Here is a 64,874-nt window from a genome sequence, read left to right as displayed (position 1 = left end):
ATGTTGGAGGTAATCCTCATCACTTCATCTTTCTTGGGGACGGGCAGTAAAGTAGCGGGGTTGATTGTAGTACAGCGATGCAACTTGACATAGGCAAAAGAAGTGAACACTGCAGCCGTGTCATTGCAAAGTCAGATATCTTGGTTGCTGAAGTGTCAGTATTGCTGCAATGTCATGCGGGGCAAAAATATGCGTTTCATGTCCAAGAATTATGTCTGCAGTTTTGTCGATCATTGAGTGAGTGGCGTGAACTGCCCTCATGCAACTTAGTGATGCTTGGGCCACGGGGTCGAGGAGGCCGAATAATAGCCCACTGGCCGTTGCCTATAGCCATGTGATTGTGTAAGTACCCTTGCTTTGCGTCCTTCATTCTCAGACACATACAAATGGAACGGTCGAGTATAGTCCGGGATGCCCAAGGCAGGGGCAGAGGCAATGAGCCGCTTTAGTTCAAAGAAGGCACGATAAAGGCTTTCCATACAAACCGGTGATCTTTCCTGGTAGCTCATTATGCCGTCTTTCAAGGTGTCGTAATGGGGTTGCATTATGCAGGATGCATCCGGTATCCACTGACGACAATAAGTACATAGTCCAAGAAAACGCTGGAGTTCAGCTTCATCTTTTGGGAAAGAAATGGAGCTGATAACTATTTTTCTTTCTTCTGTGAGGTGTCTGACACCCTGAAGGAGACAGTGACCCAAGAATATCACTTGACCAAGGCAGAACTGAAGTTTCGAAGCCGAAACCCGACAGTTCAGATCTGCCAGATACTTGAGAAGACTAACAGTGGCAGCAATGGCTTCCTGCTCCGTTCGTGCACACAACAAAAGATCATCCACATACTGTAGCAGTGTGACCTGGGGGTCACCTAACTGCCAGGGCAAAAGACACTCGCCCTTTTTTTTGCAAACTGGTTGGGACTGTTTTGGGCCCCTTGTGGCATAACTGTCCATGTTAACTGTCGCCCCTGATAAGTGAATGCAAACAGAAACTGGCAATCTGGGTGTAACGGAATGCTAAAAAGGCATTGGCAAGGTCAATGACTGTAAACCAAGCAGCATCCTGGGGTATTTGGGACAAAAGAGTATGTGGATTTGGCACCACTGGAGTTTCCAGAACAGTAGCTGCATTAACTGACCGTAGATCTTGTACCAGCCGGTACACAGGGGGCTGGCCAGGTGGGATCTTTTTCTTAACGGGAAACAAGGGCGTATTACATGGAGAAACACAGGGTACCAGAGCACCATTATCAAGCAACGTTTGCATTTGTTCCTGGAGGCCCCGCTCCTGATCATGTTTCAAAGGGTATTGAGGGACTTTGGGAAAAGGGGCATCAGGTTTGAGAAACACTTTTACTGGTTCTACAGGCATTTTCCCTATATCATATGGCCCTTTTGACCAAAGTTTAGATGGTATCTCTGAGAGGTATGGGGTGAGTCGTTGATCCTCAGGCAATATTGGGGGTGGATCTGGGCCTATCAGGGCCATCATAACCGTGGGAAGGGCATACAGATTACAGATTTCCTCACTGTCTTCATCTGCATAGGGATTATATAACGTAAGAACCATCTGACCATCATCTTTGAATTGTATCCTGGAGCGGAACTGTAAATCTGCCCTTAGTAAATTTACTGGACATGTAGGAGAGATAACGAACTGAGCAGTAACCTCAGGGAAGGGTCCCACAGGGATAGGTTTTGTAAGAGTATGTTTATTGGATCTGCCATCTACTCCAATTAAAACAAGCTCTTGATCTGAGAATTGAATAGGGATATCCGTAGGTACATCTGATGACTTGATTATAGAATTGGCTGTCCCCTACAGGGAGCGTGACAGATGAGCATGCCCCAGGTTTGGTGGAGGACATTGTGATGGCAGACCCTGATTGGCCACACCTTCAGTATGGACAATTATCAGGATTTTGGGGCTGTCCGTATCCTCTAGGGTTCTCAGTATTTAGGTTACGATTGGAAGGGGGAACTTGAGGGTAGCATCTGGGGGTGTGACATTCTCTCTGAAAGTGACCGAGTCGGCCACAGCGCCAACATTGCAGACGAGAATTGGTGCGGCGGATCTGGCTGTGGACCTGGGGAGTAAGGTTCCCAATCATAGGATTGTAAGAGATATTGGAGTAGGGAGCTGAGTTTGTGTATGGTTGGAGGGCAGGAGCTGGAGTTTGCTGTGTGGGCCACTGATAAGGTACTAGTTGTGTGCTCGCAGCTGCGGTGGGGGTTGGAGGCTGCTGTGTGCGCTGAAGGGCACACTGATAAGGGGCAAGCTGTGTGCTTGTAGCTGGGGGGGCTGTTATTGGGGGACCTGGAGCTGCTGCAGCTGCTGGCTTGTTTTTTGCTTTTCCTGCTGATACAGAATGGGTTAAATTCTTCTGAAAACTTTTTACTACTTTTAATGCATCGTCCGGAGTGGAATTCTCAATGTCAGGTCTAACTGACATTATTACCTCTTGCAAGTCGGGTTTGAGGCCGGACATCAAAGCTGCCACAAAAAGGTGTGTATGAGCTTTATTATACAATGAGAATCCCAGGTCTTTAAATACCACCATAAGACACCCATAGAACGTGTCGGCAGTCTCCCCCTTGTCCTGTGTGACATCTGTGAGAGAGGTAGCTTGACTCGCTAGTCTATCTTGTGCCCAAACCTTTAAAGCATTGCAGAAATCGACACCACTCTCATAGGTTCCCCCATCCAGGTTCACATTATACATTATGCCACTCTCAATAATTGGAAAATACCCCTCCCCAGCTTTTACTCGAATTATGTGTAATAGATCTCTTCGGGGAGTGGAATAAATCTCTCAATTCGCTGCCAATTGCCTGTAGAAGGCCATGGGGGAAGTCTCTGGATCGAGTAATTGATTACAAAGGGTGTCTATTTGGGATGGGGTAAAGGGGGTATACTTTGACCTGTCAGGAGTAGTTTCCACATTATCCTCTTCAAATTTGGATATTACTGACTCGGGGGGAGGAGGTGGCGGTAGTACGGGCACAAGAGGCATCTGCTGTGGAAGCGGGGCAGGAGGCTCTGTTACAGTTAGAGATTGTATTGCCTGATGAGCCGTGAGGTGGCTGTCGAGGACAAATCGTACCTCCTCCAATTTTATGGGGTTTTCCTGTATACACTGCTCTATTGCTGATACTATGACCATGGCAGCATCCTTCCTGGAATATTGAAAGATACCGGCAGAGAGTAATGGTATGGCCACTGTACGTTGAGGCATCACACCGCGGGGACAGAGGAGTCATACAGGATTGCGTTCTGGACAGCCTCAGTAAGCAATTGTTGGGACCTAGGAATGTTGGTAGGATCATATCGTGGTCCCACTGCATGTATTACATATTGACACGGCAGCTGTCCTGCTCTGGTTGCTGTGACCTGTCCTGTTTCTACCTGGCCATACGTTTGTATACAGTATATGAATCAGATTCTTCCTGTATCATGGGTCCGCCTTTCTGTGAAATTTTTGTGGCCAGTCCTCCAGCATGGTGGAGTTGATTGTTTGCAGCATTTACTATGGCCCCAACGTGCTGCTCCGTGAGATCCCCTGTCCCTTTCCTAAAGAGCACATCATGACGGTGGGGTCCAGGAATAACATAGGAATACATTTCCTGGAAATCTTCTATCTCTTCTGTGTATCCTGTCTGTGACCGAGTGACTAAAGTGGGAGGGGGTGGATACTCATAGCTAGCAATACTAGGCAGAGCAGGGACTGAGGCTGGTGGTGGCAGATAATAGGTACTGTCAGCGTTTAGCAAGGGAAAGTTGGGGGCTGCTGCGACTCTGGGTCTCCTCGCTCCACAATTGTAACAGACCTCTCTCCACTGAGGATTAGTAACTCCGCATACGGCACAAATCCACCTGGCAGGATCATAGGGTGGGGGCGCACTGAATTTTGGTAGCCCAGGATATATTGGTACTCTGGGGTTAAGAGGCACAGAGCTTATAGTCGTGAGGAGAGGCTTGATTTCCTGGGGAGGGACCTTATCATCTAGCAGGGAGACCTCTTGTTCCAAATCAACATTTTTAACTGTTTGTCTTCCTGGCACAATACTGTCAATCACATTCTTAATTCCTTCTTCAGTCACTTTCCCAGTTCCTTCTTGCAACACAAAACATCCAGCCTTTGTCACAGTGGTAGATAATTTGCCTTTTTCAACATAGCAATAACAAAAACAATCAGAATTTACTTCCTCTTCAACTTCCACATAACCTTCATCACACAATTCATGTGCTACGCCACGGAATTCTTCAGCGTCTTTAAGTAATCCATCATCAGTCAACCTCCCTTTATTCTTCCTAATGCCTTCGTCCCATAGCGTAGGCTGTAGCCTCCCGCCCTTGGGGAATCCCAGAATCGAAAATATTTTTACTTCATTCTTAACAGACCTTATGTCCATCTAGTTCAGCCAATTTTTAGTGCAGCTGTTCTGCATTGTTGATCCTGGGGAAGGCAAAAAACCCACAGAGTAGAAGCCAATTTTCTCCATATGGAAAAGAATTCCTTCCCCTAAGCTGGGTCAACCATCTACCTTTAATATTCTGTTATTCGTAACCTTCTATACTGTTACTCACAAGACAAGCATCCATTCCTTTCTTAAATTCATTCAGTGAGTTGGCCATCACCACTTCCTCAGGAAGAGAATTCCAGAGCCTCACTGCTCTTACTGTGAAGAACCCTCTTTTATGCTGGTGCAGAAATTGTCTTTCCTCCAAATGAAGAGAAGGCCCCCTTGTTCTTGTCACAGTCCTTGGTACAAACAGTTCATTGGAGAGATCTCTGTATTGCCCTCTGATTTACTTGTACATATATATTAGGTCTCCCCTAAGTCTTCTCTTTTCTAGAGTAAATAGACCTAATTTTGATAACCTTTCTGGGTACTGTAGTGAACCAACTCCATTTATCATTTTAGTAGCCCGCCTTTGAACCCTTTCAAGTTCAGTAATGTCTAACAGCTAACAGAAGTTATCTGGTAAGCACAAAAACAATGAAGCCTTCTGTTTGATTTTTAGTTTAACCCTTCACATCTCCACAATGCTGCTTTCCACTTTCCTTCCTTTCCAGCACTTCACAGTCCGTGCTCCAGGCCAGCAGCTGCAAATCCTGTCAGACAACGGGTACAATCCGCTTCTTTGATCCTATATAGCTGCCTTTCTGGTGAGAATAACTGTGGTAATTTTGCTGTGGCCACAACAGTCAGCTTGCTTGTTGAGTTCGATGTACACTCCACTAGGCTAGTGGCTGATACCCTTTTGCGTCCTGGTTCTTCTGCCACCTGATGTCCATCAGCGTGGAATGAGGCCCACGGGGAGCACGTTTTACCTGTGCCTCTGAAAGAACCCCTTTCCTCCTCAGGGAGCTTTCTGTTAAAACCAATCCATCCAGCAGCTTCTACTGCCAGGAGCTGCTCCAGACACGTCCTGTCTCCTTCCCTCCCTCTGAGGGAACTCTCTCACATCCTGCAATTCTCCTGTTCTTCCTTCCTACGCTCCACCCACCTCCCAACACCCTTCATGTACCAAGCAGGGGCCATAAAGGGTACACAGAGTGGAGTCATGTGCTTGTGTACCAGGTGTACGGAGAGTATCCGTGTGTGTACGAGGTGTACGGAGCAGAGCCGCATGTGTACGAGGTGTACAGAGCGGAGCCATGTGTGTAATAGGTGTATGGAATGGAGCCGTGTGTACGACGTGTACGGAACGGAGCCGTGTGTGTACGGAGTATACGGAGCAGAGCCGTGTGTGTACGAGATCTACGGAGCGAAGCTGTGTATGTATGACGTGTGCAGAGCCATGTGTGTATGGAGTCCTCTGTGTACAGAGCTGTGTGAGTGTGGAGCTGTGTCTTTACAGACACATTTGTCTACAAACCACTGTGTGTACGGAGCTCTGAGTGTGTACAGACACCTGTGTGTACAGAGCCCTGTGTATGCGGCGCTCTTTGTGTGTACGGAGTCCTGTCTATGCGGCACTCTGTTTGAGTACGGACCCCTGTGTGCACGCAGCTCTGTGTGTGTACAGAGACCTATGTATGCGGAGCTCTGTGTGTGTATGGACCCCTGTGTGTGCACAGCTCTGTGTGTGTACGGAACCCTGTGTGTGCGCACCCTTGTGTATGCGGTGCTTTGTGTGTGTATGGTCCCTTGTGTATGCGGTGCTCTTTGTGTGTAGGGACCCCTGTGTGATTAGTAAGCGTACCTGCTACTGGTTTCCTCATTCCTGCCCTTGTGCATTGCGAGGTGTATGGAGCGGAGCCGTGTGTGTACTAGGTGTACGCAGCGGAGCCATGTGTGTACTAGGTGTACGGAGCGGAGCCGTGTTTGTACGGGGCCCTGTGTGTGCAGAGCTGTGTGAGTGTGGAGCTCTGTGTCTTTACAGACCTCTTTGTGTACAAACCACTGTATGTGTGGATCTCTGTGTGTGTATGGACTCCTGTGTGTGCGGAGCTCTATGTGATTGCGGACCCCTTTGTGTGCGGAGCTCTGTGTGTCTGCAGAGCTCTGTATGTGTACAGACCCCTGTGTGTGTGGAGCTCTGTGAGTGTACGGAGCCCTCTGTATGTGGAGCTCTGTGTGTGTACGGACCCCTGTATGTGTGGAGCTCTGCATGTGTACGGACCCCTGTATGTGCAGACCCCTGTGTGATTAGCAAGCGTACATGCTACTGGTTTCCTCATTCCTGTCCATGTGCATTGCATAAACCATTTCTCTACAGAAAAGAATCCTTTGTGAGACAGGATACATTTTAAACCACCACAGATAAAGTCTATGGATGCCAGACTGACTCCGCTCTGTGTTCAGAAGCATAGACTGCAGCGCCTCTATCCCCTCATCCTGAGGAATGTTCGTATAGAGGTTCTCCACGTCTATAGAAGTCAATGCATAGTCCTTCCGGCCAATATCCCTAATGGAATTCAAAACATCGCCTGAATCCTTCATATATGAAGGCGCGTCCTTCAGGACCCAGGCCACATACTGCGACAGGGGCTGAGTCAGTGAACCCAACCCCAAAACTATTGGGCGACCCGAGGGGGGAGAGGGAAGTGACTTGTGCAATTTGGGGATGTGCTATCAATATGGTTTTTTTTTTAAAAGAGGGGAGTATATTTTCAGTTCTTTTTCTTGACAAGACTTCCAGCTGTACCTGCTGGCATAAGAAGGTGCAGTGTGGGGTCCTCGCTCAATGGCGTATATGTACTACTATCTCCCAATAGTTTTTCTGCCTCCTGAATATAATAATTCTTTCTCAAGAGGACAATATTGCCCCCTTTGTCCCTTTCACAGTTCACCACATCCGACCACTCACCAATTCTGTTTAGAGCCATAGGTTCCTCCTCAGAGAGATTTCTCAGGTTAGCTTGGTAAATTACCGCCTCTACATCCTTAGTCACCTGGTCACGGAAAGCGTCAATCATGTTAATGGGTTAAACAGGCGGCATGTAAGAGGAACATACACCACCTGTAATGGGGGAAAGGTTCTGTGCCCCCATCCTTTGGTGACTGTGGGATCCAATTTAAACTTAACAGGACCTCTGCAGCATCACGAACATTAGAAATGGAAGTATCATCTACAGTGACTACCCTGAAACCCAGTGGGACGATGGTAAAAGGACTTTACCTTATGGTGGAGACCATTTACTTGTAACAGTGAAAATCTTGTACAAATGAGTTTTACAGACAGCCTTAAAGAAGTCACTTCTAAAGTCAACGTCAAATTTTCCAGAGAAATTACCAAAACAGAAAAAAACATTTAAAAATTGTCTGCACTGCTGGAAAAAAGACTCTTTCTGTGATATTCATTAGAAAGTTCTTTATTGGTCACTACGCGTGTCAATGCCGTACTGGCATCTTTATCAAGTGTAAAAAAAACCCAGGTTTTTGATAAAGATGCCAGTACAACATTGAAATGCGTAGTGAACCTTCTAAAGAATATCGCGGCACGAGTCTTCTTTCCAGCAGCGCAGACAATTTTTAAATGTTTTTTCTGTTTTGGTAATTTCCCTCTGGCGGATCATTCCCCGTTCATGGGACAGCGGCAGCCGCTTATCTGAACCTTTATAGGGGTTGTGTCTCCACACAACCACCTACGGTGAGCAAACCATTGTTTTCACTGTCTCCTATATTAGGGTTTTACCCTATTGTGTGTTTCTCCCTTCACTGTCACTGTTTCTTCAGATTTTCCAGGGAGAAAGAACCCCAAACCTTTGGATAACACAGATACACAGACATCGTCCAGGGCGTGATCTGTGAGGTTGACTACTGTTTGGGAAAGGGATTTCACTCTTTCTAATATCTACGTGAGACCTGTTTCTGACCTTGATTTCCCCACCCCTTCTGCCCCTCCATGTGCACCGTCTAATGGAAGCGTGACGTTGGAATCTGCATGTGGAGGCCTGTGGGTCGCGTCCATCATGAAAGCCTTGAATCAGAATCTGTGGTTCAGTAGTCACGTTGAGGTCTCCTGTTCTTGTTAGACAAATCACTTTTTGATCTAGGCAGCCTCTGTCTTTTTTGGTTGATTTTTATTTCATTATATGTGAAAACCTGTCCAGAATCAAAATCACCCTTGTCCCTGATAAATTGAGGGGGCACTGGAAGAAGGCGGTCTTGGCGAAACAGCGCAGTCAGGGTGGTAGTTGGGGTACATTAAGCCAGGTGCACACTGCTGTAAGTACATGGACATTAATGTGTTGGCTTTGCAGTCTTTTTTTTTTCTTCTATAATTTTAACACTTGCCTTATAACTTTTTCTACAGCATAGCACTTTGCATTTTGCTTGTAGTCCAGATTTAATACTGAGTATGTGTCACGCTCACGCCCTTACTGGTGGGAGTGAGCCAGGGGGTTGTGGCCCCTCTTTGTCACAAACCAGACTACCCTGGAAGGGGCGTGACTAAGACAGCTGCCTTGGTTTTCACTGGAGCCTCTGATGGTGTCACGGGGGCTTAGTTCAACTAAGGCTGAAATACCCGGGGCCCCTGTGGTGTCCCTTTACTAGGGGAAACCCTGTCTGACCCTCAACCCAGGGTTTTTGCTGAAGGTGCAAATGCCTGAGCCTCCGACCTTTCCTTATCTCCTGCTCAGCCCTGCACTTAACCCTCCACCCTCCACCCAGTGAGAAGTCACCACCAAAGCTCCCACACAAATAATGACAGACAGGGAGAACTTAAACTGCACTGCGCCGCACACACACAGGAATAAACAGTAATGTGAACAGGGCACAACTAAACACAAATATGGGAAGGAGAAAGGATAACGACGGATCATACGACACCAGATATGAATCTCTCTCTCTTGAACACCTCCACTCCAGACCGGAACCACTTGGTATGAAACACAAGCTATAATCGGCGACGCCCATAGGCCAGCATGACTATTTAAAGACCGTGGGCGTGACTAACCATCCAACCTGGTCTCCAGCAGGATTAACCCCCGAGAGCCTGAAGATCAGGCCGGCGCCACTGAGGCTATAGTGGCTGGAGGTGGAACTACCTCTGCCTGCCGGATGCTGTGGTGTGAACAGCGTCCGACATGACAGATGGTGAGGTCAGGCTTGTGTGGCAGGCAGCTGCCAGGATCCACTCCAGGGTGGTATGTTATGAATGGGTCACCGAGGAGAGCGCAATAGGCTATGCCACCAGAACACCAGAGAGGTTGGTCGCTCAGCGGATTGCAGACCCCTGATCTTATCAACACAACTAGCAGTAGCCGTGCAGCGTTCCTATGTTGCCCTAGACGCCTCATCACAGCTGGAGGACTAACTAAGCCTAAAGACAGAAAGGTGATATCTAAACAGCCCCGGCGCAGATCCCCAAAGGAAGAGACATCCCCAAACATATATTGTCGGTGAGACAAGATGAAGCACAAACACAGACAGAAAATAGACTGAGCAAATGATGGGGCCCACACTGACTAGATAGGACAGGACAGAAAAGGCACTGTCTGCAATCACACAAAAACCCTAATAATTCCAACACGACTGTTGTACAAAAATACTGAGGTTTGAACAACCTCGCCCCCACTATATCAGCACTCAGGTGTAAACTGGCAGCTAGCAACAGGCTTATACAGCAGGGGACTGAGCAAACACAAGATACAAAAATACAGAGCAGGAGCCAGCAGCCCCAGGGGGAGTATGCTGACCCCTGACAGCAAGGCAAAAACAGATGCAAAGGGTTTAGCAAATGACACTTGAAAGGAGTATCACCGGCAGTCATTGAGAGAAGTCTGCTCTCTTATGTAGTCCCAGTCACTACCACCACTCCTCCAATTATCTTCTGCAGCTGTTGGGTTAACATCATGTTGACCAGCACCACTACCAGCAGTATCCACCAGAGGGAGCCTTGCTTCAAAAGTCGGATCCAGAGACCAATTAGGCTGATGGCAACATATGGTGATGAACACAAGTGATCATGATCTTAGATAAGTATTTAGACAGCAAATAGTAAAGTTGTACCATAATATACCAAGAAGGATTACTCTAGAACATTGAAACTGCATTACTGCCATAGGAAATAGGAAAAAGCGCTATATAATGTACATATGAAATATTTATCTGCAAAATTGCTATGAAAAAAAAGGAAGGTACTTGCGCATAGATTGGCCAATATATGTGAGCCCAATTGCCATGTCAAGGCATCCTTCGTAAATTGGGTCCCTGTCCAGATAGGTCACATCTCCTGGGCAAAAAAATTACAATTTATGGGGCAGGAATGGACCAGCTAAAATCACCTGTGGCTAATGGGAGTGCACATATCCAAAAGACTATGATTCAATAGAAAAAAAAAGGACCAGCACATCTAAACTAGTGTGAATAGGCGCCAACCAAAAAAGCATACAAGCTTTTTGGCAATTGGGCTCACATATATTGGCCAATCTATGCGTGAAATGTTTACATAGCAATTTTTTAGATAAATATTTCATGTGTACAATATATATTTTTCCTATGGCAGCAATGCGGTCTCAATGTTCTAGAGTAATCCTTCTTTGTACATTATGGGTCAACCTTACTATTTGTTGCTTATATGCTTTTCTTAGATAAGTATTGGGGGATCTTGAGCATTGATGAAGATCTAAAGGAAAGCGTCAGCACAAAACCTCAAATTACATTCCGACGGAATTGGACAATTGGGAAAAGAATAGTAAAAAGTCATTTTACTATGCCAGATGAGGACAAAGTGTGGCTACCGGGAAGACCTAAAGGCTGCTTTATATGCAGTGGATGTGCGACCTGTCCAAATCTGAAAGTAACCAAGTCCTTCTCTAGCAGTGTTACAGAAGCTTTTGACATTGAGAGCTTTATTAACTATAGGACTAAGATTATCATTTACAAAGCCACGTGTATATGTCATAAACAACATGTAGGAAAAATGAAACGGGAAATTAGGAGGACAGGAGAACATCTGAACGACACTATAAATAAGAGAGAGTGGAGGTAGCCCCTTCTAAGGAGAGCTAATATCGGCTGAGATATAAACTATCGCCAATATCTCTGCCATTATTGGTTCAAATTAAAATGAAATAAAATAAATACAATCTATCGGAGGCAAGAAAATCACACACAGCCAGTGTCCATCAGTGTACAATTCTTTGCTGGTTCTCAGATGCCCAGTCACAAGTCTCTATTACAACCACAGAGAAAGTGGGAATTACTTCTCACATTTCAGTTGGGAAAAACAAAATTGTAAATTATGGATTCTGTCAAAATTCCTTTCTCACTGGTTCTAACCAGCTTACTATACTTTCAGAGACAAAGAGGAATGTTTAACACAAAGACACCTCTATCTCAGAGACAACTCCCTGTGTTATTGCTTTTATGAATAACACTTATAAAGCTAATACTAAAATACAGAATTATCAGAGATATATAGTTAGATTTAAATCAATAATAATGAAAGCAAAGTATAAACATTCACCATAACAATTCCTCCCTTTTTATTATTACAGACAATTTATCCATCAGCTACTTCCCCGTGCTATGAGAGCCTGGGGGGTGCGAATCCCATTCACCGACAGACACCTTGTCTATAAATCTCACCATATATGTTTAGTGGAGGAGCTCTGGGATATTTTACAGATGAGATAACTGATGGTCTATGATGTCTGATCTTGCTCTCTTTACAAAGTGTCGTCACAACAAATATACCAGTTCTAGCGGTTACATTCACTAGTAATACCAACATTTATGCAAGGAAAGGGTAAATGAATCTACTCTTTTTCACTAGCCCCATTTCCATTATATGAGGTCTACCATTCAGTCTTGGGCGATTGTCTGCAGCTCTTTCATACTGGGAACGTTTGGGGACAGCATTTATATCTAGGTCACCATGCGGAAGTATGAAGGCAGCAGGCTTCACTTAAGTTCTTTTACTGGAATCTAACCTACTGTAAACTTTTGAGTCCTGTGAGTTACAAATTTACCTTGCTCTAGGTCCAGCTTATACCGACGTAACCATGAACTGTCCACCCACCCACAATCTGGACCAGAAACACATGGCTACTGGTGAGGTTTCCTCCATCACAAGAGTTAAAATCAAAAGTCTCTTCGCGGAAACAGCTACAGTTGAAAGCCTTGTATGGGTTTAGGGGCACTGCGAAATATGGCATACTGTAGTATTAGAGGATATTGGGGTATGGGTGCATATCCAGCAGTTCTTAGGAATGTGTTTAAAAACTATGTGTTGCAGAAGGACTTAGTGATACTTATCAGTTTTTTGCCTCAGTCCTTCTTTAGTACCTAATTCAGGGCTATGGCAATGTACTGTATATAACCACCATCAGCATGCTCCAGCGGGGCAGGGTCATCATCTGTGCTGGTGCCAGGGTTCTGGACCTTTTTCAGTGAATGGCATGGATGCAAATATTTTTGCCTTGTATCTTTACAGAAGTAGCTCACTGTTTCTGGTTTCCTGTGGTCTCATGTGTCTCTTGACCATGACCCAGTCTCCTGGTCAGTGGCGGATTAAGTGGACCATGGGCCTGGGGCTGTTCATAAAACCTGGGCCCCAGTACCCCCCTTCCCAGGAAAACATTTTCTGTCAAAATTTTGTGGCTCTTCTCACAAAAACACTGCATATGCTGATTTTTAGGTATACAAATTGTAACATTTATTAGACCTTAAAAACAAAGAAAAATTACTTTTTTCTCACAAGAAATTGTATTGTATGGTCAAACAATATAAATAATATTAAATATTCCTCAAAATCAACAGTCAAAATATATAATGTGGTATATATTGGCCTGTATTTCTTCATACAAGGTAAACATAAGGCTATATTCACCGTACCACATGTAAGTGCAAATAAGAACATGTAAACATAATATTAAACAATAATTCAACATAATTATTTATCTATACAGATGTATATCTGTGTGGGTGGTAGCCTAACAGGAAAAGTGCAATGAGCACAGGCAACAATTTCTTAATAGACTAGAAACTCGGATTTTTTTTGACACTGAAGATCATAAACTGCTCACAGACTTTTTCGGCGAGATTTTTTGGTGCTAAAGTCGTTGATGATTTCTGAGAGGTCTAGACTCTTCAAAAGCTCTTGTTCAATGCTCATTAAAGAGAGATGATTGAGTCTGTCTTGTCCCATTTGACTCCTCAACTCATTTTTAATTCGTTTAAGTTTTGAAAAGGATCTCTCACCTGTGCAGTTTGAAACCATCATGCATAAATACAGCTAGCTGAGCGCTGCGGTCCCCGTGCGGGAATTGACAGCCGTACGGACCGCAGCACTTGGCTTGCTACGGGTCCGTACGGAAAACCCGCCACCATTCCGCCACGTGTGGACATGGCCTAAAAAGACGTTGCACATAAGCTGTAGGCCTACGGCCAATACGCACAAAATCGCCCAACGTGAACCTGGCCATAGGGGACGTGATGTGAGGACCTGAATGAGTTACGTTACATAATGCGTGCAGTGCACTGCTCACTGGTCCGAGGCTGTTCCTAAAGTCTGGGCACCCGCCCACCCGGCACCTCTCTTGACCAAGGCCCCCCCTGCCCACCCCCCCATCCACATAAAGTAGGTGAGAGAAAGATGTGGTAGGCAACTAAGGGCTAAAACACGTGTGCCGGCGATCAAGGACGGAGGCCCAGATGTTATGCGGTGTACTCTTAGAGGGTAATCATCAATAGGCAGGAAATGTACATTGTTTATAATATTTAATGAGCAATCAACATAGGGCTAAAATACATGTATAACAAAGAGTGTTTTTCCCCACATCCACATGAGTCAGTCATGACATACCTCCACCCCACCCTGCTGCAACTTACCCCCAAGTTCGGAGAGGTGAGGAACAGGCAGTGCTGCTGCTGCTGCAACACTGTCCACCAGGCACCAGAGAGTTCTTCTTCCTCCTGTGATACACGGCGTCGGCTGGGCTGTCAGTTGCCGGGCCCCGCTGTATCTATGGACACCAACGAAGGGGAGGGAACAGAGGAGCCGCTGCCAGAGTGTGAGTGGCCAGCGTCACTCTGATGCAGCCACGTGATGCCAGTTGCTGGCCGGAATGAGCGCGGACGCTGCGGAGAGAGGGGAGGAGGATCAGGTGACTGAGCCAGCCATTCAGCGCAGCGCAGCCGCCAATTGCCGCGACATGCGACTATTGGGGGAAGCCAAAATTGCGCTGCGGCGGCTCTGGATTGGGCCCTGGGCCCCCAAAAAACCTTGGGCCCGGGGCGACCGCCTCATCTGCCCCTATTAAGATCCGCCAATGCTCCTGGTACCAATGTGGGACAGCTTCTCTCTACACATTGGAGCGGTCATCGCAGAATGCAATGAAAAGCAATCTACTCAGAACCAGTGTGTTTCTTCCATGACCTTCTGGATTTTTATTTCAGAGTACCATTAAGTCGTTCCACCTTCCCACTACTTTGTGGTTCTAGGAAACATGGAAAACCTGCTCTGTCCCAAAAGTGACCATGATTTGTTTCATTAATTCTCCAGTGAAGTGTGTGCCTCTGTCACGCTCTATGGATTGGGCACCCCATATCTACAAACCACTTCACTGATCAAATTTTTTCTTTTTACTTTTCTCACGGCCCAAGCTTCAGATAATCTTCGGAAGAGATCAAGGCATACTAGGACATATTCATAAGTACCCACCTTAGGTAGCTGTATGTAGTCCACCTGCAGACTCAAAAACGGGTAATCTGGTTTTGGTGTGCATTTCTGTGGGACTCGAATAGATCTGCCGGGTTTTGTTTTGCACAAACAAGACATACTTTGTAGCCACATTTGGGAACACTGTGGCGCACCAGTTCTGTAGCATCACTACACACAATACACGCTTTGAGTTGTGACCTGGGGAAGTGTGCTAGTGCAGCTATCATGGGGAACAGTTAGCGTGGCAGGCAAATCCGGGTACTTGCCTGCCATACCCGACAATGACTGCATGGCACGCACTTTGACCCATGTGCTCGGACCGTGGGAGCCTGGAATACCTGCAGTACTTTGTGATCAATGGCTACGGGGGGACGGTGAGGTGACAGTCATCTGTCAAAAGGGGCTTCCCGCACTTTCGGTTACTGAGTCCCCTAACGGGGACGTGTCTGCTATGGCCAGTATTCCAATCAGTTCTAGTTGCTCTGCTTCCTTAGTCACCTGATCAGCAAAGGGATTCCGTATTGCAAGGGTAGTTTGTTCCCATGTGCGCACCGATACTTTGAATACGGCTGCACTTTGGGGAAGGGCGAGTGCTGTGAGTAGCAGCTCTACCGTCTCAGGTTTGCCAGAAGAGTCCAGAAAATTACAGCTCCGCCAAATGGCGCCAAAGTTATGTGCAACCCTTTAAAACATAACTCGAGCCTGACAATACATGAATCTCGTTACTTTTTCTCAGATTGCATGCTACAGTGAGAGCCTTTAGCTCAGCCTCTGGCACAGGGCAGCTGGAGGAGTGGTTCATATATTACTGCCTTACCATTGTGGACTATTGAATACCCGGTGATGAACCGTCCTTGATCATTGATCCAAGCTCAGAAACCATCTACAAAATACTCAGAAGAGGAATTAGTGAGGAGACATCAGGGATATCTAACAAGCCCTATATTTCTGCCTCCATCAATGCCTGACAGTCATGTTCATGTGTCAAAGTCAAACTCCGTTTCCTCATCTGCTAGTTTACAGGTGCAGGTTTTGGCTCACAGTCCCATCCTTCCTCCCTATCCTGATATTCTCCTCCCTTTTCTAAATCCACTGATAGTAGTGTAGCTGGAGTTAGAAAATTACAGCGTTTGATAGTTATATGGGGCTGTTAATCGGGGAGTTTATAGGAACAATAAGACCTTCTGTCTGGAGCTCTCGGACGTTATCATGTATCACCGCATTCTGGACAGTACTTATAGGGTCCGGCTTCATACAGCTGGTTGGAGACTTGGATTAAGTTTAACTGTCACCAGGGAATGGGTAGTTGTCCCCAATAAAGTCTGTGATGTGCTACAGCTGGCTGGTTATTGTCTCGAACCAAGTAGGTATGGAATTGGGTTCAGAGCATGTGCTATCCAAGTCTGTGGGAACTGTCAGGGACAGAAGACTAGACAGGGGGCCTTCGCCTATGGGGCTGGTCATCTTGGGGCCATTTGGAGTGAATTCTATGCAGGTTCCTATTTTCTGCAACACGTCTCTAAATTCAAAAATACATCAGGGGAAACTAAAACCTGGGTCACAATTGAATCAAGAAAATTCAGTCAGAAGGGCTGAGTCACTTGTAATTTAGTAGGTCGCCCCTCTATCCTTTCACAAGTTACATATTCGCGGGGACAGTATGTCTTCTGAGATGTGGTCTTACATTAATACTGTACGGGCTGCTCCAGTGTCTATCATGAATGAAATCAGCTCGTCTCTCCCCAGGAAATGAGGACAGTGACTGTGGGTCCCAGGGGGGTGATAACGGAGCACAGGGTGACATCTGGATGGCCAGTTTCCTATGGGGGGTTCAGGATAGTAGTTATTGATATTTGGAAGAAAAATGTCCTTTTTGCCCACAATACCAACATTTTCTTTGCTGCAGTCTCTATTTCTTCCTTGCTAGTTACTTCCCCCTCTCCCTCTTTCCTTTTTGGGCTGCACGGGTCCTCATTATCTCTTTCTTTGACATGCTTTCTAGTTCAGCACCCTGGGATATTTCCTTCAGAACAACCCATTGCATATTACACCACTTCGGGCGACTAGTACAGACTGCGGTCTGGAATAAAGGTTTAAAGGGAATCTGTCACCTGAATTTGGCACTGTATGTAAGTGAGTTATGCCCAGTCCGATAGGCGGTGTTTTGGCTCTATCCCTCCACCCCTCCTTGGCCACTATACGCAATATTTCAGGTATTTTCCGTAGTTGTCCATATTACGCGTGTGCGCATTGCAATCTCCAGTATGAACTATAGGTCCGGTGAACTATGTCTTGGAAGTATTTCACTACCATTTCTGTGTTCCGGAACATAGTTCCCAGGCACATGCGCACTAATGCTTTTCGGCTTTGCCCGCAGTTGGGCAAAGCATAATGCACACCCGCGTTTGGAGATTGCAATATGAAAGACAACTACGGAAATCACCTGAAATAATACGTACAGCGGCCAAGGAGGGATGGAGGGAAGGAGCCAAATCACCGCCCATGGGACCAAACTCAACTCATTTTCATACAGCGCCAAATTGAGGTGACAGATTCCCTTTCATACCTTTCATGAAACACTGCAGCAATAGTAATTGGACACTATAAAATGCCTGAGACTAGATCATCTCATGTGGCCCGATATGTCTCCTCAGCACCTTGGGGACGCATTCTAACTGTTAGGGATCTGGGAACTGGTTAACGAGAGATAAGCTCACTGGGGGGCCAACGTCAATGTTAGGCTTTTGGCTATACCTGTGGCTGATCATGTAGCAGCAGGTTATTTTCTATCCCAGAAGGTAGAAAGTGTAAGTGACTCTTGGTCTTCATGGGGAGCAGAGGCACCTAAGGGTATGTTTCCACGGTCCGGAAACATTCAGGAATAGCTGCGCATTGAATGCGGCGTACACCGCAGCGTTTAATCCACAGTGGACACATGTTCCTGCATAGTGGAGGGGATTTTATGAAATCCCGTCTCCACTATGTGTCCGATTATGCAGGTGACACACCCGCGAAACCGTACATGCGGCACGTCTTTCCCGACCGCAGCATGCCGGTTTACCTTGCGGAGACGCTCATTCTCGGCAAGGTAAACTGCCTACTCTATGCGTACCTTGCGGTGATTTCGGATGTGTTCAATGAGCTCATCCAGAAGCACCGCGCATAAAGCAGGGGGCGGCGCTTTGGGCGGAGCGGGTTATCCCTCTCGACCAAAGCGCTAGGAAGACGGTACGTGGAAACGTACCCTTAAGCATCCATTGCATGGGTACCAAAAGACAGTAATTAGCCCCCCCCGGCGATTCTGTTGGCCACAATATCTACAGTCTCATCCTATCATTTCTGCATAAGGCAGGGGTGTCAAAAAGGATTCAAGATTTACATCAAGTACAAAGACTACAGGGGTCTCTGTGTTTTCATACTATCATAGATTACATACACAGTTCTATGTCTATTTCCTTTGATTTATCTTCACGCATTGAGATACAGGAAAGATCTTTTTACCGTGTTAGCCAGTAGATAGAAAAATATTTAGAATCTAGAGTCCTCAGTGGTTGATGCCTTTTAATGGCTAACTCAAAATATAGTAACAAATTGCAAGCTTTCAAGACTACTTAAGGTATAGAATAATGCAAAATCTGAAGAGTCACATATTTATACACAAGACAGAAATAATGCAATAGATAAGACAATTGACGTGAAGCAAACCTATCATTATGGGAGAGGGAGAAATAGTTGTGGCCATAAATATTGGAACAGTTCATAGATAAGGAATGTAAAAGTTTTATTGTCCTCTGATTGTGGTCTGATTCTGTGTTGTGATGCCTCCACAAGATCTGAGGAGCAAATTCTTTAATTGATGTAAAAAGACATAAATCCATGCGACACATTCATTCCTGCACTGATTGCCTCAAAGGTTGTCATGAGTTTATACTTCCAGACTCTTGTGTCTGAGATTTGAATACAAATTTAAAAAAAACTGACTGTCACATCCAAACAAATATGAAAATTGAACTGCATTACTGCACTAGATATATGAAAAATTAAGAATGCTTAGTGCATAAATTGGCCAATTTATGTGAACCTGGAAGCCACGCTAAGGCAATTCTCATTTCCAGGACCTAACACTGCCAAACCTGTCTTAGAAAAAAGTCTTCATGTGTATGGGAACCTGTGAATCCTCTCTTGGACTGAAATCTATATCTCTGTTGAGGGGTAGGGTCCTGCTGTGATTAAAAATGCCTGAGGCTAAGAGGCGGAGTGCTCACTCAGAAGGCTAATGAATACTGACCGTCACATCCAAGCATAGACTAGGTGTGAACAGGTGCTTACCTACAGTCACCAACTCACATATAATACAATAAATAGGGCAGCACTCTGTAGCACTATAGCTTGCAAGCATGAAATATGAGAATTGAACTGCATTTTTGCACAAGAAATATGAAAAATTAAGAATGCTTAGAGAATAAATTGGCCAATTCAGTCGCCTTAACGTGGCTTCCAGGTACACATGAATTGGCAAATTTATGCGCTAAGCATTCCCAATTTTTCATATTTCAAGTGCAGTAATGCAGTTCAAATTTTCTTATTTCACGTTTGCAAGCTATAGCGCTACAGAGTGCTACTTTATTTTATTATCTCTGAGATTTGAAGTTACATTTTATTACAAGTAATTTCGTGCCCAGGCTTCTTCCCTGTGTGAGTTCTTTGATGTGTAAAAAGAGCTGATTTATCTGTAAAACATTTCCCACATTCTGAACACGAAAAAGGCTTCTCTCCTGTGTGAGTTCTCTGGTGCCTATCAAGATGCGCTTTCCTGTTAAAACATTTCCCACATTCTGAGCATGAAAAAGGCTTCTCCCCTGTGTGAGTTCTCTGATGTTTAAAAAGAGCTGATTTATCTCGAAAACTTTGCTTACATTCTGAACATGAAAAAGGCTTCACCCCTGTGTGGGTTCTCATGTGCCTATCAAGTTCTGTTTTTAAGTTAAAACATTTCCCACATTCTGAACACAAAAAGGCTTCTCCCCTGTGTGAGTTCTCTGGTGGCAATCAAGATGAGCTTTCCTATTAAAACATTTCCCACATTCTGAACATGAAAAAGGCTTCTCCCCTGTGTGGGTTCTCACGTGCCTATCAAGGTCCGTTTTTAAGTTAAAACATTTACTACAATCTGAACATGAAAAAGGCTTCTCACCTGTATGGGTTCTCACGTGCCTATCAAGGTCCGTTTTTAAGTTAAAACATTTCCCACATTCTGAGCATGAAAAAGACTTCTCCCTTGAATGGGTTCTCTTGTGGCTATCAAGATGCGCTTTCTGGTTAAACCAATTACCACACTTGGAACAAGAAAAGCTATTCTTTGCCGTGTGAATTTTTTGATGTTTAAGAAAAGACTTTTCGATGGGAAAACTATTTCCACATTCTGAAAATGAAAATGGCTTCTTTGCTTTAGTTTGTTTTTGAATTCTTATTTTGTGACTTTGATTTTCCTTAGTAGTCGGTAATGAATCAGAAGACAGGACCTGTTTCAAAGGATCAGATGACAGATCTTTGCTGTGAATGGATGATGGTATATCTGGAGTAATAGTATTCAGTTCAATTGTATCCTGTGGAATCTCAAGATCATCCGATTTAAAAATTGAAGATGTCAGCTGTCCCTCTGATCTTCTGGTACAGTCATCTGCCAAGAATAAAACCAATATTTATTTTTGAATAAAATATCCTTAAATTTTATAATTTTGAACATTTCTGCTTAAACTGTCAGTAAAAATATCAAGTTATGTAAAAATATTGAATTATTCACCAAGACAATGGCAGTTTACAGTCTAATAGGAAACTTAATAGGATGAACCAGTAGGGCATGGGGTTCATCTTTGTTCATTCTGCCTCCCAAATATGGAATAAAAAGCCACAAAACAATGTTATGTAGGTGAAAATAATACCAATAAAATCTTGTACTCATCTCACAAAAAACAAGCCACCCACTCAGGTCCATCAACTGTAAGTGGAAAAACAGAGGTTTCTACAATATTAGTGGTTCAAAGGCTGTTGAAAAGCAACATGGCTTCCATAAATCAATCCAGCAATATCCGCTCTTTCAAAGTCTAATCTCCCCCTCACTTCTGAGCCTTGAATTGCGCCGAAACCACATTTAGCATCCATGAATTTGGCATTGCCATAGTGAGGAGAATCCACTTAATTTATGGTGTGTGTCTTTCTCCTGAAGCACAATCTGGGCACTATGTGTTGGGTAATAAAACTGCAAATGTGCAATTTTCACTCTCCAACATCTACTGATTGCTAATATGCGTAAAGTGTCTTTGTAGTCAAAATACTCCCTACCTCTAAAGATTAATTAATTCAAGGTTATAATTCCCAAAATTGCATCACTCTATGTGAATTTTGTCATGATCCTAGTGCAGGTTTTGGACCTGCACGTCAGGGGTTAATGGTTGTGGCATCTCTTTGGATCAGGGAGGTCTTTTTATAACCCTGAGAAGCTCCAAACGCTGTCAGTTATACTTTTGCCCTCAGCTGAGTAGTTTGACCCTTGTGTGCTTGTGCCTGCTCTGTGTTTGATTCCCTGTTGCAGATCCAGTCCGTCCTCCCATCTTGGTTTGTGTCTAGTGATTCTGTACTGTTTACTGCCTGCCTGGTACTTGACCCCTGCTCTGCTCTGACTGCCCGCTTCATCTTTCCCTCTTGTACCTCGTCTGCCCTCCACGGTTCTTACCCCTGGCCTGCATCTGACTCCTCTTCTGTTATACTCCCTTTGGTACCGTTGCTGCCCTCTCAGACCCTACCTCGGCTTGACTGACCTTTTCCTGCCAGCACTCTCGCCTGCCTCCCCATTGAGTCACGGCGGACTCCGCCCCAGTCCCGCCTCCTGCGGTCACGTGCCGCAGGTCCTGTGACCCTGTGGGTACGCTTACTCCCAGCAGCCTGCAGGGTCTTCTGCCCCGCTCGTCTCAGGCTTAACCAGATCCATGCTGTGTGCACATCACCGGTTAGTGCCCGTGACAAATTTCTATTGCTCTAGTTTTCTGCCCCTTTGTCACATTAGGTCTTCTGCACATAGTGTGTCCCATCTCCTCTTATCTGCTCTTGCTACGTCTGTTTCTGACACCAGGAGCCACATTATTCATTCTGCAGGCAGCGCTGGTAATGGAGGAGACATGGGAACCAGAAGATTCAAGAGAATTTAGGGAAGTGAGAATCTGGAATTCCTTGCCTGATGAGGTGATGATGGCAAACTCAGTTGAGAGGCTCAAGATAGGCCTGGATGTCTTCCTGGAGCGTACCAATATTGTATCTTACAGTTATTAGCTTCTTTAGAAGGACGTAGATCTGGGGATTTATTCTGACGGAATATAGACTGAACTTAATGGACAAAGGTCTTTTTTCGGCCTTGCTAACTATGTTACTATGTCCACTTGTTTCCTATTATTCTTTATGAAGAATTTCAAAGTTATCACCACATAAAGTGACACATGTCAAATTTGAAAAATGGGCCCTGATTAGGAACACACAACTGGCTGGGGGAAGTGGTTAAATCAGAGTATTTTGGACACTATTGCAGTCAAAAACAGTATAGACAACAACACAGATACTGAAATGATGAAACATATTAGTCTTAATCAGTAAAAAATGCTTAAGTAAGGCTCTCTCACCGATAAAGCCTGTAACTCCCCTACACGCCTTGCTGTAGATATGGCCACCAAGAATGCTGCCTTGCACGAGAGGAACTGGGGAGTACAAGACAGGGGCTCGAATGGAGGACCCGTGAGGCCCCTGAGAACCAAGTTTAAGTACCAAGATGGGACAACAATTTGTCTCGAGGGATATAATCTGATTGCTGAAACCATGAATCTCTTTATCCACCGATGGCCAGCTAGATCCTGGTCAAAAAAGGTATTTAAGGCGGAAACCTGAACCTTTAGCGTACTTGGTTTAAGACCCAGTTCTAGTCCCTTTTGCAAAAAGTCCAGTATTTTCGACATGTTTGGGTGGAAGGGATCAGGTGTATTAGGGTGACACCATGAGGAGAACTTCTTCCATACTTTATTATATATGGCATTGGTAACAGGTTTCCTTGACTTTTGTAAGGTGGATATTACCGATTGTGAGAGCCCCCTGGCTCGTAATACTTGGGCTTCAGTAACCTGGCCACAAGGTTCAGCATTCGAGGCTTTGGGTGACAAAGAGGACCCTGTAGAAGGAGGTCGTGTCACAGTGGCAAGTGAACTGGCCCGTCCAACTGGAGCTCTATAATGAGATTGGAACAACTCCTTTTCAGCCATACCGGGGCATCCAGGATAGTCGGTACCTGATGGTCCCGAATCTTTCGAAGGGTCTTCGTGAGTAATGGTATCGAGGGGAAGACATATGCCAGCCGAAAACTTCATGTGTGGGCGAAGGAGTCTACTTCCTGAGAGGCGTCCCTGGGATTTAGGGAAAAGTAGGCCTCGACTTGTGTATTCTGGCTTGAGGCCAATAGGTCGACCTATGGTAGGCCCCATTTGTCTGTCAATATCCTGAAAACTTCCTTCTTCAGGCACCACTCTCCTGGCTGGATCTCTCAGTGGCTTAGAAAGTCTGCCTGTTGGATTTCGGACCCCTTCAGGTGTACTGCCGTCAAGGAGAGGAGATGTCTTTTAGCCCAGCAGAATATCTGGCCTGAGAGCCCTCTCAGACTGTCGAATCTCATGCTCACTTGATGTTTGAGATGGGCCACAGAAGTCATATTGTCTGAGTAAACTCGGATGTGTTGCCCTGGAACGGAAAGTGAGATACCACAGCCCCCAGCCTCTTCTGCTGGCATCCGTGGTCACTGTCACCAGGGTGGATTGTACCCAACCTACGCCTTTGCGAAGGTTTGCTTGATTTGACCACCAGGCTAGGGAGGCTTTTACACTTCCTGTTGTTTGGGTCCTTCTGGCTAATGAGTTGGGATTCCCATCCCAGTTTTTTAGATTGTGTGCCTGCAGAGTTCAGGAGTGTGCCTAAACCCAAGACACCGATTGTATGCAGGCCGTCATTGAACCCAGGAGAGACATAGCTGTCTGTAGGGTGACCTTTGTTTTTTGAGGTTCAGTACCTTTTCTATCAGATTTTGGCGATGGTCCTCTGGTAAGAATGACATTTGCCTCACCGAATCCACAAGAATCCCCAAAAATCTTATCGACCTTGAAGGCTGGAGTTGGGTTTTTTTAGGTTGAGGACCCAACCGAGGTTTTGTAGAATGTCCAGAGTTCTGGCCACATGGTCTCTGAGGATCTCGGCGGAAGGACCAATAATTAGTAGGTCGTCCTGATAGGATACGATGGAAATACCTTGTCCCCGCATGTACGATACTGCCTCCGCAGTGACTCTGGAGAAGACCCTTGGGGCCGACGAAATCCCAAAGAGGAGCACATTGTATTGACAGTGCATTAACCTTTGGTTCAGCCGAACAGCAAATCTTAAATATTTCCTGTGTTAGAGTGTATAGGCACATGGAAATAGGCGTCCTTTAGGTCAGTAGTTGCCATAAAGGAATGCGGGCCTATCAGGAGGATGGCTGATTTTATGGATTCCATCTTGAATTTGGGGTAAGTGATGAAACAATTGAGAGCCCTTAGGTTTATGATAATCCGGGCCTGTCCTGTGGGTTTCTTTACCATAAAAAGACAGGAATAATGACCTCTTCCCTGTTCGTTTTCTGGAACCGGGGATATCGCTCCTGACACCAACAGCTCCTGAAGCCCCGACATCATTAGGGCCTGAGACTATCGAGATGGAGGGGAGGTGACTCTCAAGATCTGGGGAGGGGAAGCCTCAAATTCTATTAGAAGGCCCTAATTGATGACATTGAGAACCCAGCGGCTGCTGGAAATGGCCTGCCAACTGTTGGCGAATCTCGAGAGCCCCCCCCCCACACCGGATCGGAGTCATTGCTTTTCCTGCTGTGGTTGCTGGGGAACGAGAATATTTTTGGGCTTCCCCTTGGCATAGCTCCATCTCCCAGTTTTTCCCTTTCCCTTGGGCTGGGAGGGCTGAGATTGGGAGGGCCGAAAAAAACGCTTCCTAGGTGGTCTTTGCTCAGAAAAGGGCTTTCCTTCTATCCGTGGCCTTTAACAGGATCTCATCTAGTGCTGGTCCGAACACATACTCGCCCTTAAAGGGAATAGAGCATAGTTTTATTTTTGAGGTTACATCTCCGCTCCACATCTTGAGCGAGAGTTCCCCTCTGGCCGAGTTAGCCTGGACCAATGGATTGACTCTATAGAAGTGTCTGCCAGGAAAACGGTCGCCTTCTGGAGAATCAGCAGCGAGTCTAGCAAATCCCCTCTAGGAGTCCCCTGGGAGATGTGATTCTCCAATGCATCCAACCAGCAGAAAAGGTACCTGGCTACACAGGTGGATGCAATATTAGATCTGAGAGCAGATGTGGAAGTTTCCCAGGATATTTTTTAGAAGACTCTCAATCTTCCTATCCATGGGATCTCTTAACTGGGAAGAGTCTTCAAAGGGTATGGCGGTTTTCTTTGCCACTCTTGCCACCTGATCATCCACTTTAGAGATACACCACTTAATACGATCTTCATTGAGAGGGAACCCGTTTGAAGTGTGAGGGGGTGGTTAGCCGCTTTTCTGGAAGCTCCCATTCCTGATTGGCTTTCCCATACATAAAAGTATTGTGGATATGGTCAATCTGTTTATTTACATGTTACCAACTAAACAATTCGTCCTGTATGGATTGAGGGACGGGTTCTTCCTCCAACCCCATAGTGCTCTGTACAGCACTCACCAATTCTTCAATATGTTCAGAAGAAAAAAAAGATATTTCCTGACCTCAGAATTTCTATGGGCTACAAAATCTTCCCATCTCCCTGACGACGACTCGTAAGAGATATCTGAATCTGAATCAGAGGCCTCCACTTGAAACTTTCTCTTTTTTGGGAGAGATGGACCAGGCCAGGGTGGCGGTGGGGGAGGAGTAAACGTGGCCAAAGAGGTCTGCACCTCCTGTTTGACAAGCGTACGTATCTCCTCAATTAGAGAGGGGTGCTCCACTCTGATTACTTTATCTGTACAGGGCTGGCACAGCTTTTTCTCCCATCTTAGGGGCAGCTTTAGGTTACAGATGACACACTTGGTGGGTCTTTTAGTGGAGGCTTTATGGGTAGACTTGTCTCCCTAAATGGAAGTAGGGGAGCCTATAATACCCAGACCGATTGGCGCGTACAGGAGGGAGAGACGCCGGAGAGCTCAGGGAGGCCTCTGGGAAGGGGATCACTGGCCCGCTTTACCCCCGCAAGGGGACGCAGGTGGGCCAGGAAAAGGTCCCTGAATCCACCCGAAGGGGAGACGAGAGCATGAGGGAGGAGAAAAGGCAGAGCCCACGACCACCACTGCCTGGACGAAGGTCTAATCTCTAAGGTACTACTGCAGTCGCCGGCCACGCAGCATACCTGGAACCTGTCCATGCCCCATGGCGGACAGGAAAGACACTGGCTAATGGGAGATGGGATGTGTTTTTAACCTCTTTGTGTTTACTGTCCCCCATTAGGGTATGGAGACAACCTCCTACGCTGTCGTGGAAGGTGTCTAGAGAAAAAAAAATTTTTCCTCACCCTCCCGGGGCCAGTGCCGTGTCTTCGTGACAGTTCCTGGTGCCTGTCATTGTTTGCAGTGCTCAAGTCACGTCTATAACGCTGCAGCCAGTCGGGGAACTCAATGGCCATGACGACTCATGGCGTCAACTCACATGAAGCTGCTGAGCTCAGGTATTGGATCCAGTAGTGTTGATATGACATCAAACAATAACAGGCACCGGAATCAGTGGCTGAACCTAGGATTGGAGAGTAAGAGCTAATTCAGATATACCGTATTTTATGCATTATAAGACGCAGTTTTTTCCCCAAAAATTTGGGGGGGGGAATGGGGGGGGGTCTTATAATGAGGATATACCTTACCGGTACTGTTGCTGCAGGCTGGGATGAGGGGGCGCCCGGCGGTGCTGCTGGGGTGCTTGGCGGTGGTGCTGGGGTCACTGGTCCAGCGGGTTGGCTCTGCCGACATTTTGTGAAAGGCCAGAGCCCCCCGCAGTTCCATGGTTTCCTGTGCAGTGGACGCCAGAAAAATGGTCACCGGGGGATGGCGCACGCGCAGATAGAGATCTTGATGCGACGATCTTCATCAGAGCATGCGCCGCCCCCCGGCAGCCATTTCCCGGAGTCCTCCGCACAGGAAACCACGAAACTACAGGGGGCTCTGGCCTTTCACAAAATGTAGGCAGAGCCCCCCGCAGCACTGGAGACCCAGGCAGCAGCGCCGCACACCTGGGCAGCAGCGCCGGACATCCCAGCACCACCGACGGCCACACCCGCAGCACTGGACACCTGCAGTGGCGCACTGTACATCGGATACCCCCTCATCCCAGCCTTCAGCAGCGACCCAGGGACCCCGCTTCACCGCAGCCACCACCCCCGGTAAGCAATAAGATGCATGGATTATAAGAAACACCATAATTCTATTTAAATAAAAAGTTTTTCCTATTTTTCTCTTCAAAATTTGGGGTGCGTCTTATTTTCCGGAGTGTCTTATAATCCGAAAAATAAGTTTTTCTCATGTATCAGAAAAACAATCCTTGTTTCATCAGTGATTCTGTTCAGCATTTCATCAGATCTTCCGCAATGTCAACATCTCATTTGCGTTTGGTCTGAGATTCATCCATTTTATTCCAATGAGAAATAGGAAAAGGTAGAGAAACTTACTTATCTAGCAGCCGATGAAATTTGAGTGCTATCCGATTTTTCCAGGACGTCCCTCCTGACAGCACCAGGGACGACGTACCTCGCCTCCTTGCAAGGACAGGAAGAGCACACAAGAGGTTAAAAACCAGTCTCCATCCCCATTCCCTCAGTGTTTCTTCCTGTCCCTGCACGGAGGGACGCCCCCGCGCTGAAACCCTCCTGGGTGGGGATCCCTCAGCCACAGAGATCAGGGGAGGGACGAGCCCCCTGGGTAGAGCTGCTTCCTCCCGCAGCGGAGGCTCTCAGCTCCGACGCCAGCAGCGCGGGGACCGGAAGTCGCGTGCAGAGAGACCGCAACGCACTTCCGGTGACGTCAGAGCGCTGCAAATACAGGCCGCCGGCGGGCGCGCTGAAGGAGCAGAGCTCGGCATCAGCGAGACAGGCAGCACCCGCCTGTCCTGATCTTGCAGAGGCTCACAGCAAGGATGGAGAACCAGGGCAGAATCGACCCGGACGGGGTAAGTGTGCATAGCGCATACCAACCGACCGAGACCCGGACTGCCCAGATCAGAGCCTGACTGTCCCTCTCTTGCACTATGCAGGAAAAGGCACAACCGACAGCGCCCACTCCCACGACCGCGGAGTAAGACCCAGGGAAGCCCAATAAGTGTCCCGTATGCAGGGTTAAGCTCCCCAGCAAGCACAAGAAGTTGCTGTGTGACACCTGTACGGCCAAAGTAATGAAGGGCGAACAGCCGTCCCTCCTATCGGAGATGAGATCGCTGCTTCGAGAGGAGGTCTAGGCTTCCGTGGCCACCCTGTCCCAGCCCCAGCCAGCCAGTCCAGGCCCCAGTGCTAAGCGAACCAGACAGGAGGTGGAGCTTAGTTCAGAGGAAGGTTCCTACTCCTCGGAGTTGGATCAGGAAGAAGGCGAGCTGGGCACTAGTGAACCGGAGTATGGGAAAAGATACCTCTTTTCCTCGGATGATACAGACAATCTGGCACAGGCGGTCAGAGACACAATGCAGATTGAGGAGGTCCAGAATCCTCAGTCCAGACAGGACATGATGTTCGGGGGCCTTAGGGCGCAGAGGAAAGTAGTATTCCCAGTGAATGACCATGTGCGAGCTATGGTCCTGGTGGAATGGGAGGCAGCGGAAAAGCGTCTCGTGATATCTCGAGACTTTAAGAGACATCTCCCCTTCGACCCGGAGGACATTAAAGAATGGGAGGTAGTTCCCAAAATTGATGTCAATGTGGCAAAAGTGGCCAAGAAAACAACGATCCCCTTTGAGGACGCGTCTAGTCTGAGGGACCCCATGGATAGGAAGACGGATAACCTACTAAGGCGGGCCTGGGAAACATCAGAAGCCTTAATTAAAACAAACGTAGCAGCTACTTCGGTAGCAAGGTCTATGTGTTTATGATTGGGGCAGTTAGAGGAACACTTAACTAATAAAACCCCAAGGGAGGAAATTATAGATTCACTTCCGATCATGAAATCAGCCACAGCCTTCCTAGCCGATGCATCGGCAGAATCCGTTAGAATTTCTGCCCGGAATGGCTTTTTGTCAAATTCGGCACGCAGAGCCATCTGGTTAAAGACCTGGACGGGTGACGGAGCCTCTAAAAACAAGCTCTGTGCCCTTCCCTTCTCTGGGTTAAATGTCTTTGGCCCAGCATTAGATGATATATTAGAAAAAGCATCTGATGTAAAGAAAGGGTTCCCAGAGGAAAAGAAACCTAGGGACCAGCCCTTTCGTAGACCTGGGGGATAAAGAAGACAGCAGTACTATAGATACCAGGGGAGCTCTCAGAGGGGTTCCTACGGTAGCACCCACTCTAGAGCTGGAAGATCTAGAGCCCACCCTTCTGGATCTCGTACTAGATCCAGAAGAACATGACTATACCAACATAGTGTGTCGACTCAGAGAATTCAGTTCCCAGTGGTCTCAGATCACAAAAACATCAGTGGGTACTGAGAACAATAGCAGAGGGTTACCAAACAGAATTTTCATCCCCTCCCCCCGAAAGGTCCATTTCTCCCCGCAGAATAATTAACGACTCCCAGATGTGGGTCGACGTGACAGAACTGGCAAACTCACGTGTGATAATTCCGGTTCCCCGGGCAGAAATTGGGGCGGGCCACTATTCGTCCCTATTTGCCATCGTGAAGCCATCCAGAGAATCCCGTACCATTATAAATATGAAACCCTTAAATGCCTGGGTCATGGACAAAAAATTCCGAATGGAGTCAATCAGATCCACAGTCCATCTGATAGACAAGAATGCCCTGATGTGTACCCTGGACCTGAAAAGTGCCTACTATCAGGTACCAATTCACCAAATGTCACAGAGATTCCTGAGGTTTGCAGTAAGACTTCAGAATCGGACCTGCCACTTTCAATTTCAGTGTCTTCCGTTTGGTCTGGCCTTCGCGCCTCGAGTCTTTACGAAGCTAATCGCGGAAGTGGTGGCGTTCCTAAGAAAATCGGGGCATAATCATCATTCCATACCTAGACTACTTCCTCCTGCTGGCGAGGTCAACAGAGGAACTGCGGCGACACAAGGAGAAGACAATAGAGGTTCTAGAGTTCCTGGGTTGGATCATAAACAAAGAAAAATCGGACCTAGTACCAGAAAGGAGAAAAAATTTTTTGGGAGTACTACTGGACTCCAGAAGCAGAACTTCCTTCTTACCACCAGAAAAACAGACAAAGATACGGGACAGCATGAAGGAACTTCAAAAAGGCCGCGTTTTCATCAGAGTAGCAATGCGCGCTCTGTGCCTCATGACATCCTGCATCCCTTGTGTCCGATGGGCACAGTTCCATGCGAGAACCCTTCAAAAAGAAGTACTTGCCACCTGGAATCATCACCAGACCTCCCTAGACAAGAAAATGGCCTTGTCTCCAGCAGTAAAAAGATCCCTGGTGTGGTGGCAGCGACAAAACCAAAGGAAAGATGTCCCCTGGATCACCTCCCCATGCATCATAATCACTACAGACGCCAGCAAATGGGGCTGGGGAGCTCATATAGAAGGCAGAATTCTTCAGGGAGAATGGCCGGCAAACATGCGGTCCACTTCCTCCAACTACAAGGAACTTTACGCCACATGGGAGGCCCTAAGAAGTAATCAGGACCGACTAAAAAACCAACACGTCAAGATTCTATCGGACAATGTGACAGCGGTATCCTTCCTCCGGCATCAAGGAGGAACAAGGCATTATGCACTCCAGGACCTGGCAAAAAAGATTTATTCCTGGGCAGAAAATACGGTTCTGTCAGTAACAGCCGTCCATCTCGAAGGATCACAAAATACTGTGGCAGATTATTTAAGCAGGCAGATGATCTGTCCCACGGAGTGGGAGCTGAACACGGAGATCTTCCAGAACTTATGCCAGCGCTGGGGAAGACCGCAGATAGACCTCTTCGCAACCAGAAAGAATACTAAGACGTGCAGGTTTTTCTCTCTGAATCCGCTGGACAATCCAGAGGGGGTAGACGCCCTAAGCCAGAAGTGGGGGCAGACTCTCTCATACGCATTTCCCCCGATAGCTCTCATTCCAGCCATCCTCAGGAAGATTCAGGAGGATCAGGCAAGAGTGCTACTGATGGCACCTTATTGGCCGAAAAGGAGCTGGTTTCCACTCCTGGGGATTATGGCAGAAGATCGACAACTTCTGCTGCCACAGAGGGAAGACATCATTCACCAGGGGCCGGTTCTTCACCAAGATCCAGGAAGACTTCACCTGTCAGCCTGGATCCTTAACGGCAGATCCTGAGGGCTCGAGGCCTGTCAGACCAGGTCATATCGACTAGTCAGGCCTGCAGAAAACCCGTAACTTCTGCGATATACCACAAAATTTGGAAAAGATTCTGTCTAGATTGTGGCAGGCCCGACTCAGCGGAAGGAAAACCAGACATCCCAAAGAAACTAGATTTCCTTCAGGCAGGCTTTAATAGAGGACTTAGGCCTAGCACACTGAAGTTCCAGATCTCGGTATTAAGCGTCTTTCTTGATTACCCCTTGGCCTCCTATCCCTGGGTAATAAGATTCATCAGGGCAATTCAGAGGTTACGTCCCACAATCAGGAGGTCAGTCCCCCCATGGGATCTTAGTCTTGTCCTGCGGTCCCTTTGCTTAGATCCCTTTATACAGAGCCAGGAGATGCCCATTTCACATCGAACCATGAAGGTAGCATTCTTAGTGGCGATCAACATCGCAAAACGGATAAGTGAGATACAGGCGCTATCTATCCGAGACCCATTTCTCCGAATCTGGGAGGATCGAATAATCGTGAGATTAGACCCCACTTTTTGCCCAAAGTTGTGTCAGTCCAAAACTTAAACCAGGAAATAATTTTGCCTTCCTTTTGTGAGAACCCATCAAATGACAAAGAAAGGGCCCTGCACGAATTAGATGTACACCAGGCAGTTATTGATTACATCAAGGCCATGCAGGGTTGGAGACAGGACCATAACCTGTTTCTACTCTTTGGGGGGGAAAAACAAAGGGAAAAAAGTCTCAAAAGCCTCCATCGCGAGATGGATAACATCGCTAATCAGTTTAGCCCATGTCTCTAAGGGGGTTCCTCCCCCAGAAGGGTTAAAAGCTCACTCAACGCGAGCATTATCAGTTTCCTGGGCAGAAAGGGCAGGGGCTTCAGTAAACCAAATCTGTAGGGCCGCAACCAAGTCCAGGTTGGAAACATTCTGTAAGCATTACAAATTAGATGTATTATCTAACCAACAGACTGCTTTCGGGAGAATGGTTCTCCAGGCAGTCATCCCACCCTAAGGGGATACTTTGGTAGTAATCAAGGTAGGGGACCACCAGAATGTCTGATTCACGCAGATGGGCCATAACCTCGGCTATAACCTTAGTGAATACCCGGGGGCAACTGCAATGCCAAAGGGAAGGGCAACATATTGGAAATGCTGAACTGACCCATATAAATGAACCGCCACTCTAAGGAATCGCTGGTGAGCTGCATGGATGGGTATATGGTAGTAGGCGGCTTAACTCCAACACCACCATAAAGCAGTTTTCAAACTACAATTTTATCGTGGAATTGTTTCCATCTTGAACGGGCGTATGACCGGAAACTCATTGAGGGTTTTAAGATTGATTATAGTCCTAAAGGAGCAGTCTGGTTTACGGACAAGGAATAGAGGGGAGTGAAAACGTCTGACCCTTTCTGCCTCTGGTACTTCAGTCAGGACCTTTTTGCTGCATAGGTCACGGATTTCGGTCTCCAGGGCAGCCTGCTCCAATGGGGAATACCTGAGTGGGGTGATACTAAATCTGTGTTGGGGGACACAGGAGAATTCTAACCGTACTCCTGAGGCTATCAACCCCAGGATAAGTGAACGTATATTTCCCTATAAAATTGAAATTTATTAATCTCAATTTAAAAAACACACCAACCCAGTGAAAAACTGGTATATAAAAAATACCATAGGATAAAAACCCTAGCCTAGAGGATACCCTACAATAGAACTAAGCTTTATTCCTCCCTGGCCGTGGAGGTTGGCACCCTAGTAGGACGATTTTGGCGCCCCCACTCAACGTAGGCTTTCCCTCACTCCCCTATTTCACCCTAGCAAGAAAGGTGGGAAAACAATGTCCAAAAAGGGCAGAGGTGAAGTAAGCCTTGAAACTAGATGGGTACCCAATAGGTATAGCATAAACCAAAGTACATGACCATTTTTGTTTCCCCGTAGATGGTACGGTTCATCAGAAGGTAGTACTCAAGTGAATGCTGGCTGCCATAGTAGATGATGACGCGCCGCAGCCCCACACATGGTGGACTTAAATAACCACCACCAATTAGTTGGCCCCGATAAGCTCCGCCCACCCTATCGCGGGCAAATAGACCGGGTTACACATTATGCTGCAGACAGATGTCTCACCAACCCCCCCCCCCCCCCCCCAACGAGTGCCGCTTTTTTCTCCTTCATTTCCGGTTACTCATACTGCCACGCTCAGATCAGCGTGGCTCGGGTGTCCAGGAAGTACCCTGTGCTCCCAGATAATGGGAGCGTATGTCACATCCGCCCACTCCACCGGAAATGTCCTGCGCTCCAGACAGTGGAACGCAAACAGCGCTCACTTCCTCATTGAGATCTCATACCAACAATAGAAACGGATCACATGATTTAATCCAAATAATGGGAGATCTCAAAAGCGCTCACAAGATGCAAAATCAATATTACACCTTCTTGGGGGATAAAGCAGCAGTTTAATGTATCATATATTAATATATCATAGAAAAATCAAACAAAGCAGAAAACATATTTGCATTAATCCAATAAAAAAGGCCATAATAGGGGCATGTACAAAACATGCATGTAGTGTGCTGTCTAAATCACATATATCCTATCACGTTGTGGACTCCATTGAAACACAAAAGGTATATATTTTCTCAAATGAAACATGCATAAGAGAGGCATTCATTTAAATCTTTTGGAGATCTGATAAATCCTCTCCGACTGTATTAGGTTTATCAGGTCCTTAAAAAGCATTGGGGGATCCCTCTTGCAGACCCAAGTGTCAATAAATTCATCTCAGCCAAACCAGGTGTGAAGTACAGGAAGGGCCGGTCTATTGGTGATCGTTTGGTCCATAGTCTTTATCAGAAACCCGCTGGGACTGGTACATGGCTTGACAGAAGACCTATTGGATTCTATAGATGTGGCAATTGCTCCAGATGTAGTATGATGGCTCAAGGAAAGACCGTCTGTAGTGCAGCCAATGGTTTTTTCAATTAGAGACTTTGGGAATTGCAGGTCCATAGAGATGGTATATAAGGCCACCTGTACCTGTCCCCTGGACTATATTGGAAAAACCAAGAGAGAGCTGAGTGTGGGGGAACACCGAAATGACATTAAACACAGGAGAGATACACCACTAGCCCGCCATATTAATGAGACTCATGCAGGCCGCTTATTGGAGTTATCTTTCACTATGGCGGAGCTTGTGAAGCCTAAAACGAGAGGAGGAGATTTGGACAGACTAATATTAAAACGTGAGGCTGAATGGATATTTAGGATGCAATCCCTCTCTCCTAAGGTTTAAATGAATGCCTCTCTTATGCATGCTTCATTTGAGAAAATATATACCTTTTGTGTTTCAATGGAGTCCACAACGTGATAGGATATACAGTGGGGAAAAAAAGTATTTAGTCAGTCAGCAATAGTGCAAGTTCCACCACTTAAAAAGATGAGAGGCGTCTGTAATTTACATCATAGGTAGACCTCAACTATGGGAGACAAACTGAGAAAAAAAAATCCAGAAAATCACATTGTCTGTTTTTTTTTCATTTTATTTGCATATTATGGTGGAAAATAAGTATTTGGTCAGAAACAAAATTTCATCTCAATACTTTGTGATATATCCTTTGTTGGCAATGACAGAGGTCAAACGTTTTCTGTAAGTCTTCACAAGGTTGCCACACACTGTTGTTGGTATGTTGGCCCATTCCTCCATGCAGATCTCCTCTAGAGCAGTGATGTTTTTGGCTTTTCGCTTGGCCACACGGACTTTCAACTCCCTCCAAAGGTTTTCTATAGGGTTGAGATCTGGAGACTGGCTAGGCCACTCCAGGACCTTGAAATGCTTCTTACGAAGCCACTCCTTCATTGCCCTGGCGGTGTGCTTTGGATCATTGTCATGTTGAAAGACCCAGCCACGTTTCATCTTCAATGCCCTTGCTGATGGAAGGAGGTTTGCACTCAAAATCTCACGATACATAGCCCCATTCATTCTTTCATGTACCCGGATCAGTCGTCCTGGCCCCTTTGCAGAGAAACAGCTCCAAAGCATGATGTTTCCACCACCATGCTTTACAGTAGGTATGGTGTTTGATGGATGCAACTCAGTATTCTTTTTCCTCCAAACACAACAAGTTGTGTTTCTACCAAACAGTTCCAGTTTGGTTTCATCAGACCATAGGACATTCTCCCAAAACTCCTCTGGATCATCCAAATGCTCTCTAGCAAACTTCAGACGGGCCCGGACATGTACAGGCTTAAGCAGTGGGACACGTCTGGCACTGCAGGATCTGAGTCCATGGTGGCGTAGTGTGTTACTTATGGTAGGCCTTGTTACATTGGTCCCAGCTCTCTGCAGTTCATTCACTAGGTCCCCCCGCGTGGTTCTGGGATTTTTGCTCACCGTTCTTGTGATCATTCTGACCCCACGGGGTGGGATTTTGCATGGAGCACCAGATCGAGGGAGATTATCAGTGGTCTTGTATGTCTTCCATTTTCTAATTATTGCTCCCACAGTTGATTTCTTCACTCCAAGCTGGTTGGCTATTGCAGATTCAGTCTTCCCAGCCTGGTGCAGGGCTACAATTTTGTTTCTGGTGTCCTTTGACAGCTCTTTGGTCTTCACCATAGTGGAGTTTGGAGTCAGACTGTTTGAGGGTGTGCACAGGTGTCTTTTTATACTGATAACAAGTTTAAACAGGTGCCATTACTACAGGTAATGAGTGGAGGAAAGAGGAGACTCTTAAAGAAGAAGTTACAGGTCTGTGAGAGCCAGAAATCTTGATTGCTTGTTTCTGACCAAATATTTATTTTCCACCATAATATGCAAATAAAAGGAAAAAAAAACAGACAATGTGATTTTCTGGATTTTTTTTTCTCAGTTTGTCTCCCATAGTTGAGGTCTACCTATGATGTAAATTACAGACGCCTCTCATCTTTTTAAGTGGTGGAACTTGCACTATTGCTGACTGACTAAATACTTTTTTTCCCCACTGTATGTGATTTAGACAGCATACTACTTGCGTGTTTTGTACATGCCCCCATTATGGCCTTTTTTATTGGATTAATGCAAATGTGTTTTTTGCTTTGTTTGATTTTTCTATGATATATTAATATATATATGATACATTAAGCTGCTGCTTTATCCCCCAAGAAGGTGTAATATTGATTTTGCGTCTCGTTAGCGCTTTTTCTATTGTTGGTATGAGATCGCAATGAGGAAGTGAGCACTGTTTGCGTTCCACTGTCTGGAGCGCAGGGCTTTTCCGGTGGAGTGGGCGGATGTGACATACGCCCCCATTATCTGGGAGCACAGGGTACTTCCTGGACACCCGAGCCACGCTGATCTGAGCGTGGCAGTATGAGTGACCGGAAATGAAGGAGAATAGCTTAGTTACTCACCGATAACGGTGTTTCTCGGAACCCATGACAGCACCACGGAGAGAGGGGATCCGCCCTTCAGGGACAGGAACCTACAGATAAAAAGGGCAGTACCTCTCCTCCGCCTTCAGTTGGTTACAGAGCATCAGAGGGTCTCCAGGTTAGTTAGACAACAGAAATATATGCACAACATTATAATATTGCTTATCAGAAGCACCGTGCCTTAACGGAAACACTCTACTAACAGTAAAACGTGCTCACCACACTCGTGAAGGGGAAGGGAATAAGCGGGTGCTGTCATGGGTTCCGAGAAACACCGTTATCGGTGAGTAACTAAGCTATTCTCTCTCACCCATGACAGCACCACGGAGAGAATTTCAGAGATTGGTAGCTTAGGGAGGGACCACCGCCTGAAGGACCCTTCTCCCGAAGGTCAGGTCAGATGTAGAGGCTAGATCTAATCTATAGTGCCTAAAAAAGGTCGAAGGTGATGACCAGGTGGCCGCCTTACAGATTTGTTCTTGCCAGGGTACTCTTGGATGCTTTGAGCCCCTTCCGAGGACCCTGGAAACATACAAAGAGAGAGCCTTCCTTCCTACACTTTTTGGTGGCCTCTAAGTACTGTACTAGGCACCTTTTAACATCTAAAGTGTGGAACTTTTCTTCCCCCTTATTTTTTGGATTTGGGCAGAAGGAAGTAAGGACTACCTCCTGGGACCTGTGAAAATGTGATGACACTTTGGGCAAATAGGCTGGGTCAGGTTTTAAGATAACTCTATCCTCTAGAATTTTTGTGAAAGGAGGCCCCGCTGACAAGGCTTGAATATCGCTTACTCTTCGGGCTGATGTTAGTGCCACCAGAAGCACCGTTTTAAGAGATAGGACTTTTAGGGGTGCCGAGTGAATTGGTTCAAACGGAGGGCCTGTCAGTGTTGAAAGTACAAGATTCAGGTCCCATGATGGTAATCTTTGACTGGCTATTGGCCTCGATCTGGTTGCGGCTTTAATAAACCGTGCTACCCAGGGGTCACCTGCCACATCATGGTTATAGAGGGCGCCTAATGCCGCTATTTGTACTTTTAATGTGTTGACCGCCAGACCCTGTTCTAGGCCCACTTGTAGGAATTCTAGGATTTTATCAATCTGAACCCCGTCCTGAACCTTTGCCCTAGAGGTGGATAGAAATTTTTTCCATATTCTACCATAAGCTCTCATTGTAACTGGTTTCCTACTCTTTTGTAGTGTAGTTATCAGGTTTTCTGAAAAACCCCTATCCCTCATCAGTGCCCTCTCAAATTCCATGCTGTTAAATGGAGGTTCGGTGCCTGAGGATGTAGCACTGGGCCCTGCGATAGCAGGTCCGGGAGATCCGGTAGGACCCACGGGTCGGTTACTGAGAGCATTCTTAGCCACGAAAACCAGGTTCTTTTGGGCCAGAAGGGGGCTATCAGTATCATTCTTGCCCTGCCTGACTTTCTTTAGGACTGCTGGAATGAGCATGATTGGGGGAAAGGCATATGTTAGATTCTGTGTCCATGGGAGCATAAATGCGTCCAGAGTTAGAGGATTCCCCCTGGGATCTAGGGAGCAGAAGGCGTCTACTTTTTTGTTTTTGAAGTCGGCGAACAGATCCACGTCTGGGGTCCCCCACATTTTTACAATCTGCCGAAAAATGGACTGCTTTAGTACCCATTCCCCCTGTCGCAATTGGGTGCGGCTCAGAAAGTCTGCCCTTTGATTCTCTGTACCGCAGATGTGTAGGGCTGTCAGAGATAATAGGTTTGCCTCCGCTAGTTTGAGGATTTTGGCGGATGTGTCCATTAGGGTTCGGGACCTGGTTCCCCCCTGATGGTTTATATAGGCCACTGTGACCCGATTGTCCGAAAGGATACGGACATGGTGGTTCTGGAGTAGGGGTAGGAAGTGTGATAGGGCATAGCCTACTGCTAGAAGCTCCTTTTGATTTGAGGAGGCTCTTAGTTCTTGATTTACCCATTCGCTCTGAGTCACCTCGTTGTTCATGTGCGCTCCCCATCCTGTAGGACTGGCATCTGTTGTCACTACGTGTGTTATCTTTGGTGCCCAGGGGATCCCTTTGGACAGGTTCTCCTGGTTTCCCCACCAAGCTAGGGAATGAATAGTGCTTGAATTTAGGGTAATGCGACCCTCTAGGTGTCCCCCTACTACTGCCTGGTTGGCCAATACGTCCCACTGGAGATTTCTCGTGTGTAACTGAGCCCATTGAACTGCTGGTAGGCAGGCAGATAGTGAACCCAACAGTGACATGGCCTTCCTTAGTGTCATGGAGGGATTTTGGATTGCTCTTGCTGTAATTTGAGCGATCTTCTCCTTTTTGTGGTTTGGGAGGCGACACTCCTGAATGTTTGAGTCTAGTGTTAGGCCCAAGAATTCTTTTACCCTGCTCGGCTCCAATCTTGATTTTTTTAGATTTAGAAGCCAGCCCAGGTCTTGTAGAGTGTTCATCACCCGGTCTCTCTGTTCCCTGCATTTTTGAGCTGAGCTGCCCGCTATTAGGAAATCGTCTAGATACGGGATTATTATTATATCTTGTTCCCTTATATGAGCCATCATTTCCGCTACTATTTTGGTGAATACTCGCGGGGCTATCGATATTCCGAACGGCAGGGCTCTGTACTGGAATTCTTTGACCTTGCCTTTTATTGAGACGGCTAACCTCAGATACTTCCTGGAGTCTTTGTGGATAGGGACGTGATAATAAGCGTCGCTGAGGTCCAACACCGTCATGTATCAGTTTGGGAACAGGACTTTGGTGGTAGATTTGATCGACTCCATTTTGAAGCTCTGGTTCTTGACGTATTTGTTTAGCTTTCTCAGATTTATAATTGTACGAAAGGTGCTGTCTGGTTTGGTCACTAGAAAAAGAGGGGAGTAGAACCCTCTGCCCATATCCTGCAGGGGGACCTCCTGGAGGACTCCTTTTTTTACTAGGCCTAGAAACTCGCTTTCTAGCGCTTCCTGTTCTCGCATGCTGGATCTCAGCGGCGTTGTTACATATTTTTGAGGCGGGAGAGAGAAAAAGTTTATCCTTAGGCCCTCCTGGATTAGGTTTATTATCCAGGGGTTTGTTGAAATCCTCCTCCAGGCTGGAAGGAAAAAGGATAACCTTCCTCCCACCCTTGGCGTACTGTCACTTGGAGGGCTTTTTGTCCCGGGGAGAGTTATTAAAGAAGAAGCCTCTATCTCTTCTTTTATCATCCCACTTTTGTTCCCTTGGTGGTCTTCTCTGAAAAAACCTCCTATTCCAAAGGGGTCTTTTAAATGCCGCTGGCCCTAAATTTGGGAATCCTTTTTTCTTGTCCCCTGCTTTCTGGAGGATGTCATCTAACGTTTCCCCAAAAAGGAATTTTCCTTCACAGAGGATGGAGCATAATTTCATTTTGGTCTGAAGGTCCCCTGGCCAACTTTTAAGCCATAGTGTCCTTCGGGCCGCGTTTGAAAGTGCTGCTGTTTTGGACGACAGTCTGACTGAATCGGCCGATGAGTCTGCTAGGAATGCAGCCGATCCCCTTATTACTGGGATAGAATCTAGAATTTTATCTCTAGGTGTCCCTTCCTTCAGCTGTTTCTCAAGTTGGTCCACCCATACCATTAGGGCTCTTGAGGTACATGTCGCCGCTATCGCTGGCCTGAGGTTACCGCCTGCAGACTCCCAAGCCCCCTTTAGAAAGGTATCTGCCTTCTTATCTAGGGGGTCCCTGAGGGTGCCCATGTCCTCAAAGGGGAGGGCGAATTTCTTTGAGGCTTTAGCGACTGCCACATCGAGTTTCGGGGCTCTGTCCCAAGACGTGGATGCCTCCTCCTCAAAGGGATATTTCCTTTTAAGGGAAGGGACTGTAGTATTTTTCCTGTCTGGCTTGTCCCATTCCCTTTTGATTAGACCCTTGACGATTTCGTTTAGCGGAAATACTCTCCGTTTTTTCTGGCCTAGCCCCCCGAACATTATGTCCTGGACTGTGTTATCCGGCCTCGGGTCCAATACCCCCATGGTAGATCTTACAGCTTTCACCAGTTTGTCTACCTCTTCTAGGGGAAAACAATGTCGTCCTCCTGTTTCCTCGTCTGAGGATGAGGAGCCGGATTCTGAGGATTTAGTCGAGATTTCTCCCGATGTGGAAGAGTCTGACTGGGAGGTTTCTACCGTGTCTTTTTTCCTCGTTTTATCCTTATGTTTAAGGGATTCGAGGGCACTCTGGACCTCTGATTTAATTGCGGCCCTTAGGTCAGATGCGAAATCCGGAGTCTCCTGACAAACAATTTCTTTTGTACAGGACTCGCATAGTTTTTTCTCCCATGATACCGGTAGGGGTTTAGCGCAAGTGGGACATTCCCTGTTCTTCTTTTTAGCCTTCTTCTTTCCCTAATAAGGGAGAGGGATTGCATTACAAGGGTGACATTCACGAAGATCACTTACCCCAAAAAAAGGCGCACGGCTGCAGATACCGGTTCGGGAGACGGAGTCAGATCCTGTATAGGCTGATCTCCTGGTGGCGTTTTGCTCCTCGCTGCTGACGTGCTACGCCGCGTGGAGTGACTGCTGGAACGGCACTCTGTGTTTCATTCCTTTTGTCGGTGGTGGTGTTGGTGGTGCTGCTGCTGTTTCAGCTGCTGCCTCTGCTCCTGTTGCTGGTCGCTATCCTCCATTATTAGGATCGCTTCCAGCCAGGAGTTTCTGCACCTCACCTTTTTTAAACTTGGCGCCGCGTGACGTCACCGCTCCCCCTGCACGCGCTGGTCGGGAAGCGCGCTCCTGCGCATGCGCCCGGTTCCGGGACCCGGAAGTCGTTGGTCTACTTCCGGGGCAGCGGCCATCTTGGTACTCTCCGTACCATGGCGCTGCCCACGCTCCACCGGGTCCCGCTGAGCCCCAACCTCCTTTCCGGAGCGGCGACTCCGGTGTCTCTCCCCCCCGCTCACTCGGCAGCCCGCATCGGCCCCGGCGGTGGCGGCTTCGGGCACCGCACCTGCCGCGACAGGGGCCTCCCCGCTGCCGATACCCGGACAGGCCGGCCCCGGACTCCTCACAGGTACGCCGTACCGTGGGTCCCTCCGTCAGGGACAGGAACCCAACTGAAGGCGGAGGAGAGGTACCGCCCTTTTTATCTGTAGGTTCCTGTCCCTGAAGGGCGGATCCCCTCTCTCCGTGGTGCTGTCATGGGTGAGAGAGAAAAAAAAGGGGCGCTCGTTTATGGGGGGAGGTGAGACATCTGTCTGCAGCATAATGTGTAACCCGGTTTATTTGCCCGCGATAGGGTGGGCGGAGCTTATCGGGGCCAACTAAACAACGGTGGTTATTTAAGTCCACCATGTGTGGGGCTGCGGCACGTCATCATCTACTATGGCAGCCAGCATTCACTTGAGTACAACCTTCTGATGAACAGTACCGTCTACGGGGAAACGAAAATGGTCATGTACTTTGGTTTATGCTATACCTATTAGGTACCCATCAAGTTTCAAGGCTCACTTCACCTCTGCCCTTTTTGGAAATTGTTTTCCAACCTTTCTTGCTAGGGTGAAATAGGGGAGTGAGGGAAAGCCTACGTTGAGTGGGGGCGCCAAAATCGTCCTACTAGGGTGCCAACCTCCACGGCTAGGCAGGAATAAAGCTTAGTTCTATTGTAGGGTATCCTCTAGGCTAGGGTTTTTATCCTATGGTATTTTTATACACCAGTTTTTCACTGGGTTGGTGTGTTTTTTAAATTGAGATTAATAAATTTGAATTTTATAGGGAAATATATGTTTACATGTTTGGTTTATCATTTCCTAAGAGATCCTTACTTGAGCTTTATCAACCCCAGGATCCATTTGCTATTGGAAAATTAGGGACCAGGCTGGGTAGAAGGCAGCTAGCCTACCTCCTACCGGAGCAGCTGGTCATTGGGGTGGTTTCTTAGCTTCACGAGATGCTCCTTCCTGGCGACCCCCTCCTCCAAACATAAATCCTGTATCTCTCCTTTTTTCATCCCATTTGCCTCGATCTCCAGACAACCTTCTACCAAAATATCTTTTCCTGGTGAAGGGACGTCTGTAAGAAGGGGTCAGCAGACTGGGAAATTTCTTTTTATCGTCCCCAGCTTTTTCCAAAAGTTAATCCAGAACTGGGCCGAACAGATATACTCCTTCACACGAAGTGGAGCAGAGACGGGATCTGGCCTAGATGTCCCCTGGCCAACATTTCAACCATAGAGCCCTTCGTGCTGCATTTGACAGTCCTGTGGCCTTGGCCGTCATCCTTGCTGAATCTGCCCAAGCACCGGCTAGAAAGGCTGCAGCATTCTGAGTCATTGGCAGGGTCTTAAGGATGGATTCTCTCGAGGCTCTGTCTGCTAATTGGGATTCAAGCTGGTCCAGTCAGACCATCGTGGATCTGGCTATGCAGGTAGCAGCAACCGCTTAGGGCGCCAGCTGACATTTCCCAAGTCCCTTTCAGAAATGAGTCCGCTTTCTTATCCAGCGGATCCTTTAAAGAGGCCATGTCATCACAGGCATAGGTCTCATTCCTCCCGATTCCCGCGGGACAGACTAGATTTCTAGTCTTTATCCCGCCGTCCCGGCTGGGAAGCTTTCTATCCCGCGATCGCGGTGTATGACCGCAAAATACAGCAGAGGCCGCACACAGTGCGGGGATCGCCGCGTCACATCCACAGGGAGCACAGAGCTCACCTCCAGCCCAGCCCCAGGAAGCAAGAACCCGGAACTACAGCTACCGTATATCACCAAGGAGACGCGCCCCCATCCTGCCTCAAGTGCCCAGAGAGCGTGTGGTGCTGTGAGGACGCGGTCAGGCGCTCAGGTCCACGGAACACGCTGAGTCTGGGGGGGGGGAGACAGTGGAGTCTCGGGGACAGAGAGGAGTCCGGAGGGGACAGAGGTCTGGAGGGGACAGTGGAGTCTGGGGGAGAGAGAGAAGTTCGGAGGGGACAGAAGGGACAGAGCACTATAGGGGTCAGATGAGTCCAGAGGGGACTGAGGAGTCTGAGGGAGAGAAAGGAGTCCAGAGAGGACTAGAGGGGACAGAGGAGTCTGGGGTGGACAGAAGAGAACAGAGGAGTCTGGGGTAGACACAGGGGTTTGGGGTGGACAGAGGGGACACAGGAGTCTGGGGTGGACAGAGGAGAACAGAGGAGTTTGGGATGGACAGAGAAGTACAGAGGGGACACAGGAGTTTGGGGTGGACAGAGGAGTACAGAGGGGACACAGAGGTTTGGGGTGGACAGAGGAGTACAAGGGGGAAAGAGGAATCTGTGATGGACAAAGGAGTACAGAGGAGTCTGGGGTAGACACAGGAGTTTGGGGTGGACGGAGGAGTACAGAGGGGACACAGGAGTCTGGGGTGGACATAGGAGAACAGAGGAGTTTGGGGTGGACAGAGGAGTGCAGAGGGGACAGGAGTTTGGAGGGGACAGAGGAGTGAGGAAAAGGTGTGTGTAAATGGGTGTGGCTTAAAATGGGTGTGGCTAGGGGCATGGCGCCGCCGCCTTTATCCCTCTTTGCATTCTTCAAAAGTTGGGAGTTATGGAGGACTTTTTGGAGCCTTTAGCCACCGATGCATCCAGTTTTGGGGCTTTATCCCATCTGTTCACCAAGGGGTCCTTGAAGGGATATTTCCATTTGAAGGCCGGTGGTAGGGATCCCCTTTTCTCTGGCTTCTTCCATTCTCTTATTTATCAAGTTTTGCAATTTGCCATTTAGTGGGAAAGATTTGCGTTTCCTTGGGTCTAGGCTGCCGAACATCAGGTCCTGAGCTGAAAGTTCCGGCTTCATGTCAGCTACCCCCATGGTAGACCTTACTGATTTGACCAATTTGTCCATTTGATCTAGGGCGAAGCAAAACCGGTTGGAGGAGTCTTCATCCAAAGACGATGCCGAAGAAGAGGCAGAGGCCTCTGAAGAATATTCGCCCTTCCTAGGGGCAGCTGAGGAGTCTGACCCCGAAAAACTTGCTCCACTTCTGCTTTTAGAGGATTCCCCTTGAGACAGGGATTTTAGGGAATCCTTTACTTCTGTCCTAATAATCTCCCTCAGGTTTGCTGTGAAGTCAGGGGTTTCTTCCACCACTACCGTTTCCCCCACTTTTTTTTTTACCCCCTACTGTCTGTCGCACACATGGCTGAGGCTGGTTTCACACTTGCGTTTTTTTGCGCAAAAAAAAGCATGCGTTTTTTTCCCCTATACTTTACATGGGTGCGCATACACATGCGTTTGTACACGCATGCATTTTTTTGTAGTGTGTGCTCGGTGCACAAAATGCATCTTGTTGCATTTTTTGTGCATCCAACTTTTCCCAAAAAAACGCATGCGCACGTAATGTGTTTTTTTTCACCCAAACACCCATTATAGTCTATGGGTGCGCGGACGTGCGCATGGTAATGCGCACGTCAGCACAAAGAACGCATGCGTTTTTAAAAAGAAAAAAACATGCTCAAAACCGCAAAAAAACGCACACAAACGCATGATGCGTTTATGTGCGTTTGCACTGCGCAGTGCAAAAAAACGCAAGTGTGAAAGTAGCCTGACAACTTTTTAGGGTAGGCGTCTGGCAAGGGAAAACTGCAAAGGGCAAATTCCCTGTTTTTCATTTTACCAGAGCATTTCTTCCCCTAGAGAGAAAATATAAGGGTACATTCACAAAGCTCTCTTACTCAAGCAGTAGAAGTAGGTACCGGATCATGGGGTGGGGGTGGGGGGCGGGCTGAATCCTTTAGCCTGGAGGAACTCTTTTGGCTGGACTGACCACTTCGTCCTCGGTTTTTCAGCTGGGGGTTTGTACGGGGCCTCTCTGAGGTGCTCTCCTGCCCCTGCTCCTGTTCCAACTGGACCATGGGAGCTTCCGACTCATCCATTGCTGCAATGGGCAAAAAGCAGCCCTGCAGCGTCTCTGTGGCCTTTTTGTAGTCCTCCCCTGGAAATCCGGGTCAGCAGGGCTGTGGCCAGGTGCGTCACCCCCCCGTTCAGGGCGTCTCCTGGTCTACCCCACTGTGCCCCGCCCCCGCGCCGCCGCGACCCGGCAGCGCACACAGGAGAAAAGCCAGCTGCCATCCCTCTTCCGGCCAGGCGTCCCCGGTCGCTTGACTTCCGGCGCTCGAATGAACGCGCAGCGACGCGCCGGAGGACAGCGGCGTGCACCATGGCCCGACCCGGTACGACCCCAGCTCTGTGAACGCCAAGCCGGCCAGTGCCAGGCAGAGGCCCGGACCGCAGGACAACCCGCACCAGGATGGACCCGGGGGGGAGAAAATACTTTCCGGCGCTGGCTCTGGAGACGGCCATCCTCCGGACCCCGCTCCGCACACCATCGTGGAGCCCTGCCCGGACCCACCGTGGCACTTCCAGGGATCCTGTACTGAGACGAGGTAGGAGACCCCCCGCTACATGTGGTGGTCAGCTGGCCTGGGAATCCTGATGATCGAAGATGGACGATCTGTAGGGAATCCTGTCCTCCAGGAACAGGAAACCAACTGATGCCGCCCTTTTGTATCTGTAGGTTTCCTGTCCCTGAAGGGCAGATCCCCTCTTTCAGATGGTGCTGTCATGGACACTCGAATAAGTATTGCTGGAAGGTTGATTTTACAGCCATACAGGACACTACATAGCTAAACTATCTGAGTAAGGAAAAACTGCCTAGCTAAATAGCTAAAAACTACCGTAGCTGCTAACAGTGCCGGCATCAGGAGCAGCCGCTCTGCGCTGTTAGGCTACTGTCACATTAGCTTTTTTTAGCGCTGCGCTTCGTGCTCAATAGAAACGCATGAAAAAAAAACGCATCATGCGTTTGCTTTTTTTTAGGCGCATGCATTTTAACCAGTTTCTAGCCATGTTAACTCTTAAAATGCATGTGATTTTAAATGCAGGCGTTCGTTCCCATAGACTGTAATGTGCTTTGTCGCATTCCATGCGTTTGACACAGGTTGGACGGACCAAAAATGCAACAGGTTGCGTCCGGCGCGCCTAAGCATACACTACAAAAAACTCATACTAACGCGTGCAAACGCTAGATCATGTGCCCCCCATGTTAAACATGGGGTGCATGCGCATGGATGCGCACGATGCGCTGCACTAAAGACGCTAATGTGAAACCAGCCTTACAGTGTCAAAATGTTGCTAAAACAAGATGGCCGCTATTGATATGCCGAGGGACATGTGATTTCAGCAGCTAATGACACAAGCCGTTGGGTCAGGACATTGTGGATGTTTCCGGCGCCATGATTGGTTAGCCACAATGTGCACACATAAAGTTAGGAGAAAAAAAAAAAAAAAAAAAAGACTGTTTACAAGCACGCCGCGCCTCTGAGCTCTGTAAACCCCCTCCCCTCATCAAACACGTGCCCCACACTCATGATACACCACCATTATAGTTACAAAAGAGCTGAAAATACTTTTGTGGCAACACACATTTTCCTGCACTTTTTAATCACATGTTTCCAATTTTTTTTATATCTTATCAAATTTTGCTCACGTTTACGATCACGAATCCGAATGTTCCATATTTGTGCCGAATTTATGCCTGGCGATCGTTTTCTGAAAAAGTGTGTTCATCATTATTACTCACCTGGGTAGTCATATGTAGGAATCTCCTCTTCACACCGCTCATCATCTCTTACATATGTCTCTGTAGCATTAATATGGGTCAGATCTTCACCCTGAAACAAATATTATAAAAGTCACAGACAGATGGAGAAGTCACATCTATGATCAGCTCTAATCCTGCCATCTCCACCGCTCTCATTACACAAGTATAAAACATATAATACTGGTGGATAAAACAAGACTGAGCACAAGACCTTCACAGCCGTCTACACATCACAGGGGAGATCTCATGTCACCTTCTCTCCATCTACCTGATGATCCTGAGGAACATTGGGATCTCCTTGTTTACAGTCCTGTGGAAGAAGAGGACGGGGACATCTCTCTGGTGTTGTCCTCTTACTGGATAGATCTGGAGGAAACACATACAGGGACTGAATTCATTCTTTACATACAGATAATTATAGGCCGTGTGTATTCAGTCCTGTCTATTACCTGGTGATGTGAGGGGCTGGGGAACCTCCATCATGACATCTTTGTACAGATCTTTGTGTCCTTCTAAGTACCCCCACTCCTCCATGGAGAAATAAACAGCGACATCTTGATACCTTATAGGAACCTGACACATACAATGATACCGTCATCCCCCCGATTCCTTCATAGTGTTACTGTATAATGTCCCAGCAGTGTCACCTCTCCAGTCAGCAGCTCAATCATCTTGTAGGTGAGTTCTAGGATCTTCTGGTCATTGATGTCCTCATGTATCAGGGGGTGAGGTGGAGGCCCTGTGATTGGGCTCAGGGGTCTTCCCCATCCCTCAGACACAGGGTCCTGACAGCGCTCACTAGAGGTCTTCTTCACCACTGTGTAATCCTGGTTATGGAGAGACACATTAATAAATCTCACTACAGACATTTCCAGAGTCCTCACCTCTCCAGTTCTGTCCATCTGTTATTCCCATAGATAAGAATGATGTAATGTGACGTCATCAGAATCTCTCACCTCTCCAGTAAGCCGGAAGAGGATCTCTAGGGTGAGGTGTAATATCCTCTCCGCCATCTTGTCTCTGTCCATATCCATCCTTGATGGGTAAATAAGGAAAATTTTCTTATGTAGAAGATCTTCACTGAGAGGATCCGATATTGTAGAGAACTGAATGAGGAGAAGATGAGCCGATGTAACATCATAAAATCCTGTGTAATAATACAATTACTGGAGATAATAAGGGAAACATATGAGGAGATTTATTATTTTACAGTATGTAGCGTAAAATAAAGACAACTGGACTTGAAGAAGGATTCATGGCAACTTTTGACGTCCAGGGCCAAATATATCACAAAATAGGTCCGACGCTTCCTGTAGCAAATCAAGACCCACTTTTACAAGTTTACTGTTTGGGAGATGAACAGATGCGAGCTGATCGACATTGTGAAGTTATACCTGAGACACAAAAGACATTGTTTTGAATTTGCAAAGATTTTTTTCTTCAACACAATCAGTTAGTAACCCTTTGTAGAGCGACCTTAGAAAGAATGCCAAGTGCGGAATACCAGGCTATAATAACAGCAGACAAGACACCGGTTGGGGAGCACAAAAGGAGATTTACGTCTCACAGTTTTAACGAAGGAGCTACTGTAATGGTTGGACGGGACTTTCTAAGCCGAGATATAATTATTCAGCGACAAAGGGAAACTCTTCGACGTAGAAACACATAGATCATATGATGCTCTGCCATATCCGATAATATTGTGGAATGTCCAAGATGGCTATCACTATAATCTAAAGCAGGCTGATCCCAACACTGCTAGGCCAACCAATAAAAAATATAACATCCAATGACGCATTATTATTATTATTTATTTATATAGCACCATTGATTCCATGGTGCTGTACATGAGAAGGGGTTACATACAAAATACAGATATCACTTAGGCTACTTTCACACATCAGTTTTTGTGCATCAGGCGCGATGCGGCGAAAAGTGTAAAAACCGGATCCGGCGCCTGTTGCCACCGGATCCGGTTTTTTCCCCATAGAGTTTCATTATCGCCGCATTGCGCCTGATGCCTATGCGGCGTATCCGGTTTTTGCCAGATCCGGCAAAAACCGCCGGTCCGGCGTCTGGAAAAAACGTTCTCTGCAACGTTTTTTCTCAGCGCCGGACCGGCTTTTTCCACAGCGCATGCCCGGACTCAGTGAATGTTAACCCCACAAGTGCCCGGTGAGAGAGATCTCTCTCTGTCACCCAGACACTTGTGAGAGATCTCTCTCGCCGGGCACTTGTGGGGTTAACACTCACAGTGTCTGGGTGAGAGAGAGAGATCTCTCTGTGGGGTTAACCCCACAAGTACCCGGCAAGAGAGAGAGATTCTCTCGCCCGGACACTGAGTGTTAACCCCACATGTCTCTCTCTCTCTCCAACCCCCTCTCCTCCCTTTCAGCAGCTGTCTCTCTCAGCGGCTGTCTCTGTCCACCTCCTGCTGCGGCTCCTTTAAATCACGTCCGAGCCGTATCAGACGCCGCACACACATCCGGTGTCACGGCTGCAGGCCGGATCCGGCGGCCCGGCTTTTCGCCGCACGCCGCCGGACCCCACACACCGGATGTGTGAAAGTAGCCTTACAGTAAACAAGCTAACAATCACAGACTGATACAGAGGGGAGAGAGGACCCTGCCTTTTCGGGCTTACATGCTACAGGATGGTGGGGAAGGAGACAGTAGGTTGGTGGGTTGCAGCAGTTCCGGTGTTGGTTGAGGTGATATTACCGGTAGCGGTGAGACAGAAGGAGGTAATGGGGTCATTGCAGGCTGTAGGCTTTCTTGAAGAGGTGGGTTTTCAGGTTCCGTCTGAAGAATCCGAATGTGGTTGATAGTCGGACTTGTTGGGGCAAAGAATTCCAGAGAATAGGGGCAGTTCGGGAGAAGTCTTGCAGGCGGTTGGGTGAGGAGCGAATAAGTGTGGAGAGAAGGAGGTCTTGGGAGGACCGGAGATTACGTGAGGGAAGGTATCGGGAGATTAGTTCAGAGACATATGGGGGAGACAGGTTAAAGATGGCCTTGTAGGTCAGTAGGTTATGAATGAGTCACCGTAGGAGGCAAAAACAGAAATACTAGCTAAGTCCAGAAAACCAGAGAAGTTGGCAGCTATCGGATTGCAGACCTCTGAACCTATCAACAACAACTAGCAGTAGCCGTGGGGGGTTCCTACGGAGCCCTAGACCCCTCGATCATAGCCGGAGAACTAAATAGCCTAAAGACAGAAAGGGATATCTAAACTGCCCCAGAGCAGACCCCAAAGCAATAGGCAGCCCCCAACATATAATAACGGTGAAGCAAGATGAAAAGACACTCACACAGATAGAAAGATAGGCTGAGAAAATGATGGGGCCCAAGCTAACTAAATAGGGCAGGATAGAAAAGCTGCTGTCTGCAATCCGCCAAAACCCTATCAAAACAAGAGCCAACAGACTGATAGGGAAAAAAGCCCTGAAGACGCTAGACTTCAAAAAGACTATCAGTACTCAGGTATTTTCTGAAGACAGAGCAAAAAGGAATTCAGCTCACCCCAGCAGGGAATGGTAGAAATCCAGAAAAACAAGGCAAAACAAAGCCAAAACACAAATGCAAAAAGCAGAGCAGAAAACTTAGCTTTTGAGGAGCAGGAATCAGACTGGTCTCCTAGAATCCCTCAGAGCAATTACTAGCAAGGCAGAAGGGCGTCGGCTGCCTTATATCCAGTCAGCAATTCCAGTCACCCAGTCATCATCATCCTGCTCAGGTGCTTGGTAATCAGCCTCACTACCTTCCTTCACCAGAAGAGGGAGTTCATCAGACCTCAATGGTGAAGGGGAAAATGAACTCACAACATCAGTATTAGCAATTTGAACTGGATACGCTGAGGGAATGGGAGCCAGTGAAGAGATTTACAGAGGGGAGAAGCGGAGGAGTAGCGAGGAGAGAGATGAATTAGTCGGGCAGCAGAGTTAAGGATGGACTGCAGAGGTTCAAAGGTGTTAGCAGGGAGACCACAGAAAAGGATGTTGCAGTAGTCGAGGCGGGAGATGAAGGCATGCACAAGCATTTTAGTAGATTGAGGGTTGAGGAAAGGACGGATTCTGGAAATATTTTTGAGCTGGAGGGGACAGGAGGTAGAAAGAGCTTGGATGTGTGGTTTGAAGGACAGGGCAGAGTCAAAGGTTACTCCGAGGCAGCGGACTTCCGGTACTGGGGAAAGTGTGAGGTCATTAATTGTTATAGCTAGGTCGGGTAAGGAAGATCTGTGAGATGGAGGAAAGATGATGAGTTCAGATTTGTCCACATTGAGCTTGAGAAAGCGAGAGGAGAAGGAGGATATGGCTGATAGACATTCTGGGATTCTGGACAGCAGAGGTGACGTCTGGGCCAGAAAGGTAGATTTGAGTGTCATCAGCATAAAGGTGGTACTGGAATCCGTGGGACTTTAAGAGTTGCCCCAGACCAAGTGTATAGATTCAGAAGAGTAGGGGTCCTAAAACAGAGCCTTGGGAGACTCCAACAGAGAGAGGGTGGGATGAGGAGGTGGTGTGAGAGACGCTGAATGTGTGGTTGGAAAGGTATGAGGAGATCCTGGATAGGGCAAGGCCTTTGATGCCGAAGGAGGAGAGGATCTGTAGTAGGAGGTAGTGGTCAACTGTGTCGAATGCAGAGGACAGGTCTAGAAGCAGGAGTAGAGAGTATTGTCCATTTGATTTGGCTGTAAGTAGGTCATTAGGAATTTTGGTCAGGGCTGTCTCAGTGGAGTGATGGGGGCGGAAACCAGATTGTAGATTGTCAAAGAGCAAGTTCGATGATAGGTGGGAGGAAAGTTCAGCGTGGATGTGCTGTTCCAGGAGTTTGGAAGCGAATGGGAGCAGTGATATTGGGCATGAGACGGTTAAGCCATAAAATACATAGCCTTTATTGATATGAAACATCCAAAACATTTAAAATGATTTAATAGGAGATATATGTCCAATATACATTTACAAGGTTCATATGTAAATATGCTACAGTTGTGGCCAAAAGTATTGACACCCCTGCAATTCTGTCAGATAATACTCCGTTTCTTCCTGAAAATGATTGCAAACACAAATTCTTGGTATTATCTTCATTTAATTTGTCTTAAATGAAAAAAACACAAAAGAGAATGAAGCAAAAAGCAAAACATTGATCATTTCACACAAAACTCCAAAAAAAGGGGCCAGATAAAAGTATTGGCACCCTCAGCCTAATACTTGGTTGCACAACCTTTAGCCTAAATAACTGTGACCAACCGCTTCCGGTAACCATCAATGAGTTTCTTACAATGCTCTGCTGGAATTTTAGACCATTCTTCTTTGGCAAACTGCTCCAGGTCCCTGATATTTGAAAGGTGCCTTCTCCAAACAGCCATTTTTAGATCTCTACAGGTGTTCTATGGGATTCAGGTATGGACTCATTGCTGGCCACCTTAGAAGTCTGCAGTGCTTTCTCTCAAACCATTTTCTAGTGCTTTTTGAAGTGTGTTTTGGGTCATTGTCCTGCTGGAAGACCCATGACCTCTGAGGGAGACACAGCTTTCTCACACTGGGCCCTACATTATGCTGCAAAATTTGTTGGTAGTCTAAAGACTTCATAATGCCATGCACACGGTCAAGCAGTCCAGTGACAGAGGCAGCAAAGCAACCTCAAAACATCAGGGAACCTCCGCCATGTTTGACTGTAGGGACCGTGTTCTTTTCTTTGAATGCCTCTTTTTTTCGCCTGTAAACTCTATGTTGACGCCTTTGCCCAAAAAGCTCTACTTTTGTCTCATCTGACCAGAGAACATTCTTCCAAAATGTTTTAGGCTTTTTCAGGTAAGTTTTGGCAAACTCCAGCCTGGCTTTTTCATGTCTCGGGGTAAGAAGTGGGGTCTTCCTGGGTCTCCTACCATACAGTCCCTTTTCATTCAGACGCCGAAGGATAGTATGGGTTGACACTGTTGCACCCTCGGACTGCAGGGCAGTTTGAACTTGTTTGGATGTTAGTCAAGGTTCTTTATCCAACATCCACACAATCTTGCGTTGAAATCTCTTGTCAATTTTTCTTTTCCGTCCACATCTAGGGAGGTTAGCCACAGTGCCATGGGCTGTAAACTTCTTGATGACACTGTGCACGGTAGACACATGAACATTCAGGTCTTTGGAGATGGACTTGTAGCCTTGAGATTGCTCATGCTTCCTCACAATTTGATTTCTCAAGTCCTCAGACAGTTCTTTGGTCTTCTTTCTTTTCTCCATGCTCAATGTGGTACACACAAGGACACAGGACAGAGGTTGAGTCAACTTTAATCCATGTCAACTGGCTGCAAGTGTGATTTAGTTATTGCCAACACCTGTTAGGTGCCACAGGTAAGTTACAGGTGCTGTTAATTACACAAATTAGAGAAGCATCACATGATTGTTCGAACAGTGCCAATACTTTTGTCCACCCTCTTTTTTATGTTTGGTGTGGAATTATATCCAATTTGGCTTTAGGACAATTCTTTTTGTGTTTTTTCATTTAAGACAAATTAAATGAAGATAATAATACCAAATAATTTGTGTTTGCAATCAGGAAGAAACTGAGTATTATCTGACAGAATTGCAGGAGTGTCAGTACTTTTGGCCACAACTGTATGATGTATTAGACAGGGACTATAAAAGGAGCATAGGGCATACATTATATGCAAGTGCTGAATAATATAACAGTAAAATACCCGTGCAGAAATAATGACCTGCTCAGCAGATGTGCACATAGCCTAAGTAATTTTTCACCATGTGCACATAGCCTTAGAGTTAAAACAGTGCCTTATATATACTCTGCATTGATGGCCAAAATAATGAGAGCACTTGAAGTATCAATAAAGTGTCCCACAAAAAAATTTATGATAATCAACAAAAATACACTAGAGTCTACACATGTAAAGCAGTGCTCACATAGAGAAAATATATATATAACATGTAGATGCCAAAATGAATCTTACACAGGGCTAGTATGATTGTATATAAACAGTAAAGTGCCTGGAAATACAGTTAGGTCCATATATATTTGGACAGACAACATTTTTCTAATTTTGGTTCTAGACATTACCACAATGAATTTTAAACAAAACAATTCAGATGCAGTTGAAGTTCAGACTTTCAGCTTTCATTTGAGGGTATCCACATTAAAATTGGATGAAGGGTTGAGGAGTTTCTGCTCCTTAACACGTGCCACTTTGTTTTTAAAGGGACCAAAAGTAATTGGACAATTGACTCCAAGGCTATTTCATGGACAGGTGTGGGCAATCCCATCGTTATGTCATTCTTAATTAAGCAGATAAAAGGCCTGGAGTTGATTTGAGGTGTGGTGCTTGCATTTGGAAAGTTTTGCTGTGAAGGAAACTGTCACGACTGCGGCTGCAAACGTGGCCCAGCAGGCGCCTCCACGCCGAGGGGGCGGGCGTCCCCTGGGGAAGCAATATGGACCCTCTATACCACAGAGGGGGACCCGGGCCTACCCGAACTAGGGAAGGGCAGCGACTGGGATTCTGTGGCAGCTGAGAGTGTGGACAAGGACACGTAGGACTTGATGACACCGCACAACTTCAGGTATAAAGAAAGTAAAGTTTTCTTAAAGTAAAGTCACAGTACGTAAACAAAACAGGGCTAAGCCAGGCTCCTGATTTCACACCTCCCAGAAGGGTACCACCTAGAGGACCCCAAAGCACTAACGGATCACCGAGGCACACATAAGCGGGACATCGGGACACAGGCCGGACATCGGGGTACACGAGGTAATCAAGACGCAGGCAGGACATAAGGATAAACGAGGTCATCAGGACAATCAGGGTCACCCACAGGACATCAGAGTCATCGGCAGACATCAGACAGGAGTCGTTTGGTTCCGGACATCCAACACGACCTACAGGCACCATTGCAGTCATCAAGCTACAGGCAGCGGTCATCAAGTTACAGACTGTGGTCGTCAGGCTCTGGGCATAGGATCTAGGAAGGAACTCAAGCGTGATGGTGCTAACACCGCAGGATTGCTGGGCCTGCATGGAGCTAGCACCGCGTGGTAGTCAGAGCACAGGATAGCAGCTGCTCAGCAGGAACACCGGTTACAAGAGTCTCAGAGTCACTGGTTGCGGGGCTCCAAACACAGAGGGATTCCAGGAACATAACACCGCAGACAGTTCAGACATGGTCAGGTACGGGACAGGTACAGGATCAAGGATTCAAGCCAGGATACACCGCCTCCAAGGCAGGGTGAATTTAGACAGGGTCAGGTACAGGATCATTGATTCAGGCCCGGATATACCACCTCTGGGGCAGGGCGAGGGAACAGGACAAAGCAGGAATCAAGGCAGGAAATTTGATACCAAAACTGAGACAGACGAGATCCAGGGACACAGACACGAGACACACATGGCAAGGTTCAGGAGCTTTGTGAGTAGCTCTGGTCCCGCCCATAGTGAGGGTAAGTTTATAAAGGAGCTGCCCCTCAGGAATTGGCTGGGGACAGCACTTCAAGTACACACACTAACCCTGATAAAAGCAGGGGAGGTGTGGCCACGCACGCCCTAAGCACAAACAGAAACCATTGCAGCACAGTCCGTGCAGGAACTGCAGCTTAGAGCACCTGGCATCGTCTGCAAGCCTAGACACACGTGGAAAGTCATTCACCAGCTGCAAATGACCTCGCAACCCATGGACAGCTTCCACAGCGGCAACCAGGGACCGCACATGCGGATGGTCAAGCAGCAGGGCAAAGACCTAACAACACATGTGCAGCTACGCAGCAGAGCAGGGAACTGAGCAGGCTCCATACAGGTAACAGCCAGCAGTATCCCAGCTCAATTAGGAGGAAAGGAGCAAAGGGTTAAAAGCAAAGACATGCATTGTCACGCCGACAACCAGATACAGATAGAACGGCGTGACAGAAACATCGGTCAAAGGAGCTCTCCATGCTGGTGAAACAAGCCATCCTTAAGCTGCAAAAACAGAAAAACCCATCCGAGAAATTGCTACAACATTAGGAGTGGCAAAATCTACAGTTTGGTACACCTGAGAAATAAAGCACTGGTGAACTCATCAATGCAAAAAGACCTGGGCGCCCACGGAAGACAACAGTGGTGGATGATCACAGAATAGTCTCCATGGTGAAGAGAAAACCCCTTCACAACAGCCAACTAAGTGAACAACATTCTCCAGGAGGTAGGCGTATCAATATCCAAATCTACCATAAAGAGAAGACTGCATGAAAGTAAATACAGAGGGTTCACTGCGCGGTGCAAGCCACTCAAACATCAAGAATAAAAAGGCTAGACTGGACTTTGCTAAAAAGACATCTAAAAAAGCCAGCACAGTTCTAGAAGAACATTCTTTGGACAGATGAAACCAAGATCAACCTCTACCAGAATGATGGAAAGAGAAAAGTATGGCGAAGGCGTGGTACAGCTCATGATCCAAGATCCAAAGCATACCACATCATCTGTAAAACACGGCGGAGGCAGTGTGATGGCTTGGGCATGCATGGCTGCCAGTGGCACTGGGTCACTAGTGTTTATTGATGATGTGACACAGGACAGAAGCAGCCGAATGAATTCTGAGGTGTTCAGAGCCATACTGTGTGCTCGGATCCAGCCAAATGCAGCCAAACTGATTAGTTGTCGTTTCATACTACAGATAGACAATGACCCAAAACATAAAGCCAAAGAAACCCAGGAGTTTATTAAAGCAAAGATGTGGAATATTCTTGAATGGCCAAGTCAGTCACCTGATCTCAACCCAATTGAGCATGCATTTCACTTGTTAAACTTGTTTGTTAGACTAAACTTCAGACAGAAAGGCCCACAAACAAACAGCAACTGAAAACCACCGCAGTGAAGGCCTGGCAGAGCCTCAAAAAGGAGGAAACACAGCGTCTGGTGATGCCCATGAGTGCAAAACTCATTGCCAACAAAGGGTTTTCAACCAAGTACTAGAATTGAACATTTTAATCTGTCCAATTACTTTTGGTCCCTTTAAAAACAGGGTGGCAAACCCTTCATCCAATTTTAATGTGGATACCCCTCAAATGAAAGCTGAAAGTCTGAACTTCAACTGCATCTGAACTGTTTTGTTTAAAATTCATTTTGGTAATATCTAGAACCAAATTTAGAAAAATGTTGTCTCTGTCCAAATATATATATGGACCTAACTGTATAGCCCCGATCTAACTCATGTGACCTAGGTATAGCGCAAAGTGGCAAATAGTGCAGTCAGCAATGACCCTACTAGTGAACATCGCCAATACACATATGATAGGAATGGCAGCTGACAATAAAGTGCAGAGTGCATGTAAATGAAAAGCATACAACATTGTAAAGCATTAGTCCCCGATGCGCGTTTCGCACTAGCTTCGTTTCAGGGGGGGGGTAAAGGTGATTCTTGTGTAGACTCTAGTGTATTTTTATTGATTATCATAAAAATTTTTGTGGGACACTTTAGTGATAGTTCAAGTGCTCTCACTATTTTGGCTATCAGTGCAGAGTATATATAAAGCACTGTTTTAAGTCTAACTGCTGAACAGGTCATTATTTCGGTCATTGTCCTGTTGAAAAAGAAATGATGGTCCAACTAAACGCAAACCGGATGGAATAGCATGCCGCTGCAAGATGCTGTGGTAGCCATGCTGGGTCGGTATGCCTTCAATTTTGAATAAATCCCCAACAGTGTCACCAGCAAAGCACCCCCACACCATCACACCTCCTCCTCCATGCTTCATAGTGGGAACCAGGCATGTAGAGTCCATCCGTTCACCTTTTCTGCGTCGCACAAAGACACGGTGGTTGGAACCAAAGATCCCAAATTTGGACTCATCAGACCAAAGCACAGATTTCCACTGGTCCAATGTCAATTCCTTGTGTTCTTTAGCCCAAACAAGTCTCTTCTGCTTGTTGCCTGTCCTTAGCAGTGGTTTCCTAGCAGCTATTTTACCATGAAGGCCTGCTGCACAAAGTCTCCTCTTAACAGGTGTTGTAGAGATGTGTCTGCTGCTAGAACTCTGTGTGGCATTGACCTGGTCTCTAATCTGAGCTGCTTTTAACCTGCGATTTCTGAGGCTGGTGACTCGGATGAACTTATCCTCCGCAGCAGAGGTGACTCTTGGTCTTCCTGTCCTGGGGCGGTCCTCATGTGAGCAAGTTTCTTTGTAGCACTTGAAGGTTTTTGCCACTGCACTTGGGGACACTTTCAAAGTTTTCCAAATTTTTCGGACTGACCTACCTTAATTTCATAAAGTATTGATGGTCACTCATTTTTCTTTACTTAGAATTTGTATTATGGCAAGAAAAAACAGCTAACAGTCTATTCAGTAGGACTATCAGCTGTGTATCCACCTGACTTCTGCACAACACAACTGATGGTCCCAACCCCATTAATAAAGCAAGAAATCCCACTTATTAAACCTGACAGGGCACACCTGTGAAGTGAAAACAATTTCCGGTGACTACCTCTTGAAGCTCATCAAGAGAATGCTAAGTGTGCAAAGCAGTAATCAAAGCAAAAGGTGGCTACTTTGAAGAACCTAGAATATAAGACATATTTTCAGTTGTTTCACACTTTTTTGTTAATTATATAACTCCACAAGTGGTAATTCATAGTTTTGATGCCTTCAGAGTGAATCTACAATTTTCATAGTCATGAAAATAAAGAAAACCCTTTGAATGAGAAGGTGTGTCCAAACTTTTGGTCTGTACTGTATATACAATAAAAAATATAATCCATGGACTTCTATGCCTACCAAATAATGATCAGATAACAATGTAGGCAACATTTTCATCAATTTAATTGATATGTATGCCAAGGTGGAAAGTGAGCGTGTTCTGTCCATACAGCTGAAGTAAGAAAAACGTAGAGCGGATGAACACATTAATGTAAGAAATGCGATTGTCAATTATGGCAACGTGGTGGACATTGGAGAAATGCCTATTTTACTGGCTACATTTACAGGAAGTCACAGACATATTCATGAGTATGCGCATGACAACATGACGTGTTCGGATATACGGCCATTCTGATTTGTTTATTACAGTTTCGTGTAATCCAACTTGGCCTGAGATAAGGGAAGGGAATTAACATTATTCAAAGTGAACCTGACAGCAGGATTGTGCACAGTAACCTACAGACAGTGTCAGGTCAGCGCCGTCATACTGATTACAGTGATACCTGGTGATGAAATCCGTCTTGTGGTTGTTTTATCTTTATTTGCAATTTTCAGGTAATGAGATTCTCGTGCTCAGGGGCGGGGCTGTGGTCGGATTGTGAGCGGGGCTCTGTATGTGCTGCTCTACTTACATATTCATCTGTATGGCTTATGACAGGTCACTGATCCCTCAGGGACCTGCCCCCTATTTTACATACTGAATATAATATGTTTTAAAAAAAAAAATATTAATTCACATTCAGCAGGCAAGTGCCGGTGGTGGTGCCTGCACTGTAGCATGATGATATCTATAATGTCTATTTAATAATTTTATTTGGTGTTCAGGAACACAGGACATACTCGGGTACAGGATCACACAGGTCCAGGTTTAGACTGCACTGGTGAGGGTAGCGGTATAGGTGCGCACAAGACAGATCAGGTTCTGTTAGATGCAGGATGGGGTCAGGAGTTGGTTACAGAAGAATACACATGATCAGGTTCAAACAGGGCAAGCATGATGAACAGGATCAGGTTAAGGGAGCACAGGTACAGGGACCTTACAACTAAGTAGCAGAAAGCACACTGATTACTACAATTGCTAAGGTACCTCCCAATAATGGAGGGTGCCTTAAATATCAAACAGCTCTATCATGTAACATGAAGGAAAGGCTAAGTGCAACATGAAGGGACAAGGGAAAGAGAACCAAACACTAGGGAAGGGAGGAGTGAAGACCCCTAGACAGATCTAGCATCACCCTGTCTGCCCTATTGTCCCTACACAGGTTCCGCACCTAACGCTGAGCAAGATACCTAATCCCTGCCTGACCCTGGCAATAAGCCCTGCACCGGGAAGGACAGGATGCGCGCTAGTCAAACCCCACTACCGCTAAAGACAGCTAGGATACACAATACAAGGGGATACTTAGCTTGTGTAGACTCAGAGAGAAACACGGTCGTCCTTCAAACTCCAATGAGGACGCTAGCTGCCTGCTGCAGCTCCAAGCCTCAACAGGGAAGTAAAAATAGAAAATATCACCCAGCAGCAAGTAAACCAACACTCAGGTCCAGGTGTGGCCATTGGCACCTGGGTAGGTGGCCACTCGTCTGCAAAGCATACTACTGAGACCTTCTGCAGATGGATGCAGTGCAATGGTCTGCTGCCTCTGACACATCCGTGACAGTCTCGCTGCTATTGGCTGAGGATGTTTTCAGACGTGCAGGTGCTGCCCCTTTAATAGGCAGGGAGCGTGCGCCTGGAGCAGACTCCCAGGAGACCGGCGTCACACAACCGACTATAAATCATCTCAGCGTCCATCTAGAAAATGGACAAGTTTATTTCACTACCAGAAATGCAGAGGAAAGAGCGGCTCGACCACTTGACCCTACATAACTTTAGATGGAGGTGGACGGCTCGATCAGCACAAGGATCACCCTGAATCTAGCGCTCCTGGAAACTCCCGTCAGTAAGATCACTGATGGCTCAGGGAAAGATAAAGGGTATGTGCACACGTTGTGAATTCTGTGTGGATTTTTCCCCATGGAATCTGCAGAATCCGCAGGTAAAATGACCTGCGTCCTGATTTACTGCGGAATTACTGAGAATTTTGTGTGGATTTGGACTGCGGATTCCTATAATGGAATTGTCATAGTTTGAACAGGGCTCTTGCCCTGCACTCACAGGGTTAAGTGTTCGTGGCCTCTTTCTGGATCTGGTAGGGGTATTTATGCTCACTCTTTACCAGGGTTGTCTGTCAACTATACTGTTGTTTGGGTGTGCCTGACCCCTGGTGTGCGTGTATTCTGCGTTGCTTGTTTGCTTCTCGTGTATGACCCAGTCTGTTCCCTCACTCTGTACTCCGTCTCTCGTTTTGGTATTATTGTCTTTCCTGGTTCTGACCTCCTGGCTTGGCTATCGTTACTCCGTTACAGTTTGTCCCTGTTGTACCGTCTATTGCCCGTTCTGGTTTTCTGATCTATTGCTACGTCCTGACTATCCGCTCTGTCTAACCCTTTGGTACTGTATTGCTATCTTGTGCTTTGACCTCGGCTTCATCTGGTTTCTATCTCTGTCTATGCCCCTTGGTAACATTGTCTTGTAGATACTTTTCTAGGAGTTTCCCTGCAACTCCTGGCTCTATGGAGCTGAGGCCACACCCCCAGCAGTCACGTGCTTCAAATCCTGTGAGACTGGGGCATGCATTGTCACCACTGATGCCCCGCTCTGCAGATATCTTTGTGCATAGTCTTTGTACTCAGGACACGCGCATTGGCTCAGTGAGCAAGTGCAGTGCGGTGTTCTTGACAGGAATGGGTGTAAAAACCCTCACCCGCAGAGCAGCACTCCACAGAGAATAATGGAGCCTCTGGCACCGACCTCCACCGGCACTCCACATAGAAAATAGAGCCACCGGCACCGACCTCCACCCGCAGGGCCGCACTCCACATAGAGAATAATGGAGCCTCCAGCACCTACCTCCACCCCCAGAGCCGCACTCCACATAGAGAATAATGGAGCCTCCGGCACCGAGCTCCACCCGCAGAGCCGCACTCCACATAGAGAATAATGGAGCCTCCGGCACCGACCTCCACCCGCAGAGCCACACTCCACAGAGAATAATGGAACCTGCAGCACCGACCTCCACCCGCAGAGCCGCACTCCACATAGAGAATAATGGAGCCTCCAGCACCGACCTCCACCCGCAGAGCCACACTCCACATAGAGAATAATGGAGCCTCCAGCACCGACCTCCACCCACAGAGCCACACCCCACATAGAGAATAATGGAGCCTCCAGCACCGACCTCCACCCGCAGAGCCGCACTCCACATAGAGAATAATGGAGCCTCCAGCACCGACCTCCACCCGCAGAGCCGCACTCCACACAGAGAATAATGGAGCCTCCAGCACCGACCTCCACCCGCAGAGCCGCACTCCACATAGAGAATAATAGAGCCTCCGGCACCGACCTCCATCCGCAGAGCCGCACTCCACACAGAGAATAATGGAGCCTCTAGCACCGACCTCCACCCGCAGAGCCGCACTCCACATAGAGAATAATGGGGCCTCCAGCACTGACCTCCACCCGCAGAGCCACTCTCCACATAGAGAATAATGGAGCCTCCAGCACCGACCTCCACCCGCAGAGCCGCACTCCACATAGAGAATAATGGAGCCTCCAGCACCGACCTCCACCCGCAGAGCCACACTCCACATAGAGAATAATGGAGCCTCCAGCACCGACCTCCACCCGCAGAGCCGCACTCCACATAGAGAATAATGGAGCCTCCAGCATCGACCTCCACCCGCAGAGCCGCACTCCACATAGAGAATAATGGAGCCTCCAGTACCGACCTCCACCCGCAGAGCCACACTCCACATAGAGAATAATGGAGCCTCCGGCACCGACCTCCACCCGCAGAGCCACACTCCACATAGAGAATAATGGAGCCTCCAGCACCGACCTCCACCCGCAGAGCCGCACTCCACATAGAGAATAATGGAGCCTCCAGCATCGACCTCCACCCGCAGAGCCGCACTCCACATAGAGAATAATGGAGCCTCCAGCACCGACCTCCACCCGCAGAGCCACACTCCACATAGAGAATAATGGAGCCTCCGGAACCGACCTCCACCCGCAGAGCCACACTCCACATAGAGAATAATGGAGCCTCCGGCACCGACCTCCACCCGCAGAGCCACACTCCACATAGAGAATAATGGAGCCTCCGGAACCGACCTCCACCCGCAGAGCCGCACTCCACATAGAGAATAATGGAGCCTCCAGCACCGACCTCCACCCGCAGAGCCGCACTCCACATAGAGAATAATGGAGCCTCCCGCAGAGCCGCACTCCACATATATGGCTGCTCTGTGTGCACAGGACCTGTGATGAGGTCACAGGAGGGGAGGAGTCAGGGGTCACATGATCAGGGGCCTCAGTGTGTGCAGGACTCTGCTGTGCTGGTTGTCATGGTGCTCAGCGTGGGACTGGAACACCTTGTACTCACCAGAGAAAATCATTCTTGGGGCCCACTATGTAGCTACATAGAGATAAATACAAGACCACCAATTGTGCGGTAAAACGTGCTAATATCCGGGTATAATATAAGGTAGTACAAAGCTTAATTATGTAGCAGGAGTTGGGGCAGCCCCCTCATATAGTATAATGCAGCCCCCTCATATAGTATAATGCAGCCCCCTCATATAGTATAAAGCAGCCCCCCTCATAGGGTATAATGCTATATATAGAGATAGATAGATATAAATATAGATAAATAAATAGATATAGAGATAAATGGAAAAAAATCAGGCCGCGCTCCAGTTCAAGGAAAAGTTGTGGCCTTTAATCCAGCACCAAGTGGGGCAACGTTTCGACCTCACAGCACGGTCTTTGTGCTTTACCACTTGGTGCTGCCTGATTTTTTTCCATTTATATTTTGCGTTGGACAACCGCATTACTCAGGAAGTATTGCCCCCAAAATCGGCTCAAGTTTGTGCTGCTGTCTGTTTTCTATTTAGATCTAGAGATAGAGATATATAGAGATATAAAAAAAAAAAACAATACTCACCTCTCCTCTCTCCCAAGCTGATTCCGGTGGCGGCTCTGCTTCAGTGTCAGGAGCTGCCATCTGCCAGACACACAGCGGGTGCACTATGAAGTGACGTCATCGTACCGGCTGTGAGTCAGGAGCAGAGGGGACTGATGGGAGAGCTTCATCTGACGCTCTCTCTTCCATTACAATTGAGGGCGATGCCGGCCCTGACTTACTGCCGCATATCGGCTGCCTGGTCTGGGGGAGTGGGGAGCCCCGGCCCTGATAGTGGGCAGTGTTAGCCGGCTGCTGCGGCCAACACTGTGTCACTAACCGGAGACCGCTAAATTTAAATGATATTCACCCCTTTCCACGCCCATGTGGGAATGGGGAGCAGTGAATATTCATTTCTGTTTTGCAGTGGGGACCGGGACTCCTGCCTCCTGTCACCCGCTGCTGCTCCGCTGGCACAGGTCCCCCATAGCAGTAATTTTTCATGATGTTGTATAAACTTGTTATTCAAGGACGTTGGGGAATTTAGGCTGTCCCATGCGGTTACCAGTAGTAATATGGA

General features: G+C 47.1%; 1 pseudogene; it reads right to left on the bottom strand.

Annotated features, from left to right (window-relative positions):
- Positions 1-18,670: 18,670 nt before the first annotated feature.
- Positions 18,671-63,665, bottom strand: LOC141059307 (uncharacterized; annotated as a pseudogene).
- Between the last annotated feature and the right edge of the window lie 1,209 nt (positions 63,666-64,874).

This window comes from Dendrobates tinctorius, unplaced genomic scaffold, assembly GCF_039654945.1.
Source record: "Dendrobates tinctorius isolate UK_male_01 unplaced genomic scaffold, ASM3965494v1 ptg000226l, whole genome shotgun sequence".
Classification (NCBI taxonomy): Eukaryota; Metazoa; Chordata; class Amphibia; order Anura; family Dendrobatidae; genus Dendrobates; species Dendrobates tinctorius.
Note: the sequence above shows the minus strand (reverse complement) of the source record. Positions and strands in the feature narration are given on the sequence as shown.